We start from the raw sequence: 50,681 nt of genomic DNA on the forward strand, positions 1-50,681 counted from the left end.
TGTATAATTAGGATCCAGCTGAATACTTGGTTACATTTTCCTTTTTCTCTGTGCAGAACAGGGCCTACTGCCTGCTGCAGCCTGAAGGCAGAGTTGGCTTGCTAAGGCTGGGGTGCCTGCCTACTCCATATGGGGTGGTAGGTCTAGAAGAACAACCATTGATCCCTGCTGAAGCTGTCAGCGTACTAGAGAGTGTAGCCGATCTGTAGCTGTGCTACAGATCGGCTACACTTTAACTTTAACTTCTGCGTGTCAGATGCTATAGCTAGGACTCTATCCATTTGGGGTTACTGTTTTGTCTAATAAATTATATCAAAATAATTTCACAATATGTCATCTTTTGCCCACAGCTGGGACTGTTGCTCAGACTTAAACTCTGTGTTATGGTAAAATGAAGTAAACTTTCCTTTACAAGAAAAATGAAGAGTTGTAGAAGAATTACCGTGTCATATGTTAAATGTATTTTCATATGTATTAAATCAGCTAAATTACAATAGAAAAAAAGCTTAAAATGTAGTTATAATCTGCAGTGCAATCACTCCTGATAAGCACTCATACTGACAATGTGACCTCTATCATTTTTGGGGGAGAAACACCTAACAAATTACTAACATCTCATTGTTGGATTTTACCATCTTTTGTCAATTTATATATATACATTTATATATAAATAAATGCATAAATGTTTGTACTCTTTCCTGTTTGTATGTGTATGACCATATATACAATAAACAGGCAAGGTTCTCAACTCTAGTTTCTCTCAGCTGTCCAGATGCCCATCACCTTCCTGCAAAGGAATACAGTAGCGCCGCACTGTCCTGCTCCACTTCATGTCTGTTCTTTATTAAAATGTCCTACCAGCTCTTCACCTGTGACAGCCCCCCTCTTCCACCCTGGGCATTAAAGAAAACATCATTCCAAGAAGTGCAGGCCCATGCTGTAAGCGGCTGGTGAGCACAAACTGTCAGATTAAGAGGTCTGAGAGGATGATCTGGCCAACATTTAGTCGGATTTCTGCCAAATTACCACCAAGTATGTTTGGGCCAACCCTTTGGCACCCTGTGGAGAGCAATACTTCTGACATTCAAAATAGACATGTGAACAAACAACAAAAACAGGACTGATCTGTAGGATTTTTTAAAGTCTACAATCTGCACCATGCATTTTCCCTGCAGGTGGCCACAGAGCAGCTAAGGAGGGGTTGGTCATTTAACTACTGGAAAAGGAAGCTAAGCATTTAGGTGTCTTAACTATGGCCTAAAGTGCTAACAAGGGATTAGTGAGGTGAACGTTGAAAGAGGTTTAGCACTCCATGCTTAGGACCAGTGCTGCTTCAGTAATTACACATCAGTTGCAAGGTGCAGCAAGCGGTTGGATGGGAGATCATAGTGATGTCAGGACAGGGAGGGCTTACCACAGGAGATAAGGCCAGCTAATGGAGATGAAATGAATCAGTATTTAACAAGTCTTTTTTATTTAAGGCAGTTAGCTGGCAGCAGACTGAACTCAGTTGGCCGGAAGTCCTAGGAGGCCATTTAGTTGGAAGTGAAAGAGGGAAAGAGTAAGTTCTGTGAGCTCTCCAAAGGTTTTTTTTTTTTTTTTTAACATTTTTAGCTTGATTTTAATTTATTGTCTTTTTTATTTTTTCTGGAACTGGGACATCAGCATCCTCAGTCTCTGCTCAGCTGTGTGAACTGGAAGGTAGGTGAATGAAAACATCCTCTCTGGATATTTTACTCTCTGTTTTTTTTTTTTTTCTCCGTCCTTTTCCGTGCAACTATTTTATTTCTTTAAATGTCACAAACTCAACAGTGTTATAATTTGTCCTGTCTTTTCATTAATTTCATCCTGTTTTGTAGAAAGTCCAGCTTTTAGTTTGAATTTGCCGTTCTGCTTTGGCTTATCTGTCAAAGCACTCTGTAAAGGTGCTATATAAATGACGTTACTATTACATGATTATGAAAATTGTAGAAGCAAACTTAAAATCTATGGAACCCACAAAAAAATTCTGAAAGTGCAAAACTTTTGTATGATGAATCTTATCATGTATAATATATTAATGTATATATTAAAACAATTGCTAATACCTCAGTAAGTGATTAATATACAGCCCAGTGCAAAGACAACCTTGAAATCCATATAATTAACATGATAATTAGCCCAGATTCTGCAAATAGCACTTACTGAATTAGAATAAAAAAAATCATTTTTGCATTGGATTCTTGCATATTTTTCATGTTCATACATACAAATTAATATTCTTCCTTTCAATCAACTCTTTGTCACATGAGTTTATGACTGCAAGCAGTTCTTAAATCAGTCCTACCTGCAACTCTGTGCTTATTGTCACGAAATCTAATCTGCTTCATGCAACTGACAGTATTTGCATGGCTTTAGCTCATGTGTGTTTTGTGAGGGGATTAGGGAGGGCTAGACAATACTTCTGTCTTGTCTGATATGACCTCCTCAGGGCTCCATCTAAGTTGTCAGCAATTTTTCTCTTTAATTCATGCTTGTAATGAGATTAACCAGGCAACAGCAAATCCAAGGAGTCCAATCCCCAGATTTGGCAGCTGCAGTGTGGCCTCCACTTGTCAAAGGAAATATGACAAGAGTTTCAGTAGCTCACCTTTGACTAAAGTTTCACTTGCAAGATATCATGGCCACTTTACAAGTCTCACTTCAAAAGAAGTCAGTTTCGAAGCTGGGCTATAGCAGTATGCTCGCTCTCCAGCTACAACTTCACTCAAGAGACTTAACCTGATCAGAGTGTTATATGTTTCCAACAGGCCTTATGAAGGATTCCTCTAAATGGCTCAAGTTCACAGACACTCCAGTTTTTGCCTCTTATGCATCACAATTACATTAAAGCTAAAGAGCAAGAGCATCGATTTCATAAATATTGGGCTGACTTTTTAAAACCACTTTGTGCTGCTCTGCTGAGAATCGTAACAGATTTATTTAGTCATCAGTTCCAAAAAAAAGAAAGAAAAGAAAAGAAAAGAAAAGAAAAGAAAAGAAAAGAAAAGAAAAGAAAAGAAAAGAAAAGTAAGTCTGATGCATAAAGAAAATATTTCCAAGTCTGCAAATGCACAGCAGGAAATTATATACAGTCCTTGCACAAACTGATCCTCAATTAAAAATGTGCTATCCACAGAAAACGTCACACACTGTAGGTAGATTTAGGTACATAACGTGCATTTTGAGTTCATGATGCTTTGTGTAAATTCACCTCTGTTAAACTGAAGGAGACGGGGTACCATGTGCTGTGCGCGCAGACATTTGTCACTTGTGATATTGAGTTAAAATAATACATTGACTTAAATGTTGCCACTGAGGCAAACTCCTCACAATGTCTGTTGTTGTTGGAAGGATACACTTTGGGCTGATAATGATGCTGATGTTTAGAATAACTATATTTTCATAATTTAAAAAAAAGATGCACAGTTTTAAAGTCTTTTAGTTCTTCATCACACTATTTGAATATTTTGTGTGTGTAAAACAGACCTTAGTCACAACAGCTATTTTAACATGAAATCATCAGTAAACACAGGTGTTACCAATGACAGTAAACCTGTTCTGATCTATTTAGGTACAATGTGATCAGTAGCACCTGTGTTCACCAAACATTTAATATTAAAATGGCTGCTTTGAAATAGGTCTAATATAAATATGTCTACTGCTTTAATGCACACATACACAGTTTCTTTTGAGGGTCATAGGGATCAAACATATATTAGTTTGTTGGTATTTTGACTGTAAACTATGTGAGCTGTTTACCCACACTCAGTCTTGAAGTAGGTTCTGCTGTTTACTTCATTGCTAATGAAAGTGTAAATCATGGGTAATATGTAAAGATGATCATACTTCAGGTGAGGCCTGAGGCTCAGACCTTAGTGCCCATTTGTGAATTACACAGACATAAATGTTGAACTGCATTTCCTCTCATTTGCTGATCGCTGTGGTGACATTGGCAGAGAAGGAGGTGAAGGGGGCATGTGTTCGCACTGCATAGCTCCACATAAACCGATTGCATCCCCAGATTTATCCTCAAGGTGTTTTTGGGACATCCTGGGAGCTAATGGAGACTAATAGGCTTAGCACTTAGGGTGTATTGTCCGGGATGCTTACAGGCAAGGTTTGCTGAGGGTAAAACTCTAAACGTGCGGATTACCTCCAATACATCCCTTTAAAGTGCTGTATAGCCAGGACTTACCTAATAGGATCCTGAGGGTAGCAGGGGCCTGGGAAGGTGGGGATGGGGGTTGGATGGGCCAGTAGGGCAGACTGCAGGCAGGTCAGCAGATGTAGGTAGCAGACTGTTGCAGGACTAACAGGGGGATTACAGTCCTCAGATTAGATGGGCTTCACAGGGAACTTGAGAGACTGTGGATAATGCACAAGGCCTTGGGGCAAATCTTATGGCAGCATTTGTCTGGGGGAGGATGGGACGGTGAAAATAACATGTCCAAGTACATGTGCACAGCTTACACATGTCCCTGTACTGACAGGCAGTCAGTAATATCACTTAATATCATATGAAGAGGTGGTTCTGTGTGGTGAGCATCCGTATTGATGTCTCCAGATGCATATTGCATGCTGGCCCTGGATTAGCAGCACTGGATTACTGTCGTTTACAGTATCATATTTTGTAATGGGATTTCTGAAGTGTGGAAGGCTAATTGGAGGTCTCTAAGTCGATTGCACTTATCTGCACAAGCTGCTGGCTTAGCCAAGAACAATGTGGGTATCTGGGGTGAGTGTACATGTGAGTGAGCCTCTGTCACTATACATGAGGACCAACTGTACTTGCAAGGATAGAAAAGATGAAGAAAATCGTCCAGTTGTTTGTTCTGGCTTTCATATGGGGTTGGGGTTAGGATTTGGATTTACGGGTCCAGGATTGGTTTGCATTACGGGAAGGTATTAGCATTAAGGTAGGTTTGAGATTAATACTTAACACCAGGGTTGTGGAAAAGGTCAGGTAAGAGTTATACTTAGCTGTGTGTGTGTGTGTGTGTGTGTGTGTGTGTGTGTGTGTGTGTGTGTGTGTGTGTGTGTGTGTGTGTGTGTGTGTGTGTGTGTGTATGTGGTTAGAAAGGCCATTCTCAGAGAAGACATGTTATCAATTAGAAAGAAATGTAAAAGATTTACTAATATTGACATGCTGCTGAAATCATGAACCTCGGAATGAAGCTATGTTTGTTGCATCTTTGTGATCGTCCAATGAAATAACAGAGTTCAGGTAGAATTTACAAAGATTCAGTAATCAAAGTGACATAGATAACTGCTGCACTCTAGTGGTAACATGAAGAAATTACAGAACTCTACCCAGCACTGAAGGGCTTGTAGTTGGTTCAGTTTCAGCTACTGTAAGAGATTATCTATGATTGAGCCTGTGATGCTTCATCACAGGCTCACTTTGCCAAAATAAGTTGTCCTGTTTTCTAGTTTATAAAAATCCTTCATCTGATTCTCTTTGTTAACAGCATTCGGGTGGAGGTCAAAGGTCGTGAGCGTGTCATGACCCCACGGGAGCAGCTGAGGAAGATGACAGCGCTGGGGGAGCAGGGGTCTTTGGATGAGAAGCACTGGTATCGACTCGTCAATGGGATGTCTGCCGGAGGTGAGGAGGGAAAGCAAAGAGGAGGATGAGTAGCGTAACAACATAAACAATTACATGAGTCCTAGAGAATGTTATTTGGGTTCATAGCTTTTCAGGTTTTATTTATAGACTAAATGGATTTTGGATTTGGTCAAAAATGTGGAGGTTGCAACAAGTTAAACCAACCTGATGGTCTTTCTTCATGTCATGCTTGCATGTTGGTGGATTGCTCATCAGTACCTGCAGGCTCCAGCTTTAACAGTCAGTGCATGTTCCAGGTGAGGCAGCTAAAATGGCCTCCTGGTGACCTGTGGTGTTTTTTCTTTTCTTGCAGAGCTAAGGCAGAGGCAGGAGCTGATAATGAGGAACCAGATGGCCATGGCACCGCAGATCCTTGCCCAGGGGCAGCAGAGGTTACAGGGGGTCCCCGCACAGTTCGAACCTCGTTTCATGGAAAGGTCTGTACCTGAACTCTCTCTTAACCTCACAACAATAGTTCTCTGGAAAAGGGCAGCCACAGTGGAAGACAATGCTGCAAGAGGCACCAGTGTGGAAAATGTGCTGTACATTTCTGTCATTTTGGTGCAATTAAAATATTTTTTAAGGTCAAAATATACTTCAGAAAACAGCTGGTTTATCTACGGAGGTTCAAAATTAACAAAATGATTATGTATACATACATTTATGTGTTTATTTCCATGTTATCTCCCCACCCCACCCCACCCCACCCCTGTAATTAGTAATCAGCTTTGCTACATGCAAATGGGACAGGCTGTCATTCAAAGTGTATAGTTAAGCAATGCCAGGCTCACAGCAGAAATGTGTCCCTCCAATCTGGAGATCCCTTGAGACTTGAGGCATTTAACTGTCAATTACAGAAATGCATAAAGAAATGTAAGACAAAATACAGAAATAAAGAGGAAAGGGGAATAAATACAAAAACATAAATTAATATATAAATGCAAATAAATTAATTTTAAAAAGGAACCTAAAAAGGGAAAGTAAATAGTTAGGGTAATACACAAAACTTAAACATAAAATTTGGGGGGGGCATTTTGGTCCTCCATAAATATCTGTCTGTGAATATTTTTTCCAGTTAATTAGTTATCTTCCTTCTTTTTCCTCTCCTCAGGGAGTTGGTTCCCCCTACTGAGATGGTCCCCTCTGAAGCCAGGCAGATGCACATGGGCCCTCACCTTGGTCCACCTCTGCCTCCTCATGCCAATGTCCTGCCTGGAAGAGCTTTCCCTGCACCTGGTGAGCACCACAGGAATAATGGCCGAAAGAATCCTCAGACAGCCTGTGTCATTTTAGTGCGCGATGATTAGCATTAACAGCCTGTCCATTTCCTTCTGTTTCTCAGCTGGATATGGCTTCTTACCCTCAGAGCCCATGGAAACAGTTGCCCGGCGACAGGAGCTCATTCACAAGCAAAATATAGCCAGGTATTGCGTGCAGAATGTCATCATCATCACCATCATCATCTCACAAAAATTATACCGCCCACACACTGCTTTGCATCACAGCTTTTACTGAACAAGCCTGAGACTTGATTCCTATCTGTGCTGCATCAACGGTTCATATTGTGGTTCCATCATCACTGCTGCACAAATATGTCTAAAATATTTGTATGCACTTCTTTTTAGAATGGAAATGAATGCCATCCTGCATCAGAAGGAGCTGGAGAATGCACACCAGAAAGGCCTGATGGGAATTGAGAATCCCATGTCATACCCTTCCAGCCCCATGGTGTTCAGAGGTCGTCAGCGCATGCCAGACGGCCATGATGTCTTTGTCCACCGACCCACCCTGGATGAACTTCACTCCAACAGTATACTTATGTCTGCCAACCCTTACCCAACAATAAGCACACTGCACAGAGAGCGGGGGCGCAGAGCCGGTAGGAGGCCAACTGCTCACAAGAGCATGGAGAGCCATGTGTCCAACGTAAAGGGCCAAACGGAAGATAAAAGTGTAGAGCAGAGCCCAGGGGCCACATCAGGGGAGGAGAAAGAGCTGGAGCCTAAGGGGGACATGGGAGAGGAGTGTGCCACCAGTAAGACACATCATCAGGCCAAAATAGACCCTGAACTGGCCACAGGAAGCAGAAAGAACTACAAAGAGGGGGAGCCAGGCCTGAGGAAAGCCTGTGTGAACAGTCAAGAGGGGAGTTCTGATGTGGCCAACAATGGTACAAATGATAAAGACATATCCAGCCAGTGTTCAGCTTTCCAGGAGAAGTTCATGTATCCATCTACTGGTGGAGCTCTAACAGGGATGCCTTACATGTTCCCAGGCCCTGGAAATGGTTTCCTTCCACCTGGTGAGTTTAAAAATATAAATACTAATGTTGAAAACTGTGAAATGCTCTGTTGCCAATTATTTAACGTACACACGTTCTTTGACTTTTAAGGTCCACCAAATCTCTTTCTGAATGGTGAGGAGGTGCCTGAAGACATCAGGAAGTGGACAGTGAATGATGTTTACAACTTTATTAACAGTATTCCCACATGTTCAGAATACGCTCAGGTTAGAAACTCCAAGTTTTGGTAGCTGTCGCCTCTGAATTTGTTCTGTTGTGGCTTTAGTTTCTTAATGCAAGATTATTTTTAACAGACTTTCAAGGACCACATGATTGACGGAGAGACACTGCCCCTTCTCTCAGAGGAGCATCTACTGGACACACTGGGACTGAAGCTGGGGCCGGCACTTAAAATCCGCTCACAGGTACAGAAACACATGTTCTGACTGGAAATACATTCCCGAGCCACCAAATGCAGAACTTTAAAGGAATATCTGAAGTAGGAAGATAAATCTTGAATAAAAGGGTTTTTGGATAACCCTTTATTTAAACAAAGGAGGCTGTATAAAATCTAAATTATGCATTAAAAGCATCTAAACCCTTGTTTTTATTATCATTTGAGCCCAGCAACACTTCTGCAGAAAGTTGGGAATGATGCATATTTACTGTTTTGTTCATGAACTTTTCAATTAGCAACACTGTGCAAGCATTTTGGGAACTGAGGAGAGGCCCTTTGAAATGGTTTTATAAATCTCCTTGCTAAGTCTTTCAGCCTGTATACAATCAAGTGTTGTATATACAGTACAGACCTGATAAGCGCTCTTCAAATATCTGAGCATCTGATTGGCTGGTTACATATTTGCATTAATAAGCAGGTGTGCATATGCAGGGCTTTTTCAGGAAAATTTTTTTGACTAGACAGTGAGGAAAGCACAGTTTCTTAATGGTGGCTGCGTTTCACTTTGTAGAGATTCTACTTTGGCTGGTCTGCTGCTCACTGCTGGTTCCATTTCCATTTCACTTTAAGGGGTGCCAAACACCCCTTAAAGTGGAGTGCAGCACACATTAATACTTTCCTGGTTTTGGGGTTAAAATGTCTGCTGGAGTAAAAAGATTTATTAATTGAGTGTATCTTATTAATTCAATTAACCTTTCAATTAACATCTGTGCTGTCCTTCCCTCTTCTTCTTCTTCTACAGGTGTCCAGACGCCTGGGTAGCATGTTATACATGATGAACCTACCGCTCTCCACTGCAGCACTGCAGGCCACCCCTGAGAAGCCTGGGGAACGCTCGTCAGAGATCGGCTCCCCTATTAACTGCAACAGCGAGGAGATGGTGGCAAGTCCAAGAGACCCCGATGTTCTAAAATCCACTGAGCACCTCCACGAGGCAGAAAACAATTCACCTCCATCTGCTAGCAGTGAGACAGCCTGACCGTGATAGTGACTGACAGACAAATGCCAACCAAAACAGGCTGTACCAGCACTCTCTGATGAACTGCTGCTGCCACTGTGGTGGATTTGTTTACACTGTGATGTATTAGACTGAAAATGATTTTTTTTTGTTTTTTTTTTACTGTTTCAAAGATCCATGCTGTGCCAAGGCTTCTGCTGAATATTTTCTACATTTAACAAAAGCAACAGCAGTGAAGTGAAAATGATGTGGCTTTTAGGATATGAGACACTAATAAGGTCCTGCATCAATTTTCTTTCCTTGTCTGATTGTAGCTTCCTGAATTATTCTTGTAAGCAGATAAAATGCTCGCATAGGCTGACATACTGACCCTAGTAATCATTCTTTGGAAATATTTTATAAACAAAGTAATGAGTTATTTAAATATTCTGTTTTTTGATGCTTGATACTTTTTTGCATTTGTTTGACTGTAAATAAAGGTTTGTTTGTTTTTTACACAGGAACCTGCATCTTCTTGCCATGACATGAAATAAATAAGTCAGGATCAATGAAGAATAAAATCAACAATCACTTATTCTCTGGATGGTCTAAAGTGCTTGAGCTGAATCATGTGTATTTCTTATAGGTTCTTGAAGATGTGTCACCTCATCTGAAAGGTTTCTAAAAGCTGAGGATTCCCAGGCATCTGACCTCTAGTAGCCATCTACAGTTGTGGTTTTTACAGTGTTTACATTCATACAATATATATATATATATATATATATGAATATATATATTCAAAGACATATATATATATCTATATCAGTCTTTGAACTGTCTTTTTTCCAGGGTGGAATGATTGTACAGCATGCATATTTAATGACTAAAAAAAAAAATTTGAATTCATTTTGGATTTTCTGTAATCCACACAAGATCAAAATTGCCCATGTAGGCTCAGATATATACATACACTCACAATAATATTTGGTTAAATGGTTAAAAGTTACACCTTGACCAGATGTTTATGGTGGCTATCATCAAGTTTCTGGCATAATTCTGGCTGGATATTTGACCACTCTTCTTGCCAGAATTAGTGGAGCTCATTTAAATTGGTTGGTTTCCTGGCATGGACCCGACTTTTAAGTGTAGTCCACAAATTTTTCAAAGGGTTGAGGAAGGGTTGGGAAGGCCATTCCAGAAGCTTAATGATAGCCTGCTTTATCCATTCCAAAACCAATTTTGATGTGTGTTGGAACACCCAATTGTGTCAAAGTTTCAACTATCTAGCTGTTAATCTGAGGTGAAGTTGAAGAATTTGGAGATAGTCCTGCTTCTTCATTATTCCATCCACTCTGTGCAATGTACCAGTACCACTGGCAGCAAACCAGCCCCAGAGCAACCGATTTGAATGTTATCAGTCCAGTAAATGTACGTTATCAACAATTATCAGACCCATAGTTAAGGGCCAGGAGGGGCCACCTCCTAGCCGGCAAAAAGGTTGTTATCATTGTTCTAATCCAGGATCACTGTTCTGGTGTGACGTGGACTGGAGTGGATCTGGATTCCACTCTAATTAGTGATAACGACTTACTGAGATGGCTACCAGGTGCAGGAGGGTCAGTCTGAACTACACTTATGGGACTGATAACTGTTAATAAAGTGCATTTAAGGACTGATAACATTCCAACTGGCTGAATTAGAGTGGTAGCTGGCTGCTGGGAGGGACTACGATGAATCCAGATCCACTCCAGACATCCACTCCAGTCCACGTCATACCACAACAGTGTTCCTCGATTAGAACGATGATAACAACCTTTTTGACCGGCTAGGAGGTGGAGACGGCCCCTTCTGGCCCTTAACTATGGGTCTGATAACTGTTGATAACATGCATTTAATGGACTGATAACATTCAAAGCAGGTGCCCAGAGCATGATGCATCCACCACCATGCTTGAGAATTGGTACAGTGTTCTTAGGTTTGACAGTCTCACCTTTACACCTCCAAACATATTTCTTGTCATTGTGACCAAATAGCTTAAACTTTGTCTCATCTAACCATAAAACCTTTCTCTGGAAGGCATTTGGCTTTTCCATGTGGGCAGCTGCATATTTCAGTCAAGCTTAAGGTGTTCATTTTGGAGCGGGGGGGTGACTGTCTGAGGGTGACAGTTTGGGTCTTCTCGCAGACCTCTGGCAAAGCTGTCACAGAGCCAAAAAATTTGTACCTAAGTACAATTTTTGAATTGATAATCTTGGAATATGCAGTTGTTTAGAAATGGCTCCAAGAGATCTTCCCAACTCGTGTAAATCTACAGTTCTCCTTCTTAGATCTTTACTGAGTTCCTTGGGTTTTCCCATTGTTCTGAATGTTGGTCAATCCATGAGTGCTGTCAAACAAATCCTTCTTATGCTGGCAAAGAGAAACTACCAGTTGTGCTCAATCATCACTCAAGAGAAGTTAATAGGCCTTGGCCTTGTCAAGTTAAAAGACATTATAGGACCTTTAGCACCACTTATTAAAAGATTTAAGTGAGTGTATGTATATGTTCCAAAATAAATTCAAATGTGTGCATCCAATTCTTGTTTTTTTCAAGTCATTAAAAGCCCAAAATTACCATGACATTCATTCCCATGGTGAGTGTATGTAAACTTTTGACCATAACTGCATGTCCTACCAACCTGTGTTGAACAGAGGTGGTGGCCAATGACGCCAACTATTAGCCAACTATAATGGACTCCTGAGATCTTTCCAGGTATTTTAGCTATTATTTACACCTCAACTCCTGTAACCTTAAAGACTCCTGTGAGTCACTGGGTATGTTGGGGCAACAATTCACAAACATGTCCTGACACAACCCCACTAGAGATTAAATACCTGAGACTCCCCCTCAGGTTTAAGAACTGAAGAAGTCTTTTGAATGAGAAGTTAAATGTCTTCAGGATCCTATAAGAAGGCCAACTGCCTTCAACTCAATCCCTTTAGAGTACCATGATCTCGATGATATTAGCAAAATATTACACAATTATGTAACTCCATCTACTACTGTCTCAAGTGTTACAACAGTCAAGGAAAATTACAGAAAGTTTTAAAAAATTATTTTCAAGCATAAAAACCTAAATACGTTCTATGTTCTACTTTCTACTTTAAGACTGGAAACAAAAACACTTTGAAAAAAGCTTCAGCTGGCAAGAGTGTTTGAGGCACTGTACTTTTCATAATTCTCTTACATTAACATTGCTATTCACATTATTCAGTTTCAAGTGGCAAATTAAACTTTTTCTTCTTTTGGCTGCACTCTTAATAAGTCACCACACGGGCTCATCTGCCTCCATCTCAATCCCTAGCATCCTCAACTGTCATACCTACCCTCTGCATGTCCTCCTTCACTACATCCATGAACCTCCTCTGAGGTCTTCCTCGTTTCCTCCTGCCTGGCAGCTCCATCTTCAACATCCTTTGTCCAATATCTCCACTGTCCTTCCTCTGCACATGTCCAAACCATCTCAGCCTCGGCTCTCTAATTTTGTCTCCAAACTGCTCAACCTGAGCTGTCCGTCTGATGTACTCATATGCTCCCTATGAAAAGCTTAGCATTTTCACCTCTACCTCCAGTTCAGCCTCCTGTCTTTTTATCAGCACCATTGTCTCCAAACCATAGCAGGCCTTACTACCATCTTGAAAGCCTTCACTCTTGCTGCTATCCTTCTTTCAAGTGGCAGACTAATCAATAGGCCTAATGAAAGCAGGTGCAGATATTGGAAATTATATTTCATGGAGATAGCTAATTATGTTGTTCCAAGGAAGGACAGCCTGTGTGGCAGATATATTAAGCCAAACAGAACATTCAGTGTTTGCATACAACCAAGATTATTTAAGTTGTTGTCCCCAAAATAATGCCCTTCACAGCAGTGCTGCACTGGAAAAAGCTACTATTTGGTCCTGCTGCAATTGTATATACTGTATTATTATTATCTCACCCACCAATAGGTGGAGAGGTTATGTTTTTGGTCATATTTGTCTGTCTGGTAGCAGGATAACTCGGAAAATTCTAAGCAGATTTCAATGAAAATTTCTGGAGTTGTTGGGAGTGGCACAAGGAATAATTGATTACATTTTTTCATCTGGTTCCAGGAATTCTTTAAAGGACTGTTTACCATTGTGAGCTAGTGACAGTATTCATATATTTGAACTATCTTGAAAAGTTTTGAACCAAAAATTCATGAAACTTTGTGGAAATATTCCTTAGAGCTCCGAGAAGATATGATTTCATTTTCAAGGTCAAAGGTCGAGGTCGCCAAAAAATTTCAAACATTTTAAAAATCCCTATGTCATACCTGCCAGTATTTTAAGATTAATATCTTGGTTAATTTTTCATATTGCAATGCTGTTTCATATATAAGCAATTACTGATAATTCATTGTCTTTTTCTATTGTAAATTAAAATACTACAAACCCTACACAAAAATCACATACACATACACAATTCATATCTCAGCAAGTGTTTTTGTTTTTTGTATTTTGAGGATGCCATTAGGGAATATAAAATATATCCAGACTATATTTGCCATTATCTGTTCATGTGGATGTGATTTTTAAAATAAAAATGTAAAATCACATATTACAGTTTTTAGAAGCCAATAAAATTAATTTCTAGTCTTTGTGCTCTAGTAATTTATGATAGAGTATTGCAATATTGGGTAGTACCTACTGCAGTGTAGTATAGACAGTTTGGAGTGAGGGAGGTATTTGCTCTGCTGAGTGCCTTTCTAGTTGTGTGTGTGTATTGTTTGAATCCAAATTCTTAATAAAAAACAAAATCATTCTATATAATATAATATAATACATATATAATATTGTTATATAAAATGTATACTATTAAAATATTAAAATAAGTAGTTTCATTTCAGTAGTTTCATCAGTGGGAAACGAATGTTAGGCTAGTCTCGCGATACTACGTTCTCCATGCGCGTGCGCAGCCTCGAGCACGGATGAGCTGATTTGGAGGATCATGGCGGAGCGCAGGAGGCACAAGAAGCGGATCCAGGTAACATCTTTTTAATTCGTGACAAACAGAAAAACAAAAATACGGTCCCTGCAATTTGGAGGGCCACGGGTGAAAGCAGGCGCCGGTTTACGAGCCCCTGCCGGATCTTTGTTAACGCCAGCGTCCGCGCGGGATGCCGCGAGCAGGCGACAGAAGAAGCCAGAGGATGGTAACGGTAGCTAACGTTAGCAGGCTAGCGACAACAAATGTTGGTATTTGGATTTCAACGCGACGTTTCCGAGCTGGTTATTATGTGAGTTACCAGTTGCGATCACGTGTTTGTCTAGACATCATGATGAGGTTGCTGTACTGTCTACTTAGAGAGCCCTGCGGTCGGTTTTCATTTTATCTTGGATTGAAGTGGCTGCAAACGTTGGCAAGCTAAGCTGCGTCAGCTTTAACCAAGCGTGTTTACATAACGTGTGGGAACTTAATTAATGAGTCAATGCGGCGCATCTGCACACAACTCACTGTCCAGCAGGCTGCAAGTTAAGCTGGTTCTAGGAGCAACAGTATAGAGAGGTTACAGGTCACGTCTGCATCACTTAAATACGTCTGAGTTCATTGTTGGTACTTTGTTTTTCGTGTCCTAAACCAAAGCCTGCTCAATTCCGCTTTATTTATATAACTCAAAATCATAAAACGAGCTATTTCACTGCAGTTTACATATTGAAGAGCAGACGGCACCCCTTTTAGAGCAACACTTTAAGGCAATGAGTAGGTAAAACAATCCTTTGAAAAGCAAGCAACATCTTGCTCAGTGTGGACAGGCGTCTGCCTCGACCGGTCAGGATGAGAGGCGAGCACAGAGGGAAAAGATTTGCACTGACTAACAGAAGATAATAATAAGCGCTTGGCAGGTTGGTGGGGTCAGTAACAGTTTCTCAACAGGAAACTAGAGAATGGGCAGAAAGGAAAACACATAATCATCGAGAAAGAACATGATGAGGCTCTTATCTAAGCTGGAGAGAGGTACATGAACTCCAGATGTGCATAATCTCTGGTTTGGTTTGTTTTTGATTAGTTATGATTCTGTGGTCATAGTTTTAATTAAGAAAATAAATAATTTAAAAAAAATAAGAAAAACAAGCTTTTTCCCAGTTTCAATTAATTCTGGTTTGGGGTTGTGTGCAATTACAAAGGATGTGAGACAAAATACAGTGCATTCCAAAAAATGCAACTTTTTGGTTTTGATTCTTGGTTAAGATTTAAAAACAAATGACACTGATTTTGATTTATGCTATTGTCCATCAGTTTATTTCACAAAGGAAACAGTGAGTAGGCTCACAGCTGGAACTGATGAAAACGTTTTGTTTTCTTTGTTGTGTGCAGTTGGCAGTGGCATTTTTACACTTCAGATTGAATGACATCCAGTCCTGCAAGTATTGCATTATTTCCTGTTTGCATAAAATTGCTAAGTTTGTGTCATATAGGATAATGTGTATATGTACCAAGTAAGTTATTTCAAAATCAACAAAGCAATGCAGAATTTCAAGTGGCTAACCAAATATGGTTAAAAAATATTAGATGACATAACAAGTGTAAGAGTGCAGGTTGAGTTAAAATGAGAGTGCAGATCTGCTGGACAGATGTGTTGCAATGTAAAGAGTTATTGTATTAGTTATGAAAGATTTCTTCTCTGTCCTTATGGCAGCAGTGCTGAATCAGTCTGTTAGAGAAGTTGCTGCTTCACTGACTGTCAGCATAGAACTTGGACTCTGCAAAAGTAATGGCCTGTTTTCCCTCAGTGAGCTGTAATTGTAGAATTCTAGTTTTGGGAGGAAATATTAAATTCAACTACCAAAAGTTGAGTTTCAAATCTGACATAATTCCCGCATGATAATTAACATTTTTGAAGCTCAGATCCCTCTGGGTCTTGTTTGCCAGTGAGGGAAGGAAAGAGCAGGTGATTGACAGATGGATTGGTGCAGCGTCTGCAGTAATGTGGTCTGAGAGAGCTGTGTGAGCAAGCCAAGCTGTTGATTTAGTTCATTCACACTCCCACCTATAGCTTGAGTTTTGGCTTGTGACTGAAAGAATGACATTGTGGATAAAAGCAACAAAAAAAAGAGCGTCCTCCAAAAAGTGTCTGGGCTCAGCCTTCGAGATATGGTGATGAGCTCAGTCATATGAGAGGGCCTTAGAATAGAGCTGCTCCTCCACATCAATAAGAGCCAGTTGAGGTGGTTCGGGCAGCTTACTAGGATGCCCCTGGCTACCTCCTATGTGAGGTGTTTATGGTATGCCTAGCCAGGAGGAGACCTTGGGGCAGATCCAGGACATGCTGGAGAGATTACATCTTGGGTGGCTAGAGCTGGAGAGAGGAGTGTGGCTACCTCTGGTTAGACAGCTGCCCCTGCGACCTGTATGTGAAAATGGATTGTACCGCATTTTATTTGAAATCTGTTTAATATTTAGATTATTTACATCAGTGACAGTAGGAATCAGTTTACAGTCTCCTACAGATCCACCCTATGTGATTGCACTCCATGTTTTTCAGTTGAGGCCCACAGCTCTATTATAGCACATCCTCTTATCTCATTTATGGTCCTGGCAGCCTGTTCTTTAGTTTAGAGCCTTCACCAGTTAAAATGTCCTGAAGCCAAGACTTCAGTATACTGTAGTGGTTTTGACCTGCCAAAGGAAATTCAGCAGTCCCCTTCAGATTTTCTGCAGAAGCACAAAGGAACAGGCAGGTTGGATGACCAAAAACACAGTGGGGCCTGTAAAAGACACATTTGGCTGATTTTCCTTGAAATCATAAGATGTCCAGAAGTGCTATCAATTTAAAACTTATTTTGTCAATTTAAAACAATTTAAAATTTAAAAGAAGTCTGGACAAATGTGACCCTTATGGAAAACCTGCAGCCAAAAAAGTTGTTCATATGATGTGGTAACAAAGTGACTTACTTAGATGGGATTTTGAAAAAACACACACAGAAAGTGGTAGCATATGGTCTGTTTTGCTCTTGACTTTACAGTTTTACAGCTTTACAGCTCTGTTGTGTTCTTGTTGTGGCACACTATCAGCTAGTCTTTACATACGGAGAACTGTTCAGTTTACATGGTGAGCACAGAGCAGCTAATCCTCCAGTGATCAAGCCAGGTACATCATATAGACGGGGGCATCGGGGCTTTCTGTGTAGCAGTCTCGGATAACTGAGCTGTGTGTGATGGATACCTGCTTCTCCAAACAAAGGCTCGTTTGATGGCTTTTTTTTCCCTCATATTGCGGGCCGGAGCAAACCGGACTGGGTGAAGCAGAGCTGAATTTCACTGGCATGTTTTTCAGTGCTGGTGGCAGATTGGCAGACCGTGCAGATGTTGTGTGAGTGAAGGATGATTTGGAGGAAAGTCTGGATGCACTGACAGATTGTCTACAATTTATGAAACTCGTACTACAAAGCACACAGAAGCTCTAGAAGTGAAGAGATCGTCTGCCTTGTTTTTGGTTACCTCTCAGATGTGATCACAAAGAATCAAACTTTTAGTGCAGCTTCATGCCAAGCACGCTGTTTACTGGTGTGTGAGTGTAAAACAGAGCACACAACGATGTTAGCACCAGAGGTGGTGTTTGACCTGGTCGAGCATTCTGATGGACAGGGTTAGTGTAAGTCCTGATAAATATCACTTTGTAACATTTAAGACATCTACAAATTTGTGCCAGTTGCCTACACTACACTACTTTCACTACATGAAAAAGTAACATCTCTCTATTTAATTACAATCCTAAAGTCAGCTTAAAATTATGCAAAATTTCTGTAACAATGAGGGACACTGACTCCACCACCTGTGAAACTAAGCTGACCCTCCTTTGGACAACCCCGCAAAAGCTGGCAGATGCTAAATTAAGTTTTAGAGATGTTGCTTGTTATAACATTTTTCCTGTTAGCTGGTAATTAAGTTTGGAGGTTTTGTGATGTATGAATGCATTTCTTCTTCTGGCTGACAGTGGGCGAGTTAGGAGACTGAGCTGATTAGTTTGATATCAGTGTATCCAGTCCTCACTGAATTCCATGGAATTTGTACAATAAGTTAGAATTATGTCTGACATTCAATTAGTTATCTAACCACAAATGTAGCTGAAAGTTTTCCTCTTGATTGCTTGCCTGTAGTTCTGTGCCAGAATACAATGAAGTCTCATTTTACCAGATGGGAAGACTGCACGTGACATGTTTGTTTCTCTGCTCCTGCAGGAGGTGAGCGAGCCCACCAAGGAGGAGAAGGCGGTGGCCAAGTACCTTCGGTTTAACTGCCCCACCAAGTCGACGAACATGATGGGCCATCGAGTCGACTACTTCATTGGTTAGTGTTCATCTGAATTGTCTGTCCTCTGCTGTTGAACACACAGATGGAGCAGAGTCTCATTCACAGTAAATAAAAATCAGTGCCATGTTGGATGTAGCACTATTTGTCTGTCACATTGATAGAGAGCCGTGAAATTCTTCAAATGTTTCTGCTGCAGTTTCACTTGCAGACCTGGCAGTCCCACATAGTGTTTATATTTTATTTGTTTTGTAGCACCGGTGAACTATTTTGTCAGTTTTGGGAAGTGCTGTTGACTTACCAACCGTAGTTGTGGGCAGTGACTGCTGATCTGTTATCTCTTGACCTTATCTGTTTTTTCCTTTGCTGTAGGCCACAGTAGCTCCAGAGGCCAACAGAGATGTTTAAAATAACAACTTGGCCTGGGGCAGCATGTTGGCATGGTGGGGGAAGGTTTGTGGTTTCGAATCCACCATCTGGCCGGGGACTTTCTGTGTGGAGTTTGCATGTTCTCCTCATGTCTGCTTGGGTTCTCTCCGGGTGCTCCAGTTTCCTCTCACAGTCCAAAGACATGCAGTTAGTGAGATTAGGTTAACTGGTGACTCTAAATTGCCCATAAGTCTGTCTCTCTGTGTTAACTCTGCAACAGACTGGTGATCTGTCCAGGGTGTACAGCAGCTGGGATAGGGTCCAGCATACCCATGACCTCATGTTGGTGCCATTTTGTTTGTTGATACAGAAGCCACTCTTATTGCTAAATGTCCTCTTATTTTCCAATAGGCCAAAAGGTGCAGGGTCACCAGGAAGGTTGTTAGACTCTGCAGCCAGAACAGGAGTTGGCAGACATTAGGATTCTATGCAGTTTAATGCTGCACTTAATTAATCCAGTACTGTCCACCTGCCATAAGTGCTAAATGTGTCGTACAGACACAGGAAGTAGAATGTGTTTTTTTCTGTTTCTCTCCATTTATTTCCCCATGTCTATTAATTTATGTATGTTCTCTTGATGTTTCTTTATCCATTCTTGCTTCATTATGCAAAACGCAGGGAAAAAAATAGTCGCGACTGAGAGCCAGATTAGCTGAGCACCTCAGCTTTCATGCCTGTTGTTATGCCAAAAAGCTGACCCAATGACACACTTTGCATGACAGTTTCCCACATTTGCATACTGAATCAAAGCTGCATAAAGAAATGTTAAAAGATCAAACATAAATGTGCTTATTTAATAGGGGGCAATACAGAAGTAACTACGTGTGTGTGTGTATAGATGTATAATCTGAAGTCTACATTCATTAGGGGACATGAGCGCATGGATATCAGCTGCATACGTAATACTGTTGCATGGTATAACATTTGTTTGGTTCTGTATTCCCTTTTGAATGTTTTCATAGTTTATTCAAGCTGTTTGATATGTGTAAAAATGGTTAATAGGAACCAATGGAAAGGTGCATCCCTTATTTATATAATAAAAATGTGCCACATAACAAAGTGGAAAGAGAATTATAATCTAAACATGCAGCTTCTCTGAAGTTACTGTCCCAAAAGTGGGCACTGCAGTTCTATAGTTACTAAAACTGCCCTGCAGTGCTTTTTCGCTTCACTCATTTTGGTCAATTTGTCTTATTCTGAATATCTTTGTTGTACCATTGGTTATAGTCAGATGACAAAAACTTGGTGGTTTAAAAACACTTAAGAACAGAATGCTCTATAACAATAATACACACACAGAGTGAGAGAGAGAAAGTGAGAAACTGTTCAGTTTTAAACACAAAACCCAACCAGGGGTTTGATGTTTACCTGGAATAACGTAATGTCTGTATAGCCGTGATAATCACCACAAACACATACACCTGTAACCTGTAATTTTAAGGGACATGATACATGTGCTGATTTCTTTGGTCAGTAATTTAAGATCCCACTTGTAAAACACACTCTACCCTACTGGATTCACATCTTGGCTGTCAATCTAAATTTACCTGCAGGCTGATCATTTAACCTCAAACTGCTGCCTTCATAGTAATTCATTTATATAATACAAAACACTCACAAAACATTTAAAATTAAAGTTTTAAGAACTTTACAGATACACAGGAATGGCTTGTTGTCTACGTACAGGTGATGTACGTTGAAACAAATGGAGACCTTAACAGACCTTATCATAACAGGGAGATGATAAACTGAACATATATCAAAATCCAAAGAATTAGGATTTATAATCTTTAAAAAAAATCATATAGATGTTAATTGCTGTATCTATGATGATATTTGTTCAAAGTTTCATTCACATTGGCCCACCCATTAAGGAGGAGGTGGGGCATATGCACAGATACGCTACAAACACTATAGTAAGATGTTTGTCATATTAGGCTTTGGAGTGTTAACAATAAAAATCCATGGACTGATTTATGCTAAGCTATCAGTGTAATGAAGTACTTGAACTGAAAGTCATTGATGTATGTTATTGATGTTCAGTGCCTACTGTCCTGTCTCATATTGTGTTTATTAATACACTGAACAGTCCACAAAGTGTTACATCATTTCAGTGCTGTATGTTTATGTGTGTGTCGCCTCATTTAGCTTCCAAGGCTGTGGACTGTCTGCTGGACTCCAAGTGGGCCAAAGCTAAGAAGGGAGAGGAGGCTCTGTTCACCACCAGGGAATCAGTGGTGGATTACTGCAACAGGTAGTTGACCTGTACTATATGCTCTACCACACAAGCTAGATTTTAATCACAAAACAGTGTATTTTTGATAGTAACACATACACTGGCAATAGGGTTACTAATGTGGGGCTGCAGCTAACCCTTAAGATACTTTAAACAAGATGAAAATACCTCAGTAAGGTAAAGAAGAGCTCAGTGAATAAAAATCTAAATCTAATGCACTAAGGAGTTTAAGTAGTATTTGGGTATGAGTTAGGAAAGATTTCCTGTATCTGTTTTCATTGATGATTCATTTCTTTAATATTTAACATGATTTTCTTGATTTGGTTTCTAATATTATAGAAAATTAAAACCACCAGCAAATATTCACATTTGAGGAGCGTAAACTTCTATAACCCTTTGTCAACGTTACTTGAATGATTTATAAAAAATAAAAAAAAAGATCCTGAATAACTGATTTACACATGATTACACCTCTGCTTATATAAACTCTTTATTATTAACTAAACTGTGTTCCAGTATAGCAGAGCAATAAACTCTTGCAGACTTGTCGGTTTAAGTCTTTTTGTTTTGGCAGTTAGTCGGTCACATTGGTATTTACAGCCCGTCGTATTCTGATCTCCTCTTTCTTTATTTATAGGCTTCTAAAGAAGCAGTTCTTCCACCGAGCTCTCAAAGTGATGAAGAAAAGGCCTGAGAAGGACACCAAGAAAGAGAAGGAAAAGGACAAGCCTAAGAGTGACAGCAGCAAAGAGGAGGAGAAAAAAGGCAAGAAGGAGAAAGAGAAGAAGAAAGAACTGGAGGCGACTGACACTAAGAAAGAGAAAAGTGTATGTGACCATCTGATTACAAAATGAAATGTGCTTAATACACTCGTAAAATAACAGTTTACCTTCAGCTGCTTGTTCCCAACTGGAACCAATCTTGTATGTTTGCTTTGAGTTACCTTGACCCAGCTGATGAGATTGTCCTAACCTGGACAGTAAATGGGTGGATATATTGACTCTGCTCTGTGAGGTTAAAGTGCATGCAGAGACCAATCTTTAGACATCCTGGAAAGAAGTTCACTCGTGTGCCTGGTCTGTGTCAGCAAAGAGAAAAACCATGACTCAGCTGAAAGTTAATAACCTACCCTCAAAATTTAAACTCCACCATTCAGTTAACTTGTAAACATCCACATATGATGATTTTAAAATGTAGACTTTTTATTTAAATTTTGATTTGACCGGACAGGATGACAGTCCCGGAACCCCCAAGAAGAAGAAAGAGGTGAAGAAGAAATTTAAACTGGAGCCTCATGAGGATCAGCTGTTCCTAGATGGAAATGAGGTGAGTACATTTGCAGGATTGTTAAACCTACACAGGAAGTGTTTGAGAAACGCTCAATGTGTGTCCCTCTCCTGTAGGTGTACGTGTGGATTTACGATCCTGTTCATTTCAAGACATTCGCTATGGGTCTCATTCTCGGTGAGTCGGTGACTGGAAATCCTTGATGGAGTCCTGCTGGAGAAAAAATGAACGGGGAGTTATCTGACACTCATTTTCCTGGTTATTGTCTTTCAGTTATTGCGGTGATAGCAGCCACGCTGTTTCCGCTGTGGCCAGCAGAAATGCGTGTTGGAGTGTATTATCTAAGTGTTGCAGCCGGCTGCTTTGTGGCCAGTATCCTGCTTCTAGCAGTCGGTAAGTGCACACAGTAATAAAGTCGTAGGTTCCAGCAGGGATGATGTGCAACATAAATCAAAAATATGTGCCAGTTGCATGGATAAGACGCATTTCCACAGCTGAAGCCTTCGTTTCATTTTAATAACTGTAGCGTTCTGAAAGTATCTGAGTCAGAAACCATGTCGTATGTCAGAGGGAATTCTCAGTGGTTAACAGACCTTTTTTGCAGGGCTTCACTTTTGTATGTACAAAATATTCTGCTCAGAAAAATGAAGGGAACTAAGTTAGATTTTTTGATGTGTTTTTGAATCTCATCCACAAGGGTTGATGATTTTGGTTTCCACTGATTGTTGTTATGTGCTTTAATTCTCTCAACACATTACACGATTTATGCAGGTTAAGATTTTCAACCTGAATATTTCATTCATCAAGATCCAGTGTGTGATTTTACTGTTCCCTTTGAGCAGTGCAGTTCCTTGATTTCACTGAAAAAAAGACACCTGGCAGAGCTGAAGATGCTCAGATTTTCTTTGGGAGTGACCAGAATGGACAAGATTAGAAATTAGTTTATCAGAGGGACAGGTCAGGGTGCACTGTTTAGAGACAAAGTTAGAGAGACAAGACTGAGATGGTTTGGACAAGTGCAGAGGAGGGATAGTAGATCTATTGGACAAAGGATGTTGAAGCTGCTAGGCAAGAGGAAAACCACAGACGAGGTTCATAGATGCAGTGAAGGAGGACATGCAGAGAGTTGGTGTGACAGAGAGTGCTAGAGATACGGTGAGATGGAGGTAAATGATCTGCTGTGGTGACCCCTAAAGTGTGCGGCAGAAAGTAGATGAAGAAAATTTTCTTGTCTTACCTACTACAGAAAACCACACACCTGTCCTTTAACTCCCACCCCCAATTTGTCCACACAACTCTTATAGAACTAAAAAAAAAAAAAAATTGATCAATTCAAAAATAAACTGCACAAACTCCAAACATAAATAAGGGGCAACACACTTTGTGAGGTCTCCAGGCATCCTGTTATGAAAATGATCAAAGTCCAGGAAACACACAGCACTTGGAACAAAGGATAATGAAAGATATATTTACATGAACGGGAGCTTTACATTTCAGTGAGACATCATGTAAAAGGCTCGTTGGGACCGTGTTTTGAGTCGCCTTTATAGGTGCATTTCAAACAGTGTACTTAGCAAAACAAGATAAGGAGGAGGCTGCCTCTGCAGCTTCTCACAGTGATAACACTGCCTCGCCGACTTCACTTCCTAGCATCAAACACCAGGGTCAAGGTTAAGGTGCACTCCTTCGCTGTAACTTATTGCCACAGACTAATTAACTGTATAACTTCTAAGAGAAGCAAGCAGAATAAGACAGAAAGAAGCATGCTCTAAATGATTGTCTTTTCCGGCCTTTTGCTCTCTCCCAGAATACTGTGTTCTTGCATCGAGGTCAGGACTGTGGAGACAGTTACACATTCTTTCAGACAAACAACCTGACACAGCACAAAGCATCACTACTGGCAGTTAGGATGACAAAAGCATAATGCCCATCCATCCATCCATTCGCTTCCGCACATCCTGTTAAGGGTCGCGGGGGGGCTGGAGCCTACCCCAGCTGTCATAGGGCATAATGATTATAATATAATTATTATAATTATTTATATTCTTAGAACTAATACTGTGAGACATACAACACATTCACACTCTCTTCATTAACCATAGTGGTTCAGTTCAAATAAATCCAGTTTATTAGTATAGCACCAACCCAAAACAGTCACCTCGAGGTGCTCTATACTGTGAGGTAAAGACACTACAACAGGGGTGCGCAAACTCCCAACCCGTGAGCCGCTTCCGGCCCCGCTGCTACTTCCAGTCTGAGAATTGAGGTAAAAAATAACATACAATTTGGCCCTTTAAGTTACTTTTTTGACATTTCGCCTTCCCCTCCAATTAAGAGGGTTAAGCCTGCAAGAGCTCCATTAGATTAATAAGATACCATGAGGGCTTTAAGTTTTGATGGGGCCTGATCATTCAGGATATTGTATGTGAGGAGAAGGATTTAAAATTCTGGATTTAACAGGGAGCCAATGACAAGAAGTTAAAGTGGGGAAAAATACGGTCTCTCTTTCTCGTCCCTGTCAGCATTCTCGCTGCAGTGTTTTGGACAGCTTTTCAGAGAGCTTTTAAAACAGCCTGTCAATAAGGAATAATTAGGGGCGCCCGGGTGGCTCAGGGGTGCAGCAGGCAACCACATGCATATGCCTCCTTGCGGTGCGGGTGGCGTGAGCTCAAGTCTTGGCTTGTCGCCAATTTACCCGTGTGTCCTCCCCGGTATCTTTCCCCCATTTTGTGTCTCTCTATACTGCCAATAAAGCCGCCAAAAAAAATTAAAAAGGAATAATTAGTCCAGACTTAGTGATGCTCAAACACTAGTTCCGCCATTTGCTCCTTTGAGGCAGTATTGCACAAAGAAAGCAGTGCTAGATATTAAACATTTTGAGTGATTACAGTCATGTACTGTAACTTGCTTTTGGAATGCACTATATAGCAGCTGTGAGTAAATGCCAGATTAAACAAAGGTGTGAGAGAGAAACCATTCAGCAGCAGAGGTTTTCACATACATTTGAATGCCAGTAACGAGCGAAGAGATGTCTGATGTGTTTCAAACTGATCTCACTGGTTGTTTTCCGTCTCTTCAGCCCGCTGCATCCTCTTCCTCATCATCTGGCTGGTGACTGGCGGGCGCCATCACTTCTGGTTCCTGCCCAACCTGACGGCAGACGTTGGTTTCATCGACTCGTTCAGGCCGCTCTACACTCACGAGTACAAAGGACCACGAACCAGTGACAAGAAGGGCACAGACAAGTCTGACGAGAGGGACGGCGGCACCTCCACCAAGGCCCAGAAGTCGGACAGTGACGAGAAGTCGGACAACGAAAAGAAGGACGGCTATGATGAAGAGGAGGAGGAAGAAGAGGAGAGCAAAGAGGTGGGGCAGGAGGAGAGTAAAGAAGCAGAGGGGGGAGGGACAGAGGAACGCCACTCAGACACAGACAGCGACCGCCGAGAGGAAGAAGGCTCACAGCACAGCAACGGAAACGACTTTGAGATGATCACCAGGGAGGAGCTGGAGCAGCACACGGAGGAGGAGGACGAGGAGGAGGAAGATGAAGAGACACAAGAGAGGAAAGAAGGGTTTGGGAGTGAGACTAAACCTCAGACTGCTCAAACATAATCTTCTTCCAGTCCCATCACTCTCTACTTCTCTCTGTCCTCCCCTCCCTCCCTGCTGTGATCCCAGGACCTACTGGTCCGGCCTCTCTGAGCCTGCCGAGGCCATGGAGAGGCTCCATCTCTTGTTGTTGAGATCTTCCACTAAACAGTACCAGGATAGACACAACACTGAAATGTTAACAGCTACGACAATGGGAAAAATTGTTTAAAAAGAAGCCTTATGGTGGATCCGATTCTTCCCACCCAAATGTTATTTATGTGAAAGTGAAACTGCCACCAGACACGTTTGCCTGAGGAATCCATCAGACCAGACGTCATTCTTTTTGTTTCTTTTTCTTTGTGTCAGTTCAACCAATTGTCTTTTATTTATATCCCATTACTGGATTAATTTGTTTCATATGTGAGTTCAAATCCAGAAAGTAGGTAAGAGTATACAGAAGAATGATGGTGTTAAATTGACCGGTAATAAAAGATGTGCTGTTTTTGAGCTCTGTATTGTCTGTATAATCACGGTAGTTCTGGACAAAGACAGGAAGCCACTGTTCTCTCACATTTTGTGGTATTTTGGTGAGCCAGGAGCAGCGAGTCTGATAGCTTTCTCAGGCAGCAAAATGACCAGCGTGTCGGCTTTGAAACCTGAACTTCACCAGATGGACCAAAACCTGTAGTTTACTCAAAGGAAATAAACAGAAATCAACTATAATGTGGCTAGATCGAGCTTTTGGACAGCAGAGTATACGGCTCCTTGAGGTACTTGCCATCTTCAGTTTTTTGGGGGGGTTTTGTAACAGCTTACGATCATAGTTCAATCCTGTACACACCGTGTGAAGTACTTCTAGTTCATGTTTAATAATGTGGGACTCATCTTTAAGAGTAAGTGTGAACAACTGGGACAAAGCTGGCCTACTTAATTTTCTTTTTAACATTTAAAAAAAAAAAAATTGCAGCATTCGCTGTACAACTAAAGCAAGGAGGGGTAGAGTTGGCTCATTTATCTGCAAACAGAATCAGAAATAAGTCAAGAAATCTCTAGTGCCAAACAGCTCATGACGACGCATGCTTCAACACAGAGAGCTGAGCGAGAGGGGTGCGTTTAGTCTATTCATACATTTTGTTACTGCCGTGTCAAACTCAAGTCTTTCACAGAGAAAAAGCACAGCACAATGTTGTTAGTGTGCAGCTAAACAAAGATTTGTTGGTCTCAATGAAACCGTTTAAAGGCGTTTGCACTAGACTGTCATCCACGTTGGTCCCGTCTAGTCTCGCACAAGCCGCCACGTGAAACTAGCGGGAGTTTCTTTGTGACTCCAGCTGGCGGCTGTGGTCCAGTAATAGAGGTCCAAGCTGTTCTTCACATTATCTTCTGGCTAGAAATGTCTTAGATGCTGTTTTTAGTCATAGCAAGGATTATATTTCAGAATATAAAATAGAAATGTATCATTTATATATGGATTCTATTGATAGATATATGCATTTACTCAACGGTCTAAGAAACAGTTTGGTCCTGCTTTTCTTTAGGAGGTGTAACTTTATTCCCCAGAGTATGTTTTTGTTTTTATGTGATCATAAAATATACTCATTATTTAAAGGTAATAACAGTGGGAGTCTGAGATTTCAGCATTTTTGTCTTTTTTTTTTTTTTTTTTAATAAAACATTTGCCACCATACTGTTGAGCGTGTAACACAGTGGGTTAGTTGTGTGGTGCCACCTGTATTTCTCCCACAAACAGTCAGTCATTAACTTGAGGTGGTTTGCATAACACTAACAGCGACCTGCCAGTTCCCCACACACTGATGAAAAATCATAAAATAATCCACACAGCTTTCTCTGCAACTCTTTTGGTTTCTCCTCTAGACTTTGTGGTTTGTTGCTTTGTTTGCTGTGCTTCCATTTAGCTCTCTAAGCACCACGTCATCTTGTTTTTCAGTATTTTTACTTTTTTCTTCCCACAAAAAGGCAGAGTGCATTTTTTTCCCCTGAGTTGCCAGTGTGTCAGTGGCTGTACTCTGAATATTGGCATAAACATGTCACAAAAGAGAAAAAAAAAATTCTCCCAGTTGTTCCTGACTGTTGCACAGTATCCGTCTGTTGTATATTGTAGTATTACTCTCTATGCTGCTGCTTCTCATCACACATTTCTGGGGGAAATATGAAAGTGAAAACTGTAAAACACCCATGTTTTATCTATGGTCAGAAAAAAAGTGTCTTTTGATCACCTAGTTGTCCACATTTGGATCGATATCATTCTCAAGACTGTCTCCTGCAATATTGGAGTATAATTTAATAAAAATTGGATGTCTGGAAATATATCTGTATCTTATCATTGCAATAAAAATATAGAAAGCACACGAGCACTGTGATCGTTATATTTGTTTGGTTTTTTTTATTATTCCAGAAAAGATAACCTTAATGATAATCCAATCGAAATGGTTGCATCCTCATGAGTGCCAAAAATGAAACACTGGCTTCCTGATGGGAGAGACTGGATTCAAACAAAGAACTTTATTTTTAAGTTTGTGAAATAGTTGAAGCCAATCTGATTTACATTTAAACTCAGGCAGAAACGTTTTTAAGGCAACTGAAAAATGAAGTCTTTTACAGTGAGAGAGAACAGAAAGGCGGCTCTGGACTGTAACGAGACATTTGTACAGTAGAAAACAATCAGTCACCTTTGGCTTACTCAGCAATAAAAGTTTAGTTTTAAGGAGGCTGTTTCGACACTTATTTCAAACTTCTGTCTTGAAAATATTACACAAATATGGCATTAAATAAATGAATCCTAGACTCTTGTATGTACAAATTTACATTTATAAATTTGAGTTGAAAGCTTCATTTCAGGTTTGAGATTTTTCTACGTGCAACTCTTAACGAGTTTGTGTCACTAACATCTACTGCTCTCACACTTATTGATGATTAAGTGCTTAATTCACAAAGAGCTTTGGGTGGTCGTCGTCATTTCCATATGCATCATAATGCAATCATTAAAATCTTGTTTTTTTCATTCCTTGGTAAGAAACATGCTTTGTTTCTGGAAGCTACACAAAATCTGCAGTGTGTGTATTCGCCGGAATGTAATGTGATGATGACTCGGGGTGTAAATGACGACTGTGCATGCTTTTCAAAAGACCGATCCAACACTGATTTGGTTGAAGACAGGCCGGTGATTAACTCGTCTCTGAACAAAAGTCACCCCTTCATTCTCTCTAGGCTGCTGCAGAGAGCTCCAGCTCAATGTTTTTAAACACAAAACGACCGGGATGTCAGTTTTCTGTGTCTGATGAGTCTGAGGCGTCTGCGAGTCGGGCCTGCCTCTTGCGTACGTTCCAGTGCAAACACTGAGCCAGACTTTCAAACCAGTCGTACACCAGGTCGTGACAACAGATTGATGGCACCGGGTAACAAGATGTCGTGATCTTAATACTGCAGGTAGAAAAACAGATGGAAAATTCATCGTAAAACTGAGAAAACAGAAGTATTTGTAATGAATCTGCCACAGATGGTGACACTTGTGTTTACCAGTCTCCGTGCTGGATCTCCTGCCTCTTCCTGCCATCAAATGACACCCAGGCAGTGTTCCTGGCATCAGGAGACAAGGTGATCTGCATCAGGGAAGATGAGGACAGACTGTCAGTTTTTCAGTTAAAAAAAACAAAAACATCTACAGCCTGCTAAGCAGCTGTGACACTATAATATGTTAACAATGACAATACATAGCTACCATGTTTGCCATTTTACTGAATGAAAACATTTTCTAATCAGCACTGGCAAGCTTACGGATGAGAATGAAGGAAATGTTTTCTGAGTATTTGGCCAGAAACCAAAGCACAAATGGAAAAACTAGAGTTCAGAGCCCAGTGATGTTACTGGATGAAAGAAAATGACAATGATTCAGAGGGGCTGACAGGAACAATTTTATGAAGTTTATCATATTTCTGAAGACATTTCACACAAACCCTCATTGCTAGAGCTGGATTAAAAACCAGGGGATTACCAGAGTTATTCACTTCAATCCCAGGGGACCATGACTGTGTGAAGAACATTCCATGAAAATATTTAAACCTGTAATAAAGTGGTAGACAGACCAGCAGCCTTACAGCAACAAGCTTCCTGGTTAGAAACACTTTGTCCTCCAGGTACTCTGGCTTTCTCCCACCATCCAAAGTGTTTGGAGCTGTGAATGTGAGTGTGATGGATGGATGATCGATCAGGAGTTAGCCTATCTGAACATCAGACCCCACAGGCAGCAGATCTGTGCAATGGGAGGTCTGCAGGTGCCAAAAGGGATGACAAGAGGCCTGGCCTCATGAGACCTGCAAAGAAACTGCGAGGAGAGCAGCTTTTGGCTATTGTAGGTTTACCTACATAAATCCAGTTTCTGTTACTGTCTGCAGACCAGAGACAGTATAAAGCTTCCAGGTAACAAAAATGAAGCCAGTGCATAAGTGCCTTAAACCCACCAGATGGTGAAAGCTGTTGTAAAAAGACTTTTGGTCCTACAGAGGTCTAAGGAAGACAGCTCTCATCTCGACCTTTGTAAACAATTTCCTGCTGACTTTATGGGTTCAGTCGCTCATTTTGGGTCATACTGAATAAAACAAAAAACATCAAGTCTATTTTTTAAATTTTGGTCATATGTTTCCAAAAGGAGGATTATCTGTGGTACGCTCATTGGCTAGCAATTTGTGATTAACATGTCATTAGCCGATGTGCAAGCGGTTGCACAGTCAGACCTGCCCCTCCTTGTCACAGCCAGATTTTTTAAACCACCGTGGAGACAATGAAAACACCAAAATAGAGGCTTCAAAACGGGACTTGACAAACCATGGTTTGTAGGGTATGGACAGATCTTGTTGAAGGATCTCGTTCCCTTATTTTGGCTCTAGTTGAAAACAGTGAGTTTGGGTGTTCAGTGAATTGTGAAAGCACAGTGGATTGGGCATGCTGGATTTATATATATTATGCTGGATTAATAATTGTTAAATGGCAAAATTAAAATTTGATGTTTCTGCAAAAGACAGCAAAGATGTTTCCATGCTCCTCCTTACCATGAGCTCCACCCCAGCAGGAACCACAATGGGCCTGAAGGAGAGTGAGTGCGGGCAGATGGGAGTGACCATAATGGCGGGAACGTTCGGGTGGATCATAGAGGCTCCTGCCGCGGCTGCGTACGCTGTGCTGCCTGTAGGTGTGGACACAATTAAACCTGGAGGACAGAGAGGGAGTTTATTTACACCGTGTTTCAGTTCAAGCAGAAACAGAATCAGTTCGCAGTAATCAGTAATCTTTACCATCTCCCTGCACTGAGGTGATGAGTCGTCCGTCGAGGTACAAGTCCACGTTGGACAGGTAGGAGGAGGGACCTCGATCTACCACCACCTCATTCAACACCTGTACACACACAGAGACTACATGTAAGATCAGAAGGCCTCTCCACCAAGGTATGTTCTTAGAAAGGACAAATCTCTTAGTGAATATGGAGGCTTAGTACAAGCCAAACCAAAATATGTGACTACAGTGCCATCTATTGGCCAAAAGCCACAGAAAACAAAAATAAATATCAAAGCAAATAAATGTATTTTGCTCATGGTGCTTAAAAAATACAAATGTAGAAACAGCTGGGCTTTACAGATCATGGAGTCTATATAGACTCAAGGCAGTAAAAGACTGTACAGCCTGGGAAGTGTTGTCTTATTAATATCCACATGGTGGTGCAATTCACAATAAAACTGATCGGTTTGTCCTTTTACAGTACATTTTCAGCAAAAATATCTTGATTTATCCAACTAACAGTCAAACAAGCAAATCTACCAAAAAGAAAACCTCTGGTTGGAGATAAAACTCAAACAAACTGGCTTTCATGGGAACTGTAGAGGAACTCTACAGCCATCAAACACTAAATAAGTAAAACATGCCCACATGTTCTCTGGAGACTGCATTAAATCTGCTCAATGTACTCAATAAAACGATAAATTGGTGCATTACTGAGAGAAAGTACAAGCAGACTGCCTGCAAACACATCATGTTCCACAGTTCAGTGAGTCTCCCAGCGTACTGCAGCCCCGTGCTGTGATGTCTGGCAGATGTACTGACGTCAGCTGAGCGCAACGCAAACATCCTGCTGGGCGCAAGCAGACGTGATGTAATGGGAGGTCAAACTGAGGTTCAGGGACCAGAACAATCCGTCACTGTCTTTTATCGATGAGACTAAAACCCCCCCCATGAGAGTGAGAGAACTGAGGAGAGGGCTGCGCTCACAGTGTGAGTGTGTGTGTCATGTTCTTTCGTTACACAGTGTGTCAGACTGTGTGTGTGAGCGTCAGGGATCATTAAATATCCAGTCGGCGCTGACTCCACTGTTGACGCCATAGTATCCATGGAAACTAGCTCAACAAACATTCATAACATCCGAATTTCTCTCCAGAGCAGCTTTATTATGACTGTTGCCATGGCAACCAAGCTGATGATCCCTCACTGCGCCCTACACACAGACACAGACACACAGACACACACACACACACACACACACACACACACACACACACACACACACACACACAGAGTCAGGTTCCATCATCTTAATAGCACGCAGCATCACTTAAGAAGTGTGATTGGGAATTAACAAGGAGAACAACTGCAGTCCCACGAGCTCAAACTAAGGAACCAGAGGAACGTGACTGGGAACTCAGAGGCTCCAGCTGCTGAATCTAAAGGACATCAGAGAGATTTTAAAAAATGACTGCATTTACTCTTTCCAAGTAAATAGTAAGTACAGTAAGTACAGCTACGCCCATATATTTGGAAAATGACCATTTTTAATAATGTTGCCTCTGCACACCACCACGGCAGATTTTAAATCAAATAATCAGGTTGTGATTGAGAGGTAGACTTTCAGCTTTAAGGGGTTCAACAAAAGTATTACATTAACTGTTTAGGAATTACAGCCATTTTTATACATAGTCTCCCATTTTCAGAGGTTCAAAAGCAGTTTCATTGTTAGGTAACAAATTTAAATATATATATCTCTATATAAGCCAAACTTTGAAATCCTTCAACATACTCTTTTCTTCTTCAGGGTTTCCGGCAGGGCCTAAAATGTAAGCATGAGCTACTGATACTTTAAAGTATGTTATCAGCCTTTTGCACATGTAAAAACTACCTGAAATGGTTGATCAAAATTATAAAGCACAGCTTTAAAGTGATCTGTGTCAGTAAAATAAAATAGGATGCTGGATTTAAGGCATTTATTATTGAGTGTGTATTTAAAACATTCAGAGACTTGCAGACACCCTGATGAATGCAAAGGAGCCATGACTGTGAAAAAAAGAGTGAAAACTCAGAGCGTCTGTTTCCAAAGTACACAAACAGCTGAGGGATGCAATGAAGCAATCAGCTAATTAACAGATGCTTCTCTGCTGCCCTCACACTCTTTCCTTCCACTCTTTTTACACACTCTTTGACAACCTGTACCTTTGTTCAATGAAAGTTTAGAAATGCCAGACCCACACTCTAATATTCTAATTTATCATTTAGTGGCACCTGTCACTGTGTGAATAAACGTTTCTATGAGCCACATGTTTGATCTGCAAGTAAGCTACTAAAGTTTCTGCTTTTGCCTGACAGCTGCAGTATTTTTGGCACCAGAAACTACAGAAGGTAAATTTAACTTAGTCGCAGCTTTCACTGGTTAAAATTGTGGTCACTACTAAATCAGAAGGTAACCAACTCCTGAAAGTCTGCATGTTGAAGTGTCCTTGGACAAGATCCTGAACCCCAGAATGGCTGAATAAATCAGTGTGAATAGGTGAATGTGGCCTGTAGTGTAGAAGGTGCTTTGAGTGCCAAGTTTAAGTTCCTAAAATGGGTCTTACAAACCATCCAAAAGCTCCAGGCTGTAATCTACACTTATGATCATCTTCAGCATTATCCAAAATATCACAGAATGACCCCCAATTCACTTCAACAATAAGAACATCTGAGCTAACAAGCTTATTTGACAGGCGTAAACAGACCAACAAACTTGACCACCATTGCCCTCACCTGTAGCTGCAAGGTGACCTTGCCAGCATCGGTGTTGGTGTGTCCGTGAGGAAGGAGTCCGTTGTGCTCAGGCTGTTGCTGCGGCCCTCCGCTGTACGGCGGCTCTCCTGTTCTCTGAAGCATGTCCTTCACCACCTTCACTTTCAAACGACTGCGCAGAGTGATGGCCGCGTTGCCTGAAAGCCCACAGGCATACATACAAGATCACAAAAAAAAATTATCAGTTATCCAGATTTCTACATTTTCAGTAACTGGATTATTTCACTAAAAGCTGCAGTTTACCTTCAAACACTTTGGCCACTTCAGTCTTGTACGACTCAAACTTGAACGGCGTCAGAAAACCCAGAGAGCCGAGGTGGAATGCCATAACTGGAGGGACGCTGCCCTGCAGAAAAGAGAAACCACAGCATCATGTTAAAAAAATAGCTTCTTTTAATTAAACTAACTCAAGACAATAAAAATGATACATCTGCTCCCTGAAGAACTCATCAACAGGAAATTTTTAATTAAATAATCAAGTATTTCTTTATATGTTTTGATAGTATGTGACACAGTCATGCATTCAGAAGAGAAGGGATTTGAAATATTAACTATGAGCAATTATGTGATTCATTTTGTTATTAAGAAGGAGCAACAGTCACAAATTACTTTTATTTTAATTTTATTTAGATGGTATCGCAGCAGGGTTGAAAAAGCTACATTAAAATAGAAACTATGCAAAAAATAAAAAATTTAATGACACCCTTACAAAAGTCACGGCTAACATCAACAAATATCAATAAATCACAATACCTGGAAGAGCGAAGAGGCGTAGAGCAAAGTCCCATCACCCCCCAGACAGATGATGAGGTCGATGCAGTCAGAGATATCATCATAACCTGAAGCCACACATCAGTGTTAAAATTATCCAGCAATGTTATTTCACACGTGTTACACACTAAACATTTTCCCCTTACCAGCCACTGCCGACACTTTTCATCATACTCACAAATTACTCATGATTGCCAGAATATCTCATCAATGGCAGGAAAAGTGGGGGTTTTTTTTACATTATAGGGAAAGAATATTAAAAAACATCCTAAAAACGCTGCATGGGAACATCTATTGATTTGGCCAACTTGAATGATTTCTGAGGAAACAGCCACGATATGTAGCGAGGTACTGATCCAAGCAGAATAATGGTTCAGACATGCTATGTCGTCTCTCTGACAGCAACTCTTCAAACTGAACACAATAACACATCCTTTAAATTACTATAATATTCTGTAACAAGATCAAGATCAACTGCTTTCCCAATTCAGGGTCACCGGGGGTGCTGGAGCCTATCCCAGCTGTCACAGGGTGAGAGGTGGGGTTCACCCTGGACAGGTCTTTCAGAAATATACATACATGAACTTTTTGAAAGCAAATGTCTGTAATTTCTGAAATTACAGTTTGGGTAAGACTCTACTAAATTAACAGAACAAAAGAAAACACAGATAAATATTAGAAAAAAAAGTATCTTGCTGTTTATCTTGGTTTGAAGAATGAATGAATAAATAAAGATCATTTAGTTATATAAAAAGTAGAAGAAATGCAATGTAAATTACACACTGTTAAGTGTGAGGTTTTTTTGTTTTTTTTTTTTACATATCTCCAGCATCGATGTTTGCATGTTTGGGTCTTTACAGTGAGGAGTCTCACCCTCTCTGAAGGTGCAGAGCTGATTACGAATGGAGCAAAACGCCTCATCCTTTGACAGCGTGGCGTCATCTGCGACCCTGCGCTCCACGTACACCATCATCTGCTTGTCCTGACACAAAAATGCACGACAAACAGCAAAACACAAAACAGACATCTCTTAAACAAGCCTTTCAAAATAATGTGAAACATGTGCCAAACACATGTAGCTTAGTGATAGCATCTGTATGGAATGCAAATATGTGGCTTCGCTGTCCAACTCCGACTGTCTGGTTTCGTAAAATACAGCTTGTTTAAAAAAAAACAAAAAAAAACAAATACATCTGGTCACAAGGTGTTGTAAGGGCTTGAAAGCAGGCTATAATTTTGCCCTACATGTCTGGACTATTTCCTGCATTTTTCTTTATTATTATTTGTTGCTGGTAAGGTCCACAGTGTACACTCTGTTCTTTGGCATGTTTCTCAATAGGAACATGAGTGAAATTTACAACCCGCCAACAGACAAAACTGTATGTGAAATCACTTTTAAAGTTCACCCCAAAATTTACACACTTTCCTTCTGGCCTAGTACTTTTTTATTGATTTACTTTATGGATGCTGCCCAGCATTTAACACCCCACCACCACCACACACACACTCCATTCTTTTCATAGTGCATCTTGCTGTCCTGGTAAATGGCACATACATGCTGCTGTCCACCAGATTCTAAAGATTATTAGACCAGGCCACCTTCTTTCATTGCTCCACAGTCCAGTTGTGAAGCTCAGGTGCACACTGTGGCTCTTTTTTTTTTTTTTTCCAGTGGACAGTGGTCAGCATAGAAACTCAGCAATCTGTGGTTACACACAGAGCATGCTGTGATACACTGTGTGGATCTGTCAGCATTAGTTTGTGCTTTAGCAGCTCTTACATGGGACTAAACTGGCCGGCTTTCCCTAACCACGAACATCAGTGAGCCTCACTATGTCCTTGTCACTGGGTCACCTGAAACATTTGCAAAACACCTGCCATTTTGGAGATGCTCTGACCCAGGAGGCTAGCATCACATGTTTTTCCTTGCTAACACATGAACTTAAGAAACTGTCTGCCTAACATGCTCTTAACAGCATTCATTGTAATAAGATTGTCAGTGTTATTCAGACAGCCCCTCAATGGTTTTATTGTCGAGGCAGATGGGAGTACATTAATTAATCCACTATACAACACTACAAACACTGCGTCTTGTACCTCTACCAGAAACCTGCAGAGCTCTTTGAAAGGCTCAACCAGGCTCTCATCTCTGATTTTCCTGATGACGAGCACGTTGACTGGAGGTTTGTTCCAGGTGAGCCTCTGGCTGGCCGGGTCCTGGATGTGCCTGGGACACAGATAAAGACACGAGCGAAGAAACAATCAGTTGAAACCACAAGCACTGTCTGTCTGCAGCAGGCTATAAAACACAAAAAAAAAAAAAAAAAACACACACAGATAAGGAAGTCTGATCACATAAAATATATTTAAATTAGTTTACCTTATCACATTATAGTTAGAGTTCAGTTCAGTCTGCTTTTGTTCCTTACAGACTTCAAATGAATTAAATCCCACTGATACCATGTCTTCTGAATTAAATAAACACAATTCAATATTCTCTAAGAACGGAGTCATTCATTAACTTGTGATCATGTGTGTTTGAGTTAAGGTCAAATTCCAAAATATATAAAATGCTCTTTTTTCTCTTCCCTTTACCTCTTATCTCTCCTCTTCTTTGTGTGGCAGATAATAGGCATCGTGCAGGTAATTCTTTGTACGTGTATACAAATCGAGCATAAAGAAAATCTTATGATCAGGTGACAATCAATATCCATACCCTGCTCTGAAAGCCTGCCCATCTCAGGTAAGATCCAATCACAGCACTCTAATTTTATCTTATCTCACTTACAGTTACACAAACTGTGTCAATGTACTAACAAACGCAAAGTCCGGCTCATTCAGCACCCTCATGCTTACATGACTGAAGTTGGGTTGGGAAGAATGCAGGCTTTGGGTCCAAAGTGAGTGGCTGGATACGGTCCATGTAGAAAGTGGGCTCTTCTGTGAGGAGGAAAAACAGTGGAGTCAAGACAACATCACCTCATGTCCCAAGCAGCAGAATTGTGCCAGTGGCACGAAGGACCAGCTGGCACCCTGCAGTGCAAACCTCTTAGGCGAGCTTTCAGCTGCGTCACTCGCTGAGCCGCATGTCTCCAAGTGCTCGGGTTGACCTGGCAACCTCCGCCGCTCGATCTCCCACAGCAGCTGTTCGTGATCGCCCCCCCGTCGCTGCGACCTCTTCCCATCCCGTCGTTTCCTTGGTGACTTGGACGGGCGCTCCTTGTGCTTGCAGGCTCTGGGTGACTCTGACATCTGCCCGAGTGGGCCCAAGGGTCGCAGCATGCCTCTGTCCGGCACTGCCAGGGGCCTCGATGGAGGACTGGTCTCTGAATTTTCCATCTTGCAAGGAAGGAACACAGAAACGTGTTAAGCATGTTTTGGGTGATTCCTTATAAACACAGTCAAATCTGAATAAAGTTCCCACCTGACCCTCTCAGAATCAGCTGATTTTTAAAAAAAAATCATTTTCTAGTACCATAATTTTAGTATATTTAATGAAGCCAAAATTTTATCTTCATGCGAGGAAAACCTCTCATGTCACAGGTTCTTGGAGTATATTTTAAATTACATTATTTTTCAAGCATTTTTGAGCACTCAAATTCTTAAACAGGGCTGAAACACACATTCAGGCTCTGTAAAGGTCTTGTTTTACCTATTTTCTAATGTGACACTTTTCTAATGTGGCCATGACAAATTTCTACCCAATCCTGCTTTATTTCAATGATATAAGATATTGAAGTCCATCCATTCTCTTTCACTTAAAATTCTGCAGAGCTTTATTAAATATACTAAACTTATTGTACAAAAGAGGAGCTGACTCTGAAGGCGTCAGGTGTGAGGTACGCCTTGATTTTTGTGGGAATGACAAAACTGACAATTTGATCTTGTAAAATTGCTATTTATAAGACTATTCTATGAAATCTAAAATACTTCAAAACCTCAAATAATTAAAGTAGTTGATTACTTGATTTTTAAAAATGCCTGAAAAGTCATCGCCCATTACGTTGACACATAATTTATCACTTAGCATTGGTTCCAGCTCCTCAAATAAGAGGATCTGCTGCTTTATATCATTATAAATTTCAGGTCTTTGGATCCTGATATGATGATCTGTCAGCAAGCACTGAGAAAATATCGCCTATAACAGGTATTTCCAGAAATTTCTGACGTTTTAATGGCAAAAATAAATTAACTGAATAGACCTTTATTGATCCTTTGTGGAAAATTGCTTTGTTACTGCACCAGTAGCACCTTGCACTAATACTATACACACACAAACAATATAAATACTATATACATCTGTGCTACTGCAAGACTCACTTCCCTAAACTTAAAGAGCCCCACAATGTAAGTTAATGAATATATATGACAACGGTGAGCAGCAAATCCTTCAATTTAAGAGGCTGAAACCTCATAATGGTCCTAAGAAACAAAGTATTTACACTTTACTGATTAGTCGTTCTGCTCCATCTCTAGGTTGAAAGAGCTGTTGGTTTCATTCATAATCATATGAACTTCACCATCCTAACTAATAAATGTCAGTAAAACTACTCCAAACAACTTTCTGTTTAGCATTTCATTACTAGCACTGACCTTGGGACCAGCTAGACTGAGATAACAGACATGAGATTTATAACACATCACTCGCAGAAAACAAACTGAGACACACACATACACACACACCTGAGTACCTGCCCTGACTAATGGCTCAGTCTCAGTCCTAAAAACCGCTGATCTGCTGACAGCCACCGTTACCTAGCAATAGCTAACCGGCTAACTGGGCCGACCGGAAGAGGAACGGAACGAAATGAAGCCTTACTGTGTCACACACACGCGAACGCGCTCATGTCGATACTAGCTCACCGCGGCTTGGGTGTATTTAGATGCTACCGGCTGTGTATTTTAAAAGGTAGACGCTGTAAACTGACTCGTTACAAATATGGGGGAGGTGACGTCACGGTCCGCACGCGTCAAACAGCACCACAATCTCTACTCTCTGTGCGTGACCCGCTCTCAGCTCAAAGGCACAGCGCCACGCCTGCCTCTGCTGGTGACATGCGGCACTACATCCACACTGAAAAATAAAGAGACGATGGGAGCGGAGTACACGACACATAGTACACGATGTACACTCACACTACACTTTATTAAGTACACTTTGCTAGTACAGGGTTGGACCCCCTTTTTCCTTCAGAACTGTGATTTTTCAAAGCACAGACTCAATAAGGTGCTGGAAACATTCCTCAGAGATTTTGGTCCATATTGAATGATAGCATCACACAGTTGCTGCAGATTTGTTGGCTATGGATGAACCCACTATGAGTTGCCCACAGAAAGCCATCATGGGGCCCCAGGGGGTAAAATTACTGTGGTCCGTCCCCCTACATGGGCAAGCCCACTGTGGGGTGCCCTGTGTGGGCACACTCAGTTGGGGCCCACATGGGATAAGTGTGGGTTTGTCCTGTCCACACAGCTCCACAGTTCACCCCCAACTACCCACTGTGGGCTCACATGGACATGTTTGCTGGGTACCTGCTGATGTGTCTTCCTGCTTGCCCTAAAATAAAAATTTGCTTTTTGTTTTCTTGTTATTTAGCCGAAGAAAACTAGCACTGGCCAACACTGGGGTTTGGGGAGTTGATTTTCAACAACACATGGCTTACAAGGTAAAAATGATAACCAGGCTTGAAGGAGAAAAGGCTGCCTTAATCAAAGAGATAGCAGAGCTGAAAGATCATCTGGAAAATCATAAGGCTGACCAAAAAGAAGAGCTGCTGCCCATACCATCTGCTGTTGAGGCCCAAGTACAGCCTGCTGTCCAGCCTTTAAACAGCAGTGGTGACTATGAAGATTTTCTAAATAAGTGCCAGTGGATCTCTGAGACGGAGTTCCACTACATCTTAGATGATAAGGACAAACAGATAACTGCACTCCAACAGGAAATACCTGTTTTATTGAAAGAGAAAGAGCAGTTGAAAGAACTTCTCAAGAACCAACGAGCGTTCAAACCTGAGATGGAAGAAGAGAAGGACATGAGTCCTGCACAGCCTGCAGCAGCGTGTAGCATCACGCTGGAGCTGAAAATGCCTCCTAAAGTGAGCAAACTCCAGGCTGCCGCAGGTCCCAGACCCCACCCTGTCTTGTCTACAGAACCACAGCTGTCCCCATCCTCTGTTGCTGGGACCTCTGACTTAGGGAGAGGAAAAATGTTGGGCAAAAATGGAGGAAAGATAGCACAGCTGGAAGCAGAAAAGGGGGCCTTGCTCCAAGAAACAGGTGATGCTTGAAGCTGAGAAAAAGAAGGCAGAAAAAATAAAGGCAGCTCTTTATAAAGAGGTTATTGAAAAAGAAAGGATCTACACAGGTGCTTCACTGACAGTTGAACAACTTTAAGAAACTGTCAACAGTGAAAAAGAACAAAAAATTAAGACCGAGAAGCTGTTAGCACCAACAGCTTGCTGAAAATAATACACTTAAGGATGAGCTGGCCCAGGCACAAAAGAAACTTGAGGAGGAGAAACATCAGAGGGAGGAAGACATGTCACGTCTCCTGGCTGAGCACAGCCAAACAACCTCAATGTTGAAAGCAGCAGCAATGAAGGCCCAGGAAGACCTCAAAAACAAAAGATCACAATGGCTCCAGGAAAGGTCCTCCATCCAGGCAGTTCTAAGAACACTCAAGGAGTCCATCGACAAGAACATGGAACAGAAAGATAAATTTATAGCTGACGTAACGAGCCAAGTCCATCATTTAGAGAAGGCTCAGGAGGAGGCTGAGAAAAAACCAAAGGAGAAATCTTTGAGGAAGAGATTTATGCAGCTATTTAGAAGATCCTGAAGGATCATTGTTGTAATCTCTGACCTCAATCCTCAAAATTTCTCGGCCACCAAAGAATAAACAAGAAACTAACAACTAGCCCCAACCGGTCGCGGCAGATGACCGCCCCTCCCTGAGCCTGGTTCTGCTGCTTTTGATTCTAAGGTAAAGACCCAACAACAATTACACAGAAAACCCAACAGTCAAAACAATAATAATCACATCAATAAAGCATAATTCTTGATGTGATTTGGGGCTAAATAAATAAAATTGAATTGGACCAAAAAAGAGCAATCAAAAAAACAAATACCAAGAAATTTAAGTGTTAAATTCAAACATCAATAAAACAATTGGGCAAATTTTTAAAAAAATTGCCTTGTCTTGTTTTTTTATGTCCTGTTTGGGTGCAAAGGCTGAATTATTTGCAGCAGCTGCTTCTTTGAGGGGCAGAGCTGTTTACCCACTTTCAGAGGCCATGAGAAGATCATCTGTAACCTTCACTAATGCTGTTTCTGTACTGTGATGAATTCTGAAACCTGACTGGAACTCTTCAAACAAACCATTTCTCTGCAGATGATCAGTTTGAAGGATTTTTGAGAGGAGAGGAAGGTTGAAGATTGGCCTATAATTAGCTCAGACAGCTGGGTCAGTGATGACTTTTTAAGTAATGGTTTAATTACTGCCAATCTAAAAGCCTGTGGTACACAGCCAATAGACATGTTGATGGTTTGGAGGAAGCAACTATTGAAGTTTACTCCGAAAGATCAACTGGAGCGAGAGTTTAAACAAATACCAGCAGTGCTGAAAGCAGCTGATCGTTGAGACGGTTATGAATAAGTTTTTCTCTAATGGTTAAAATTTGTGAAGAAATTCACGAAATCACAAGAAAAAGATTGGAGTTGAAATGCCTAGTGGTCTGTAATTTTCCACTGATCCATTGTCAGTGGAAAATTACAGACCAATCAGTATCTTATCTACAGTGTCAAAAGTTGCAGAGAAACTTATTTCCCAACAAATAATAACACATCTGAATACCGCTACATTTTCCCTTCATTCAATGCAATTTGGTTTTAGAACTCGACACTCTACGGAAACTGCTAATTGTTTTTTCATAGAAAATATCAAACATTTGCTGGATAAAGGTGGTGTGGTTGGAGCTGTGTTTCTGGATTTAAAAAAAGCCTTTGACACAGTAAACCATAAAATATTGTTAACCAAATTAAGAAAATTTAACTTCTCAGCAGATGCAATAAAATGGATAAAATCTTATCTTTCGAATCGCTCACAGTCAGTCAGGATCAGTGATTACCACTCACCGCTCCTCGCTCTGTCCACAGGGGTACCTCAAGGTTCTATTTTGGGGCCTCTGCTATTTTCACTTTATATAAATGACTTACCTTCAGTTTGTCCAGATGTCTATATTCAGATGTATGCAGATGATACCGTTATTTACACGCATGGTAAAAACACAACACAAGTAGCTGAAAAACTTTCACAGTCTATGGCCCATGTCTCTGAATGGCTAAACCAATCCTGCTTACAACTTAATGTAAACAAAACTGTTTCAATGTTCTTTTCTAAATCAAACATTGCAGATAATAAAGCAGATATTTATGTGACAGGTGAAAAAATAAAAGTTGTGTCAGAATTCAAATACCTAGGTATCTTAATAGACTCTAGACTAACTTTTAAACCACAGATAAAAACGATCTGTAAGCGAGTGAAATTTAATATTGCAAATTTCTGTTACATAAGATCACACCTATCACTTCAGGCAGCTAAAATGTTCATGCACAGTATGGTTCTGTCTCATATCACCTACTGTCTTACAACCTGGTCACAGGCAAACAAAACAACACTCAAACCTTTAGAGTCACTTTACAAACAGACAATCAAAATTTTGGACAGAAAACCATCATATCATCAGTGTGCCATTCTACAAAAGCATAAGCTTTTAAGTTGGGAAAATGTCATTAAGTATTCAAATCTCTGTCTGATATTCAAAATCATCCGTTGTCTGTCGTCTCCTCCACTCAGTCAGTTTGTTAACATCAGAAATGCCACCCACAGAGTCACACGAGGGGCGGCCCGAGGAGACTGCGTTGTTCCTCTCAGGAAAAGTGCCTTCAGTCAGAGTGCCTTTTTCAGTTACAGCAGCACAGGAGTGGAACTGTGTCCCTCAAAACATCAGAGAACTGACCACATACACTCTGTTCAAAAAGCATCTAAAAAAACTGGTTCATAACACATCAGATATGTCAGCATTAGGATTATGGACAATGTCTCTCCCCAACCCAGCCCTGTTGCCACTTGTGTTTTTATGTAATTATGAAGTATAATTTTTTGTCTGTATTATATTTAACTTGGATCCTCTTTTTATCAACAGGATTTGAAGAATGATAATCTGTTTTATTGCTTTTTTATATCTGTTCATTGTAATCTTCTTATTGTTGTTTTTTAGGTTGACAATGTTAAGATCTGTCTAGGGACAACAGATGAAAAATAGCCTTTTGTCTAATTCTGGTGCATTTACTATAATGTTAATTAATGTACACTGTCCCTGTCAAATAAACTAATACAAAAAATAAATTAAAAAAATGCTTAAAATAGCTCAAACTTAATTTGCTGAAAGAGCTTAACCAGTTTGAAAAGCCAAAAGAAAGAAAGAAAGAAAGAAAGAAAGAAATGAAATGCAAAACAGCTGAAATTCTCAAGAAAGTAAATTGAAGTTGATTTGCTTAAAGTGCTGTTTAAATAAAGAGGGAAATAGCGAAACATGGAGCTGAAAAGCATTAGAGTATGCTGAAATGGGTCTGAAGAGGATTTGAAACTTTCCTCATTCATTTCAAGCTGTCAATACATTCATAAGCAATTAAACATTTTAAAAACTATAACAGTTACCAAAAAGAAAAGTAATAGCATAATTCTCCAGAAAGAGCTGAACTTTATGATACCAGAATAGTTTGTGTAGCACAAAGAATGCAGAAGGAAGATTTGAGCTGCAATGCCTACAAATGCATAAAATACCTTAACCATAATTTGCTGAGTAAACAGGGTTGAAAAAGAAACAAAAACTCAACAGTAAAAAAGTTGAAACTTTCCATAAAGTTCCTAAATTGAATTTGATTTGCTGAAATTGGTGTTTAAAAAAAGGAAAACAGCCAAACTTGGAGCTGAAGTGCATCCAGGGGCGCAGCTATATACTTTCTGAGGTGTATGCGGACACATTTTTATTTTCCATCCATCCATTTTCATCAAGCCTCCTCTTGATACACTGACATAGCTTACCGACTGTCTTTAAACCACTTTGAAAAAATGTTTTTTCATCCCAACACTTTTATCCTTTGCCCTCTTCCATTTTGTGCCCCGGAGAGCTTTCTTTTTTGCCTCTCCATCTTTAGCTACCTGTCGTCAGATGATAGCACGATTCAAATGAAAACAGTCGCAATCGAGCGTGTTCTCGAAAGCGCGCGCTGGGGCGAAAGGGGCCAGGGTCAAGCTGTTCCCTAATATAGCTCATTCTCTTTTGAAGTCTGTTGTTTCAAACCTCCATAATGTATCCCCATGTCCAATTCTCCTGCCCTATCATTGTGTACACTTCCTGACATGCATGCGTTATCTTTCATTTTCCTTTTTATCTTCTGCCTATACTTATATTTACACCTAATAACAGTTTTGTTGACTCAGATTCTCAGATAAGTATACAGAGCACTGTAGTCGCCCACTGTACTCATGGCTGGTTTGGATCATTTTTGCACCATGACTCAGAATTTGGAAGCTACCACCTTCACACCAAAGTGATTCATCTATTTATTAGTTAGCCTACTGGCATACATTTGCCAGGAAGCTGTTCTCTGCATCTTCCCATGGTCTGTTTCCCACCACCACATCCACAGGTGCTGGGTTTTTCACACCTCTTAGATCTTGCATATCGGCGTGCTGCTTCTCCTGACTCTGGGCTGTGCTGCACTGCACTGCATGCTTGCCATCCTCTTGAGATCAGCTGCTACATACAGATATTAGTGAACTATCCTCCTCTGAAAGTCCAAACTACAGAACAAATTTACACTCAATCCAGGAGGAGATTTGTTAGCCAAGCTCTGCGTATATTTCTCAACACTTGCACCCTCTTCTTGGTTTTCTGGCTGTGCTCCTCCTGCTACCCATGGGAATACCCTCACACCTGGATCTGAATGTTGCCTGGCTGCGTTTCCTCGACAGCCTTCTGATAGCCGTCTGTCTAGCCTCACCTTGGCAGCAGTTCTTCCCTACAGCTTCTGTGGATGGAGATTTGATTTTAGCCTGGCTGCAGAGGACAAAACATGGCTGCACAAAATATTTCAATGCAGAATATTCATTAAAAGAAGTGTCCTTTTTAATAAAATAATGTGGATTTCTCTCTAAGGAATAATAGAGAGGTAATACCTGTTTTCCTAAAACTTTAATATCTCAGCTGAATGGTTTATCATATCCACGATCCCCATAGAACAAACCATAATGATTTTGGTCACATCAGTTTGATCTCAAAACCATTGCTGGCACTGTGCAGCAATAACATCATGCAGGTACAACACAAAAATGTGCAATTTTAAAAAGGTAAAACATTCTTTACGATATTGCAGTAGTTTAGAAGTCATTTATATGTAGGTGAAGTCCAAATGTAGCTAATGGTATGTCACTCATGGTGTTCTAAAATGGCTGGTGATTGACATACAAATTTATTTCAAGCAGCAATATATATATTGTGTAATATCCAGTATTCATTCACTAGTGCAATATTCATCATCTTCATTATTATATGTATACACATATTTACTTTCTTACAATGTACAGATGCACCAATGTATGTATGTATGTATGTATTTTTATACATTCTATTTTTTGTATATTTTACACATTTATTTTCTGTATATCTCTTGATCATATTGATTATACTAGATTATAATATTTTTATTTTCATTTTAGAGAGTTTGATTTTCTGTTACATGGCACTGAACAGGAGTGGCCCTCCAATCTCATTGTACATCCTGTATAATGACAATAAAGGCATTCTATTCTATTCTATTCTAATAACTTGAAGTAACTGTTTTTTTGTATGACTTTATCAGTCTCTCACGTCATTGTGGAGGAGTTTTGGCCCACTCTTCTTTCCAACATTGATTCAGCTCATTGAGGTTTGTGATCACATTTATTTATGCACAGCTCTCTTAAGGTCCAATCACAGTGTTTCAATCAGGTTCAGGTCCAGACTGCTGTGTCTGCAATCATTGTCCTGTTGTATGACGGAGTTTCAGCCAAGCTTTAGCTGTCAGACAGATGGCCTCACATTTGACTCCAGCATACTTTGGTATACAGAGGAGTTCATGGCTGACTCAACGACTGCAAGGTGGACAGGTCCTGTGGCTACAAAACAAGCACAAATCATCACCCCGCCACCACAAAATTTTCTCTTGGCAACCCTTCCAAACAAGCCACACATTTAATATTTTTAATTGTACTGTCATGAACTTTAATATTTAACATGCTAACTGAGGCCTGTAGGGTTTGAGATGTAGCTCTTGGATTATTTACAGTTTCTCTGAGCACCTTGAAGTGAATTTGCCGAGACATCCACATGTGAATGAATCTTTCAAACTGTAGAACCATCATTCGTTAAGGAGACTTCTTCCCCAGCATTAACAATTGGTTCACACACCTGAAATACGGAAGCTTGTTTCTGCCACTAAAAAAAAATTGCCATCCATAACTCAAAATTTCAAGTTCAGGGTTAATACAGGAATCCTAGAGTTCAATTTACTACCTTTTACTACCTCTACAATATTTTTACTACCAGCAAAAAATCGAGCAGCAGCCTTTTTTGGGGTAGCGGTGGATTCACAGCACTAAGCCATGTAAGATGATAGCTCATCTCTCACCGAAGACAAAACTTTATCCCACTTACTTGAAGGTGTAACTGTGACTTTGTCTTGACTACGACCACATACACATTAATATTCCAGACGTATTTCAAAAAGACTTAGGAAATTTGTTTAAGAACATAGACAAAATGCAATGATATTCAAGTTTCACAAGCCGATGATTTATTTTCCAATAGAATATTGGAATACTGGTTTGCTGCTGAGGTGTGACAGCAATACTTGTGCTCGTAGCTGACCTTGAGGTTGCAGATGCAGTGCTTTGTGTAGCATCAAAAAACAAAATAGGGATCTGCTCCTCACGCGTGTAAATCCGCTGCTGGTGGATGCTCGGTGTGATTTGATTGCCGTCACACCATTCAAGGTCAAATTTATATTTTTTCTTCACACTTTACAAAACGCCTCTCAATCATTCCCCATGACCAGCTTAAGCCAGTCTTTGAATGCCGGGTCATCGAGCTAAAGTTGTGAAAACTTACATTTTCCCATGACGAGGTGCAAAATGACTCGCTAGTCTCAACATATTAGGCGGTTGCAACACTGTGCATGTGCACAGCAGATCGGACAGCAGAACCAATAGAGTCTATCAACGTCAGCTCAGGTCCTGCTCCAGGCCTCGAGGGCCGGTGTCCTGCAGATTTTAGATGTGTCCCTGATCCAACACACCTGAATCAAATGGCTGAATTACCTCCTCAGTATGCAGTCAAGTTCTCCAGAGTCCTGCTAATGACTTCTGTATTTGACTCAGGTGTGTTGAAGCAGAGACACATCTAAAACCTGCAGGACACTGGCTCTCAAGGCCTGGAGTTGGCCACCCCTGATGTAGGGGGACTCCCCCCGGACAGTCTCTTTCTCGACCCCCCCCCCATTCTGTCAAGTCTTTCGTATTGAACGGTTGTTTTTCAAAAACCTTGCTGAAGTTAACGTGTCAAAACACTGATGGCACATCTGGACATCAATTTAATGTATATGGATGTGTAATTTTATATTTCAACTTAAAACTGTTAAAGTTTCATCAAGTTTTCATGATCAGAAAGTAGTTTAATAACGTAAGGAAAATGTCCATTGTCAAAGCGACAGTCCATGGCAGCCAATGCAATTACCAAAAAGAAGGTAGTTAGATTAGACAAAATTAAACTATTGTTTGTTATAAAGCTGTTTTCTCAGCTCTTACATTTTCTGTTAACCATACTTCTGCCTCTCTGCAGAAAATTTCATTCAAATATTGATTTAAAGTCAGAGAAAAAATACTAACTTTTCTGCGTGTACTACACTTTGAGATCAGTTTTCATTGATTATAATGGTAAAATAGTGCATGCTAATGGAGTAGTTAATCGGATGTAACTTTATTATTATTTGCGCTTTTAGTCTGGTTTTGGTATCAAAATGTAATTTTTTCCATGCTCTTTCTATTTGCATGGGTTTTAGATGTAACTGGAAAGAATGAAAATTTTTGTAACATACCTATTTATAGTTGAACTTAAAACAAAAAGTCTGCATCAGTGGAAAAGTCAAAATATATTGAAGGGGTGATGTAAAATTTACTACCTAGTCAAATTCTGTTTGTTACCTTTTAATAGCCTTAATTTGAGCTCATTTAATTTACTACCTTTCACTACCCCGCGGAAACCCTGGAGTTAACACTTCGAAATTTTGAGTTAGCTCTGGCGATCAGAAAGTTCCGTGGAGGTACGCCATTTCCTTCTTGGGAAGCAGGAGGCTGAAGGCATCACCTGTCCAAGAGTATAACATGAAAAAATTGATTCCTTACCTTTTATGCAGCTCCTATTTGCTAGACGGCATTCAAAGGTCAAAAATCTGACCGTTTGTTTTCGTTTGCTATACACTGCTAGCAAACTGAGACTGTCGCTACCCAATTGTGAGTGCGCATGCGGTTGGAGTAATCTGCTTCCGGGTAACAAGGAAATTACCTCGTTCACGGAGCTTCGTGATTCGCAGAGGTAACTCGAAATTTAGAAATACATAATTCAAAATTTAGAGATACCCAACTCGAAATTTCGAGTTATGGATAGCAAAAAAATGAATTAAAAAAAATTTCAGCGGCAGAAACAAACTGCTAAAACTTTTGCAGAGGTGCTTACACTTACTGATTATCAGTTAATCACGAGTATTTGATTAGCAGCACCTGGCTACTACTTGCCCCCTTAATTCCTATAGAAGCAGTAAGGGTGTACTTAATTTTTCACTTCACTGTAAATGTGCCTGAACTCCCCTTTTCCTCCTCAGGTTAATCATAAGCTATATGTGAAGGGAGTGAGCAAGAAAAAATAAAAGTACTACCAGACAAAAAAATAAATAAATAAAAACAAAACAAAAAAGACAAGCTGGGTTTTGACACTACAGAACTTTACTTGAATTTGATCCAAGTTCATTGTCTATACAGGGTTTTATTTACAACATCTGAAATCAGGAAAGGGCAAAAACAGAAAAAACAAACACTAGATACAACTGAGGTATTAGCTAAAAGCATTTACAGGTATGTAATTTTTCTAGTAAATATCTATGATGATAAACAGAGATGCAGTGTCTTCTGCTTAAAAAACATCTTTTTTTTTATATCACAACATGAGGTAGGAGAACAGTGTCTCAATTCATGCAAGAACAAAAGTCTCATCACACTGTAGTATTGGCAACGTAGTATGCAATGGTCATACACAGACACTGTGTTTCATGTTTCAGAACAGCATCAAGGGAAAAAAGGTTCATTTGAGCAAAGCCTTAACGTTTTTCCAATCAATAACAGGATGTGTATCAATGAAACCAGGGTATTCCTTTTAGTATCCTCCACCACTGCAGCTCTACTTCCAAGACTAATTACTGCTTGAAAAAAAAAAGAAAAAAAAAAAAATCACACATCCAACTACAAATCAAACCGCCTTCAACACTTCAAAAGTCAACTTGTA

At 40.4% G+C, this 50,681-nt stretch overlaps 3 protein-coding genes across 12 annotated transcripts; 2 read left to right on the forward strand and 1 right to left on the reverse strand.

The window, feature by feature from the left end:
* Positions 1-1,349: 1,349 nt before the first annotated feature.
* On the forward strand, positions 1,350-9,817 carry samd7 (sterile alpha motif domain containing 7). 2 transcript variants are annotated; one of them, XM_030752508.1, is made up of 10 exons: positions 1,350-1,561; positions 1,666-1,701; positions 5,490-5,626; positions 5,940-6,063; positions 6,738-6,862; positions 6,969-7,050; positions 7,252-7,928; positions 8,019-8,134; positions 8,222-8,332; positions 9,107-9,817. In XM_030752508.1, exons 3-10 carry the CDS (start codon positions 5,524-5,526, stop codon positions 9,341-9,343), a joined length of 1,575 nt encoding a protein of 524 aa, XP_030608368.1. In that variant the 5' UTR covers positions 1,350-1,561; positions 1,666-1,701; positions 5,490-5,523; the 3' UTR covers positions 9,344-9,817. The 2 variants fall into 2 exon arrangements, with proteins under 2 accessions (XP_030608368.1, XP_030608367.1); XM_030752507.1 differs by having other exon boundaries at positions 1,350-1,701.
* A 4,410-nt stretch (positions 9,818-14,227) lies between these two features.
* On the forward strand, positions 14,228-28,524 carry sec62 (SEC62 homolog, preprotein translocation factor). 3 transcript variants are annotated; one of them, XM_030751634.1, is made up of 8 exons: positions 14,228-14,345; positions 18,542-18,650; positions 21,189-21,294; positions 21,914-22,103; positions 22,507-22,602; positions 22,680-22,740; positions 22,837-22,956; positions 25,643-28,524. In XM_030751634.1, exons 1-8 carry the CDS (start codon positions 14,310-14,312, stop codon positions 26,176-26,178), a joined length of 1,254 nt encoding a protein of 417 aa, XP_030607494.1. In that variant the 5' UTR covers positions 14,228-14,309; the 3' UTR covers positions 26,179-28,524. The 3 variants fall into 3 exon arrangements, with proteins under 3 accessions (XP_030607494.1, XP_030607493.1, XP_030607492.1); XM_030751633.1 differs by lacking the exon at positions 14,228-14,345 and adding an exon at positions 14,428-14,520; XM_030751632.1 differs by lacking the exon at positions 14,228-14,345 and adding an exon at positions 14,489-14,598.
* A 617-nt stretch (positions 28,525-29,141) lies between these two features.
* nadkb (NAD kinase b) lies at positions 29,142-49,643 on the reverse strand. 7 transcript variants are annotated; one of them, XM_030752757.1, is made up of 12 exons: positions 49,529-49,643; positions 38,072-38,364; positions 37,882-37,965; positions 37,123-37,252; positions 35,899-36,007; positions 35,008-35,093; positions 34,498-34,600; positions 34,216-34,391; positions 31,467-31,566; positions 31,224-31,381; positions 29,695-29,777; positions 29,142-29,598 (listed from the first exon to the last, which is right to left on the reverse strand). In XM_030752757.1, exons 2-12 carry the CDS (start codon positions 38,362-38,364, stop codon positions 29,439-29,441), a joined length of 1,482 nt encoding a protein of 493 aa, XP_030608617.1. In that variant the 5' UTR covers positions 49,529-49,643; the 3' UTR covers positions 29,142-29,438. The 7 variants fall into 7 exon arrangements, with proteins under 7 accessions (XP_030608617.1, XP_030608614.1, XP_030608616.1 ...); XM_030752754.1 differs by lacking the exon at positions 49,529-49,643 and adding an exon at positions 39,845-40,022; XM_030752756.1 differs by lacking the exon at positions 49,529-49,643 and adding an exon at positions 39,717-40,022.
* Between the last annotated feature and the right edge of the window lie 1,038 nt (positions 49,644-50,681).

The sequence above is a fragment of the Archocentrus centrarchus genome, chromosome 17 (assembly GCF_007364275.1).
Source record: "Archocentrus centrarchus isolate MPI-CPG fArcCen1 chromosome 17, fArcCen1, whole genome shotgun sequence".
NCBI lineage: Eukaryota > Metazoa > Chordata > Actinopteri > Cichliformes > Cichlidae > Archocentrus > Archocentrus centrarchus.

Excerpts from the sequence above, each read along its gene's own strand:
- sec62 (XM_030751632.1), top strand. The coding sequence starts at position 14,512 with ATGGTAACGGTAGCTAACGTTAGCAGGCTAGCGACAACAAATGTTGGT. Across the intron at positions 22,603-22,679 it reads TGTTCCTAGATGGAAATGAG|GTGTACGTGTGGATTTACGA; the intron begins GTGAGTACATTT and ends CCTCTCCTGTAG. Across the intron at positions 22,741-22,836 it reads CGCTATGGGTCTCATTCTCG|TTATTGCGGTGATAGCAGCC; the intron begins GTGAGTCGGTGA and ends ATTGTCTTTCAG.
- nadkb (XM_030752753.1), bottom strand. The coding sequence starts at position 39,666 with ATGTGTTATAAATCTCATGTCTGTTATCTCAGTCTAGCTGGTCCCAAG. Across the intron at positions 34,392-34,497 it reads AGTGGCCAAAGTGTTTGAAG|GCAACGCGGCCATCACTCTG; the intron begins GTAAACTGCAGC and ends GTGGGCTTTCAG. Across the intron at positions 29,599-29,694 it reads GAGATCCAGCACGGAGACTG|TATTAAGATCACGACATCTT; the intron begins GTAAACACAAGT and ends TTCTACCTGCAG.
- samd7 (XM_030752507.1), top strand. The coding sequence starts at position 5,524 with ATGACCCCACGGGAGCAGCTGAGGAAGATGACAGCGCTGGGGGAGCAG. Across the intron at positions 7,929-8,018 it reads AAATGGTTTCCTTCCACCTG|GTCCACCAAATCTCTTTCTG; the intron begins GTGAGTTTAAAA and ends TTGACTTTTAAG. Across the intron at positions 8,333-9,106 it reads CACTTAAAATCCGCTCACAG|GTGTCCAGACGCCTGGGTAG; the intron begins GTACAGAAACAC and ends CTTCTTCTACAG.